Raw genomic sequence first — 60,948 nt, forward strand, 5'->3', positions numbered from 1 at the left:
GTTTAAGATCAGCAAGGATTTCACTGTTAAGCCAAGCTGGTCGCCGGCCATATTTACTATTCTTTCTACACATCGGGATGGTTTGTCCCTGTAACCAAAGTAAGAATTCTTTAAAATGCAGCCAGCTCTCCTGGACTCCTTTCCCCTTCATGTTATTCTCCCAGGGGATCCTGCCCATCAGTTCCCGGAGGGAGTCAAAGTCTGGTTTTCTGAAGTCCAGGGTCTGTATTCTGCTGCTCTCCTTTCTTCCCTGTGTCAGGATCCTGAACTCGACCAACTCATGGTCACTGCCTCCCAGGTTCCCATCCACTTTATCTTCCCCTACTAATTCTTCCCGGTTTGTGAGCAGCAGGCTAAGAAGAGCTCTGCCCCTAGTTGGTTCCACCAGCACTTGCACCAGGAAATTGTCCCCTACACTTTCCAAAAACTTCCTGGATTGTCTGTGCACCGCTGTATTGCTCTCCCAGCAGATATCAGGATGACTGAAGTCACCCATGAGAACCAGGGCGTGCGATCTAGTAGCTTCCGCGAGCTGCCGGAAGAAAGCCTCGTCCACCTCATCCCCCTGGTCCGGTGGTCTATAGCAGACTCCCACCACGACATCACCCTTCTCGCTCACGCTTCTAAACTTAATCCAGAGACACTCAGGTTTTTCTGCAGTTTCATAGCGGAGCTCTGAGCAGCTCCCTTACATACAGTGCTACTCCCCCACCTTTTCTGCCCTGCCTGTCCTTCCTGAACAGTTTATAACCATCCATGACAGTACTCCAGTCATGTGAGTTATCCCACCAAGTCTCTGTCATTCCTATCACATCATAATTCCCTGACTTTGCCAGGACCTCCAGTTCTTCCTGCTTGTTTCCCAGGCTTTGTGCATTTGTATATAGGCACTTGAGATAACCTGCTGATCGCCCCTCATTCTCAGTATGAGGTAGGAGCCCTCCCCCCACAGACGTTCCTGCCTGTGCTTCCTCCCGGTATCCCACGTCCCCACTTACCTCAGGGCTTTGGTCTCTCTCCCCCGGCGAACCTACTTTAAAGCCCTCCTCACTAGGTTAGCCAGCCTGCTCGCGAAGATTCTCTTCCCTCTCTTCGTTAGGTGGAGCCCGTCTCTGCCTAGCACTCCTCCTTCATGGAACACCATCCCATGGTCAAAGAATCCAAAGCCTTCTCTCCAACACCACCTGCGTAGCCATTCGTTGACTTCCACGATTCGACGGTCCCTGCCCCGGCCTTTTCCTTCCACGGGGAGGATAGACGAGAACACCACTTGTGCCTCAAACTCCTTTATCCTTCTTCCCAGAGCCACGTAGTCCGCAGTGATCTGCTCAGGGTCATTCTTGGCAGTATCATTGGTGCCCACGTGGAGAAGCAGGAAGGGGTAGCGATCCGAGGGCTTGATGAGTCTCGGCAGTCTCTCCGTCACATCGTGAATCTTAGCCCCTGGCAAGCAGCAGACTTCTCGGTTTTCCCGGTCGGGGCGGCAGATAGATGACTCAGTCCCTCTGAGGAGAGAGTCCCCGACCACCACCACCCGCCTCCTTCTCTTGGGAGTGGCAGTCGTGGAACCCCAACCTTAGGACAGGGCATCTCATGCCTTCCAATCGGTGGAGTCTCCTTCTGCTCCCTTCCCCCAGACGTATCATCTGGGCCACTCCCGGCAATGGTACCTGTGGAGAGAACATCTGAAGCTGGAGGTTCAGCTGACTCCAACTGCTTGAGACCTTTTTAAACCCTCCCCTGTTAGGAGGGGAGGGGGTGAGTGAGAGAGAGAGAGGAAAAAAAAGAAAGAAGCAAGCTGGGAAGCTGCCAGCAGGCTGGGTGCAGCAAGACTCTGAACCTTTCCAGGAAGGGAGGCTGCATCCCCTCCCCGAGGGGAGAGGAAAACAGGCCCAAGGGACTGACTGTGGAAAGGTATAGCCAGACCGTGTGCCACCTGGACGGACTGCCTTTCCCAAACCTATGTCTCCAAGGCTAAAAAGAACTGGGCCTGCTGAGGAGAACAAGATACTTGGCCACAAAGGTTATGAGCAAACCAGGGGATCTTTTACGTGCCAGCAGCCGGGGTATTTATGTTCACTCTGTTTGCATTCTTCAGGACTTTCTCTGCATTCAGAAACACTGGGCGGCGAGCAGCACTCGTTTCCTCCCAATCTGTCATTCCAAGACTGTCTCCACGTCCACAGGTATACAGTTTTCCTACAGGGAAATGAATCCGACATTTTAGCCAGGAACAGAGTGTAAGAGTGGGCATAGGGCAGGGAGGGGAGGATTGGACATAGAGTCCGCGTTACATTCACCCTGTTGTAAATGAGCTTGGGATTGATCTCAGTGGAATAAGACTGGACTGTGGTATCTTTACCCACATGGAGTTGTGCCCTACTCCACAAACACTTACAGAGTAAGATGCTCTTTGACTCTCTGAGAGCACGTGTGAAGCACTTGTTATGGACCCCTACCCAGAAAAACACTGAAGCACATTTAACTTTGAGAACAAGAGTAATCCCATTGATTTTAAGAGTTGATCGTTCATAATACAGTAGGATCAGGACCCTGTGGTGCTAGGCGCTGTACATTCTCATACAAGAGACAATCCCTGTCTGTTAGAGACCAGACAGAGAAAGGGTGGGAGGGAAAACAGGCCCAGAGGGGTGAAGTCACTTATCCAAGGACGTACAGTAGTTATGGCAGAGCGAGGAATAGCACCTGCTTTTCCTGACCTTTAGTCCAGAGGGGAGGCCCCCCCCATCACTGAGGCCACGCCTACAAGTTACGTGTTCAGCACGCGTCTCAGAGCTTTGCTGGACCAGTTCACTGGTCTCACGTGGCCTTGTTTGGAAGTTGTAATTAATATACCCCACGATTCCTTTTTGCAAATTCCTGTGCTGAGCAAAAGGAGAACTGATCCACATAATACGCTTGTATCTGGAAATATGATTCACCCTAGGTCATGCATCCAAAGGATCTGTACTATGCCCCAGCATTTAAATAATCCTTTAGAGGAACCCCTTCTGTGTGCCAGCCCCCTAAGGGGCCTCGCTCTCCCTTAAGGGGAGGCTGTATGGTCTCAATGCCTCTGAGACCGAGCCTGTGGGCTCCCACACTCCAGTTTCACACCGTGAGCTCTGCCCAGTGAGCCCAACTGAGAGAGACTCCCGGACAGAGACTTTGACTCTCTTCGGGGACCAATGCACCTCGGCACGTATTGGGAGAGCCCTGCATGGATATGAAATGGGTATCCACATCCGATCCGCAAACATGGTCCACGGATATAGAGCATATCGCCACAGATCTGCAGGGCTCTAAGTATCGGCAGTGACACCCGGCAGCTTTTTCAAAACCAAGCAAGGTTTATTAGGCAACTGGAACATAGTCCATGCTCGCCGAGCCAGCATAATCAGCCAGCCAAGATGCTATGGAATCCATTTCTGGCCCTGCCTCTCTGTGTCAGTCCCAGGTGAGAGTCCATCGTCGAAGTCCTGCAGACCCACGCTGAGCTCTCATGTTCTGCTTGCCGGAGATTCCTGGGGATAGGTGTCAGGGCTCATTCCTTGGGGCTTCCATTGTCTTTGTGGACTCTCCATTGACGAGGGTTGGGTGCAGCCAGCCCTTTAATCACCCATTCGTTCAACCCCAGTGACCCAACACTTCATCTCTCCTGCCGTGCCCCAAGAGCAGATTTAACACTTCGGCAATGGGTAACAATGCAAAGTACAGAGGGAAACTGAGGCACCCATAGGAAGCAGAAAAATATTACAGAAAGTTTCTATTTCATCACAGCTTGTCTACAAAGCTCTCTGCAGCTGCATGAGCAGCTTGCGTGTTACAGCAAGGTGAGTGTGACATCATTAAATAACCACATGGGTCATCATCCCAAAGGTGTTTAACAGCCGCATACAGTAGCTTTAAGCAAGGTAGGTAGTAAGAGTGTCTACAGCAGTGCTCACGGAGTGCATATTTGCTGATGATCATCACTTCGTTCCGCTTGCACTGGAGAGAGGGAAAAAATCCAAGTGTTGGGTTAGTTACCCAAGCAATGATTGCGATTCACAACACAGAGGACATGAAAAAAGACACCCTGTACCAGGGATTAATTACATCACTCCCAAACCGTTTCAAGGAGATTAACAGGAAATCAGACCCTTTCTCCCAAAGTCAGAGTATTGAGCCACCCCATAATGGGAAAGACTAACGGGGAAAACTCGCTCTGTGGGAATTGCCATCAGAAGTCCAAAGGGCTTAGCCTAAATGCCAGACGTCAGACAAGAAGGGAACGAAGAGAAAGGGTGGAAAAGAATCTTAACTCCTGGAGGTGGAAGATCCATTATTCCAGGAGCAAATCACCATAACTCCCAAACATGCTCGTGTAACACAATGGGTGTAGGTTCCACCAGTTAGGACACACATGTATTAGGGATATCGACCGTTGGGCTTCAGGGAGTAAGGCAGATACGGCCTGCCTGGGATTATTCAGAGTTAGTGTTTAATGGTTCCAGTCAGGACCCTGTGTGTACTGTGTGGTGCAAGGTGTCACGAACTACATCTGTATTCCTCACTCGTGGTCCAGCAAGGGCACCGTCTCCTCAGCTTTCACCTCCTTGTGTCTCTCTCCCTTCTGATCAGGGTTTTTCCAGGCACAGTCCACTGCCTATCCTGTGAATGCCCGAGCAAGTCAGATGGCCGACACAGGCTACTCTGCTTTGCCTCCAGAGGCTATGCACCGTGTAATTGCCTATAGTTATAAGTTACCACACCGGTCTTTCTAAGCAAGCACATTTATTCTTAAGGTGAAAGCATGAGAGAGGAAAGACTTTAAAACAATAAAAGAACCTCCATGCATGCCAATAAGCTGACCAGAAATCACCCCCAACTTCAGCTCGGGCTCTGGGAAGAGTCAGTGCTTCAAACTCCACCATAGGGGGAGGAGCGGGTGTTATGGTTACAAGTTCATAACAGCTGTTAGCTCAGAACAAGAGCCCCCATGAATAGGTCAAGTCCTTCGAATCCGTCTCAGGAAGGATTGGGGCCTCCCTTGGTCAGACGGTCCTGGCCAGTTGCTGGATCAGAAAGAAGGCCCCAAGTCAGTTTAAATGCAGATTATTTGTCCAAAAGCCCTTTGTTTGTCTGTTGGTCTCCAGGGACTCCAGTATGAACCAGTATACGTAAGCCTGTCCAGGTGGGGGTAGCTCTTGGGAGGTGAATTTGCCCAGTCACTCCCCACTGTTCTGAGCTCCTGGGGGGCTGTGGTCCCTCTCCCCCAGGGGATTAAACACAGACCCTGGCGCACAATGAAACATAAACTCAGGGGTGAAAGTAAGTTGAGTGACTTACTGGTACGCTGGGGCCAGCTCTGGCCCCCGGAAGGGGCGGGGCTGAGGGGAGTCAGAGCCAGCCCACCCTGTAAGGTAAGTGCCCCCCCTCCTTCTTCCCCTCCCCCCTCCTCTACTGGGGTAGCAGCAGCAGCACCGGGCTCCGGGGGCTATTTAAAGGGCCCGGGGCTCCCCTGCTTTTATTGCCCTGGTCCTTTAATTAGCTGCCGGAGCCACCCGGGAGAAGCGGTGGGCTCCAGCGGCTATTCAAAGGACCGGGGTGGCAGAGGCAGCTGGAACCCCGGCCCTTTCAATAGCCCCTGGAGCCCCCGCTTGGAAGCTAGAGAGAACGACAGTATCTGTTTGTGTCCAGGAACCTCACAAAGAATCCCTTTTATACTCATCACGACTGAATCCTGCTCCTTCCCTACTGTGAGAAACACTCAAAGGAAGATGCCGCTTCACTCGGCTGGACTACAGGAGCCTGTTGGCTTGTTGGCTGGATACCAACTAAGGGCGGAGCAACTGAGCTCTCAGGTGTATCTAATGAGAACGACCTGGGGCTGGAAGACATCCCTGCGAATACCAAAACTCAGGATCCACCGAGGCTGGAACAGGAAAGCTTGGCGTGGCCGAGGATAAATAAGACGAATCAGAGAAAGGTTCTCCGGAGACTGAATGAGACTGAGTATGGTGGAGGAGTGGCACATGGTACGGACTGAGTGCTTTTCGCGCTGACCCACACAGAGGGGTTCACGGAGTCCTGCACAGGGACTGCTGACATGGGCACAGGACGAGCAGGCATCATGCGATGAGGGGGGAGATGAGCACTGGGTTACAGCTCTGCAATTACAGAGTAAATGGCTCCTGCTCAGTTGCACAACTCCACCCCACTTCCCAGTTGTGAGTCGGGTGGGAGCGGGGAAGGTCACATGTACGGGGTGTGGTGGAGTGCTCCTTCTTCCATCTGTGGGTGGCGCTGCGTCCGCCCATGAGAAGCATTCACATACGGCAGAACAGCACAAGAAGTAGGAAGTTGTGACTGGGGAATGTGGGAGAAATAGAACTTAAGAACATCAGAACGGCCAGACTGAGTCAGACCAAAGGTCCATCTAGCCCAGGATCCTGTCTGCCAACGGTGGCCAGTGCCAGGTGCCCCAGAGGGAGTGAACAGAACAGGGAATCATCAAGTGATCCATCCCCTGTCACCCAATCCCAGCTTCTGGCAAACAGAGGCCAGGGACACCATCCCTGCCCATCCTGCCTAATAGCCATTGGTGGACCTCTCCCTCGTGAACTTACCTAGTTCTTTTTTGAACCCTGTTATAGTCTGGGTCTCCACAACATCCTCTGGCAAGGAGTTCCACAGGTTGACTGTGTGTCGTATGAAGAAATACTTCCTTTTGTTCGTTTTAAACCTGCTGCCTATACAAGATCATTGGGACCCCATTATGGCTCAAATAGCTCAGCTCTATATCACTGCTTGTGGCAGATGACCGTGGTGAGGGAACATGGTAGCAGGTACTCAGAATGGATGGAGGTATACACACTTGCCTCTGCCCGGTAGATATTATACTCGGAACATAATCCCAATTTATCACAATTACTGCTTTCCATAGGGCCTGATCCTTCCAGTGCTTTCAGCTCGCCACTGACGCAAGCCGGAGTTCAGAATACCGAGCAGCCTCCAGATTGTCTCTGGGCTGGTGTGGCGAAGTCCCACTGGGACTAGTCTACCTGGAAAGGTTTCAGAGTAACAGCCGTGTTAGTCTGTATTCGCAAAAAGAAAAGGAGTACTTGTGGCACCTTAGAGACTAACCAATTTATTTGAGCATGAGCTTTCGTGAGCTACAGCTCACTTCATCGGATGCAAGCAGGAGGGAAAAGATAATACAGTGATTCTTTCGGCCTCTCCGGGTGGGGCCCACCCGGTCAATAGGTCAAGTCCTTCGAATCCGTCTCAGGAAGGTTTGGGGCCTCCCTTGGTCAGACAGTCCTGGCCAGTTGCTGGATCAGAAAGAAGGCCCCAAGTCAGTTTAAATTCAGATTATTTGTCCAAAAGCCCTTTGTTTGTCTGTTGGTCTCTCGGGACTCCAGTGTGGGCCTAGGGCGGAAGGGGCGGGGCTGAAGAGGGTCAGAGCCAGCCCCAGCCCACCCTGTAAGGTAAGTGCCCCCCCCTTCTCCTCCTCCCCCTCCCCCCCCAGGGTAGCAGCAGCAGCACCAGGCTCCGGGGGCTATTTAAAGGCCCGGGGCTCCCCTGCTTCTACTGCCCTGGTCCTTTAATTAGCTGCCGGAGCCCAGGAGAAGCGGTGGGCTCCAGCGGCTATTTAAAGGACCGGGGCGGCAGAGGCAGCTGGAGCCCCCGCTAGCCCAGGGCTCCGGCGGCTATTTAAAGGGCCTGGGTGGTAGAAGCAGGGAAGCCCTGGGCCCTTTAAACAGCCGCCGGAGCCCTGCAGCCTCTCCCCAGGGCTCCAGCACCAGGGCTCTGGAGGCAATTTAAAGGGCCTGGGGCTCCAGACACTGTCAAAGTGCCCGGATGGGGGGTGTTGCCATTTTGGGGCACCAATCCTGCAACACCTCGGGCTAACGTTCGAGGGCGCTGAGCATCCCCAGCTCCCACTGACTGATATTCAGCCCGAACGTTCCTCTTCTTTATTTCCTTCTCTCGCCCTTTGGGTGTTCCCTGTTTACTGTGCTCAATAATCCCTTTCCTTCCTTGGGGTTTACACCCTTCAGATACGAGCAGCATTTCCTCATGCCCACCCACCCCACTTTAGCCATCCCTTAGCCCAGTTCTATGTATTGAACCACATTTCCAGTCTTTCCTCAGAGACCAGACCCCCTCCAGCCTCCGGATTAATTTTGTTCCTCTTCTCAGAGCTCCCTCCAATTCTTTACTATCTTTTGTTCGGGGGCTTATGCCTTCACCCACTTACTTCCCTGGTCCTTCTCGCATGAACAGAGAGCAACAATACCCAAAGTCCAAAGGTGCAAACAATGCGATGTTTATTGGGGTGAACTTCCAGCAAGCATGATTCCAGTTTCCTTCCTTCGTGTCCCCCTTCCCAGCTCTGACACCACAGAGCCTTACGCCTGTGCCCCTGTTCCCATTTCCCCCTTCGCAAAACATGATTCCAATTTCCCCACCCCCATTCCCTGTTCCCATTCCTCCCCCACACAGCCACCCACTTCCTGATTTAACTGCAGACTATATAGTAAAACTTCAGTTCTGCTTAGCTATACCTTAACCAATCATTTGACTGAAATTTAATTAACCAATCCGAACATATTGTAACATGATTATTTAACCAATTATATCCCACCATCTTAATTAGTTTACACCCTGCAAAATTAATTATACAGCAGACAGAAACAATCACAGAACCAGACAGAGATGATACAGACAAACAATGGCAAAGTGGGAACTATAATGACAAAACAATAGAGAAGTGAGGATTTCACATCCCAGCTATTGATAAGTGAGTTCTTGCCAGACAGGATGCTACCAAACTAAGTTTCCTTTTACATTTTCTAGGCACTTCCCTTTCTCTGGAGGCCACAGGCACTATCAGGACAGGTTTGTATCCTAACAGCCCAATGGCACCTTATTTCAATGTGACTAGGTTGGAATGTGAGGAGGTGACCGGTCGCTTCCCAGCTCATGGCTGCCTTTGCTGCGTAGCCAAAGTTCTTAGCCTAAGCACTGGGCCTCAGACTGTCACAGTAGGAGAAGGACCTTACGCCGGCAGACAGTAACTTGGATTCTTTCTTTCATACCTCTATGACTAGCCAAGTGATAAGAACACATCTACATTCTTAGAGTATGGGCCTTTACAGACAGGCCTGAATATCTCTATCCTAACATCTTTCCAGTAATGAGGGGCTCTGGCCTGAACACAATATTCCACATACTGTGAGGTCGGGAGCTATGTTCTCCCTGTCCGGTGACACACAGCCCAGTATTGTATTCGTGCCTTCCTGCACTGCCAGCTCATGTCTAGCATACTCACCCGGAGAGAGCACCTGGGAAGCTGGAATCTTGAAAGAGCCCGAGGGCTGATAATGTTAGCTAGAAGCTAGCAGCATGTTAGCCAGAAGCTCGCCTTTGAGAGGAAGGATGGTGCAGTGGTTAAGGGGGCCACTTGGGAGATCTAGGTCTAGTTTTCTGCTCTTCCCACAGATTTCCTTGGGCTTGGTCTGAACTACAGTTAGGTGGACGTAAGGCATCTTGCGTCAACCTAACTCTATCCGTGTCTACACTACAGCGTTGTTCCCGCTGATGTCCGTCGCCCACTACACTGACCTGATAACGCCCCTCCGCGAGAGGCGTAGTGCTTAGGTCGATGTCATTAGGGTGATGCAACGTCTGTGTAGACACTGCCTTACTTACATCGCCTCTTGGCTGTCAGCCCTGCACGGGGCTCTCAGTGGGAGCCCAGCCCAGCCCCCCAGGGCTGACAGCCTGACCCACACATCCCTGGGCCGGGGGCTCCAGTGTCCCACAATGCCCCACACAGCTAAGTTGGTGGAAGTGCTCCTGGGGAGGACATGTACCACTGACAGGGGGACATAGTGTGGACATGAATCACCACAGTAATTACTGTGGTGGCTGTACATGGGCCTAACTTAGGTTGACTTAATTTCTTTACTGTGAACAAGGCCTTAGTCACTTTGTCTCTCTGGGCCCCAGGTTCCCATCTATACAGTGGGGATAATAGCACAGCCCTGCCCTCACAGGGATGTTGTGAAGATAAACAGACTAGCAATGCCAGAGTTGAGTGTTAGACCTCACTTTGCTTGGCCAGCCAGGCTTTGGAATTGCTGAGCAGCAAGAATTAGGAGATGGATTCTGGCCAGGTGCAATGGGAGGACGTATTAAAATCTAAGTTTAGAAGGGAGCGTGGAAGCAACAATCAACAATGTGGCTTCCCAAGAGACTCCTAGTGCCCCAGAGGGGGCAAGGAGGCCCCGGCCTCCCTCCACATTTGGAATCCAAAATGACATAGGCCTTCTTTGCTGCAGCATCAAGGCTCAAGCTCTATTTATCTTACGTACTTTTATGGCTCCCATTATTGGAGCATCTGAGCACTGCACACTCTTTAGCTGGCCATTTTCTAAAGTGGTAGATTTTTATCCTTCCTCCCAGTGCACACTCCTCACTAGATTTCTTAATTCCCCAGTCCGCCATCCTGAAATCTCATATCCTTGTGCTGCCCTGCTCCCTCCTCCAATTCCTTGCCGTTGCACATGGTCACTCTTTCTCAGCTAGCTCCCCTCTCATTCTCAAAGTCATTTCTCCCATGTCGGTTAATAACCAGTCCTGGGAACGGCTTTTCCTCTGGCTACGGTAACTACTTGCTGTGTCATTTTATTTTATGAGTCCCACTGCTGACAAACGGGTACCTGTGCTACCCCCTCGGAGTCTGCAAGCCCCAGACAAGCGACCAGGAAGCCAACAAGCCCTGATATGATGATCTAGGGGCCATTAAGCCCTGTTCCTTCCAGCGGAGTTAAAGGTGTACAATCTCTAATGAGCCTCGGGTTTTTAATTAGGGAGACTGTAGCTAAGTCAGCTATTTTCCCTTAACCTTTGTATGTCCATGTCTACCCTTGTGGCTGGTTGTATTTGTGTTGTTGCCTTCTGGGCAGCTTGCCCACGGGGCCTCATGTGAATACAGTGCCTACAGGACATGCATCCAGAGCTACCCTACAGCAACCTCCTCTGGGACATCCTGGCCTAGGGCCGCGAGCTGGAAGGCTAGCCAGACCAGTTACCCCTGCAGAGCTGGGGAGCTTATCTAGACTGTAAAGCATTGCGGCCTGGTTACAGGAAGACAGCCACGTTCCCAGCCTGGGGGGAGAGAGGAAGCTGCTCCAGCTACTAACCATGTTATGTAGACACAAGAGATGTTCTGAGCCAGCCCCGTCACTAGCTGGTGATAAATGCATTTGGAAGTGGCAGTGTAGACAGGCCCCAAGTTGATGCAATATATGTGTTAAGAAATCAGGATGAAGGTATGTTACGGCAGTTTAGACTTCACTCCTCCCCTCCTCAAACTCTCTGCATTGGACTCACATCTGAATTTGGCACAATGGATTGAGGGTCAGCAGCTTGCAGCACTAGGCCCTGGGTTCTAGACACAGTGATTCCCGGGCTGCTTCCCCTTGCTACCAAGAGGCAAAAACAACGCTGAGCCACCACTAAAGAAATATTGTGTTTGAAAACTTCTCCTTTTGCCTGAAGCTCTGCTAGCAAAAGCAAAGCCAAGCCAGTGCTGCGGCTCGTGCCTGAAGCTTTAGTCTCCGGGCTATTGTTGATGCTCCCATGAGATGTGCTGCTAACACCCTGTGCAAGAACTAAACTCGGAAGAGGGGATTAGTCGTGCAAGCTGGAAATCACTGAATGGAATGAACAGGCTGAGTCAATCGGGCATTACATGTCTCCAGTCCTGGCCTTTATTTTCATTCAACCCCAAATCGACATTTCCATGAAAGGTACAAAACGGTCATTGCGACATTACAAACAAAATTAGTTTGGCCTTTCGTACAGAATCTTTACAGGAGACCAGAAAATCGCCATTTTAGGAACAGCAGCTGCATTTCCTGCATGCTGGAGCTTTGCAGACACAGCTCTTGGCACAATTATTGCATCCGGCTGGGCAACAGGAGCAACAACCTGAAAAGATAAAAATCAAGACACGATTATTGGAGATGCCAGACAACAAAAAATAAAAACAACCCTCCCCCGTAAGAACTGAAGGAAGCTCAACATGGATGAGACAAGGAGCAAAACCATGCCGTGAACTGTACTTTATAAAATATTAAAACATCTCAGTTGTACTGTTTATACATATTCCTCACAGAGGCCACATAAAAGTCAAGATTGGACAGTCCTGAGTCCTTTCCCACCTTAATATAGGTCAGAATCCTTCATCTGACCCAAGGGTTTTGTTAAGAACACTCAGCGTAGGAAAAAGAAACAACTGGCTGGCGTTGGAAAGAACAGAAGAAGGTTTTAGAAATTATTCTTAGGGAAAGGACACCGATTCCACCTTTCAGGCCCACACTTGGAAAGTAAGTATAGAGTTTAACAACAGACGCCCTGCTTCAGCGAAGCACCTGCTTATTGTCAAGCATAGGCTTCAATCCATCCCCAGTCAGCAAAGCGCTTGCGGCCTGATCCCAAGATCCCACCGAAATGAGAGGAAAGACTCACCTTCCCTTTGACGGGCTTTGCAGCAGGCCCACAAAGCACAGCCCTAACTCCCCCAGGCTACAGCTTGAGCAGACCTTAATGGTTTTGCTACATCGGGGCCAGAAATTCGAGCTTCTGTTCTCCAGTCTCCACGCTGCTGCAGGGAGCCAGTGACAAACCCTCGTTCATCGCAGGCTCAGCCAGGCGGGGAGCTCGCTTGTGGAGGAAACATTTTTAAAGTGGGGGGGGAGAGATACTCACTCTTTTTGCAAGAGGTGCACCTGCAATTTGTGCATTGGCAGGAGTCAGGGCAGGTACAGGAGCCACCTGGTGGACAAAGCGGGGGGGGAATGAGCATCAGGGCTGGACTAAAACCGAGAGGACGATCAGCAGCAAGGGGAGAATTTTGTCCCCAGCATGGCAAAAGAAGCCAGGGCCATCTGAGCCGGGGAGCTCGGTTTGCAGGCTCCGGCCGCAGAGATTTCACAGAGCCGGAGCCGTCCCGGGCGCAGGGATCGTTCCCCTTCCCCGACAAGGGGGGGCTGTTTCCCAGCGAGGGGGGAGCAGCCCCCGAAGGCCCCGCAGCAGCTCGGAGCAGGGTCCGAGCGGCTCCGCCGCGGGAGGAGTCACTCACCGGCAGCGCAAGGACAGTCCTGGGGATCCATCGCTCTCCGGGTTGCGGCGGTCGCTGCTCAGCCAGGCGGAGGGGAGGAGACGAGGCTTGGAGCGGAGCTGCCCGACGCCTCCCATTTATCCCGGCGGAGGCGTGGGAGCGAGCGCAAAACCCCCGCCCCGCCGCCCTGCACACGGGCCCCCGAAGCAGCGAGCAGAGCCGGGGGCTGCGGGCGGCTCCTATCGCCGCCCAGAGCCGCGCTGCGTGACTGCACAAGGCCCGGGGCGCCCCCGCACAGCGCCGCGCGCAGAGCCCCCGGAGCGCATTGCGTGGGGCTAGCCCCGCACACAGCAGGGCGCCGTGTGCAAACATCCCCTCCCGTCCCCCCCCCCCCCACACACACACTGCGTTGCCTGGTGCTGTCCCCGCACAGCCCCGGGCGCGGTGTGGAAACGCCTGAGTCCCGAGTGCAATACACAGCCCCGGGCGCCGAGTGCAGCCCGCTCTCCCCGAGCGCATTGCAGGGCGCTGTCCCCTGCCGGGCCCCGCGCGGAGCGCAAAAGCCGCCGCAGTGCGGGACACGGTGCGATTCCCGCACAGACCCACCCCAGGGCGCTGAGAGCAACCCCCGCCCGAGTGCGGGACACGGTGCGATTCCCGCACAGACCCACCCCAGGGCGCTGAGAGCAACCCCCGCCCCCCCCCCGCCCCAGTGCGGGGCACAGTGCGATTCCCGCACAGACCCACCCCAAGGCGCTGAGAGCAACCCCCGCCCCCCCCCCGTCCCGAGTGCGGGGCACGATGCGTTTCCCGCACAGACCCCAGGGCGGTGAGTGCAAGGCCTATCCTTAATGTGATGGTTATTTTATTTCCCTCATCGGGACCATGGCACTAAAGGGCCTGGGGGGCAGGCTCTGATCAGACAGCTCTAGGGTTCCCACAGGTGCTGGAAATAGGGGTGTTTGGGGGGCTGCCACACCCCCTGGCTTGATGCGGTTTCAGTCCTATGCAGGGTTTACAGGGCATTCAGTGTGCAGGGCGGCGGGGCGGGGGTTTTGCGCTCGCTCCCACGCCTCCGCCGCGATAAATGGGAGGTGTCGGGCAGCGCCGCTCCAAGCCTCGTCTCCTCCCCTCCGCCTGGCTGAGCAGCGACCGCCGCAACCCGGAGAGCGATGGATCCCCAGGACTGTCCTTGCGCTGCCGGTGAGTGACTCCTCCCGCGGCGGAGCCGCACGGACCCTGCTCTGAGCTGCTGCGGGGCCTTCGGGGGCTGCTCCCCCTCGCTGGGAAACAGCCCCCCCCTTGCCAGGGAAGGGGAACGATCCCTGCGCCCGGGACGGCTCCGGCTCTGTGAAATCTCTGCGGCCGGAGCCTGCAAACCGAGCTCCCCGGCTCAGATGGCCCTGGCTTCTTTTGCCATGCTGGGGACAAAATTCTCCCCTTGCTGCTGATCGTCCTCTCGGTTTTAGTCCAGCCCTGATGCTCATTCCCCCCCCCCCCCTTTGTCCACCAGGTGGCTCCTGTACCTGCCCTGACTCCTGCCAATGCACAAATTGCAGGTGCACCTCTTGCAAAAAGAGTGAGTATCTCTCCCCCCCCCTTTAAAAATGTTTCCTCCACAAGCGAGCTCCCCGCCTGGCTGAGCCTGCGATGAACGAGGGTTTGTCACTGGCTCCCTGCAGCAGCGTGGAGACTGGAGAACAGAAGCTCGAATTTCTGGCCCCGATGTAGCAAAACCATTAAGGTCTGCTCAAGCTGTAGCCTGGGGGAGTTAGGGCTGTGCTTTGTGGGCCTGCTGCAAAGCCCGTCAAAGGGAAGGTGAGTCTTTCCTCATTTCGGTGGGATCTTGGGATCAGGCCGCAAGCGCTTTGCTGACTGGGGATGGATTGAAGCCTATGCTTGACAATAAGCAGGTGCTTTGCTGAAGCAGGGCATCTGTTGTTAAACTGTATACTTACTTTCCAAGTTTGGGCCTGAAAGGTGGAATCGGTGTCCTTTCCCTAAGAATAATTTCTAAAAACTTCTGTTCTTTCCAACGCCAGCCAGTTGTTTCTTTTTCCTACGCTGAGTGTTCTTAACAAAACCCTTGGGTCAGAGAAAGGATTCTGACCTATATTAAGGTGGGAAAGGACTCAGGACTGTCCAATCTTGACTTTTATGTGGCCTCTGTGAGGAATATGTATTAACAGTACAACTAAGTGGGACTGTTCTTGATGTTTCCTCCGAGTGGTGTGGGGGTGCCTCGGTTTCCCCTGGGCAGTTCTTGGGTGTCTAGGTGGTGGGATAAGGGTGTATGATCATTGCAGAGCCCTAGAGGACAGGTGTGGGCAGGGGTCTGGACACAGAGAATGGCCGACACCCTGTTTCCTGGCAACTGATGGCCTGGGCCCTTCCCCCCTGCAAGGTGAGAGCTAAAGGGTTGGAGAACAAAGGAATCAGGTGACCTCCTGGCCTGGGAAAGGGACAAAGCCCAGAGGAGGAGGGGCTGGAGGAAGTTTCAGTTTGGGGCTGGCTGGGACATGGAGTGAAGTGCAGACGTGGTTGTCTGGCTCACTGCCCCCCAAAATGGACCCAGCTGAGGGGTCCTGTTCTCTGCACCTGCAAGCTCTGTTTTAGACCATGTTCCTGTCATCTAATAAACCTTCTGTTTTACTGGCTGGCTGAGAGTCCCGTCTGACTGCGAAGTTGGGGTGCAGGACCCTCTGGCTTCCCCAGGAGCCCCGCCTGAGCAGACTCGCTGTGGGAAGTGCACGGAGGGGCAGAGGATGCTGAATGCTCCGAGGTCAGACCCAGGAAGGTGGAAGCCGGGGGAGCTGTGTGTCCTGAAGACAGGCTGCTCACAGAAAGGCGACTGCCCCAGAGTCCTGACTGGCTTCATGGGGAGCAGTTCCAGAGCATCGCCCAGGGACTCCGTGACAACTGGTGGCAGCGGTGGGATGTACTGCACCCCGTGGATGGCGCTTCCTGCAGTAAGTGACTGGGGAGCAGTAACACGAAGGGGGATTGCCGAGGACCAGGCGTGCTGAAGGCTCAGAGAAGAGCAGTTTCGGGGGGCGGTTAACCCCTGGGAGAGTGTGACCAGCGAGAAGGACTGTGCAGTAATGGGGTCCCCCTGGGGACTGCAGTGAGCAGTCTCAGGGTCGGAGGAGCCTGCAGCTTGGCCCGGGGAGAGAGAAGGACTTTTGCAGTAACAGGGTTCCCCTGGGGATTGCAGCGAGCGGTCCAAGGGGCGGAGGAGTCTGCAGCTTGACCCTGGCAAAGAGGTGGTGACCTCGAGAAGGGCTGGCACACTAGGGGTTCTCCCTGGAAACCGTGGGGAGCTGAGAACACACGGGCCTGTGAGTCCACAACAACTTGGGAGGAGCGGAGTGATGGCCTGTCACCGTCTCCTGAAGAAGGGCATTGTAACCCTGTGCAGAAAGAGAGGGTTGAGCGTTGGAAAGTTCACCAAAGCAGAGTTAATCGTGCAGCTGGAGGAGGATGACCGCTCTAAGGAACAGATTCCTGACCCCAAATGGGGCTATAGCAGGATCTGGGAGCAGCTGGAGTGGCAGCCAGGCATCGCCAAGACTCCTGTCCCCGACCAGACGAGGGTCTTCACGATCGGGTTCCCCATCGGGGGATCGGAGACGGACGGGATTGGAGCTGAGTCCGAGAGAGCAAGAGGACTGTGAGAGACAGCGAGAGCCCGAGAAAGAGCTGCAGAAGCAGCAGCAGCATGAACTGGCGGTGGGGGAGCGGAGAGGCCTAGGGAACCTCCCCGGGGTGAGTGGGGATAGACCCCGGGGGGCCAGTTCCGCAGGGAACCTCGAGACTAAATTGCTGCCCCTGGTTTAGGAGGGGGTGTGGATGCCACCTCACTGCCTTTGAGCAGGCTGGCGATTTGAACCAAGGGGACCCTGCGGAAAAGCCCCAGTGTCTAGCTCCCTTGCTGGGTCCCAAGGCCATAGACTCTGTCAGCCAGATGGGTGGGGATGTGGACAGGCTCCCACTCCTGACCCCAACATATATGTCTGTGTGGAGTTTCCTTGTGCCAGGCCCCTCGGACCCCCAGTGGGAGCAGAAGATGATGGTCAATGGGGAGACATTCCTGGGGTGGCGAGATCCTGGGACAGAGAGAACTAGTGTCAGGCCCCGGGTGGTGCAGCCTCAGATACTGAGGGGCTGTGTGAGCTGGGTGAGGGTCCCAGGGACGAAGCCCCTCGCCCTGCCTATGGCCCAGATCCCTGTGCAGACCCAGGAGGGGTGGAGCTGGCTGGTCGTTGGGGTTCTCCGGGACACCAGCTGCAAGACCCTGTTGTGGGGTGACTGTGTCTCCTTGGGACAGGATCCAGGCCCTGCTCCTGTAACGGCCAAGGGTTTGAATTTGAATCCAGGGAACCAATCGGTGGAGAGGGAAATGGTCAGTGAAAATGCAGATGACCTGGCTGGCATGGGGGAGGAGCAGCTAGGCTCAGGCTACCTGCCTGCCTGTAACCAGCCCCCTGGGGCTGGGTGGGACAGAGCGATGCTCCCTGCCCCCTTGCACACTGGGGAAGGGGCTCATGCTGGCTCTGATGCTGTGAGGAAAGCAGCAAGCTCGCTGCCTACCCCCACTGGGACAGCAAGGGCAGTGCTGAGCAAGGAGGGAGATAAGACCCCAGCTGAGTGGGGGGAGACACAGGCAGGGCAGGGCATCTGTGGGGAGTGCCAAGGTGCTTGGTAAGGAAAGTTTGGATGAGCCTAGGCAGCCTTGTGAGCTGATGGCTTTGTCCAGTCAGCAGGGTGGGAAGGCGAGTAGAGTGGAAGATGAGAGTCCCTGGACCTTACCTGTTAGCTGGGTGGAGAATTGAGACAGTGAAGGAAATGTGTCTGTGTCTGTCTGTCAGGGGTATTGACTTGCCTATGGAGGGAGCTACCCTGATCTCCAAGCAGTTGTCTGTGACCAGCCTTGTGTGCTGGGACAAAGGGAATGAGATCCCAAGCTGTGTGTCTGGTAAAGGAGAAAGTGTGTCCAGCTCTTCTTCATCTGTGGAGCAGACAGAAGGGGCCTTTCAGCCTGTGATGGTTGAGGGTCGTGCAGTTGTCTCAGAGTTTGTTCTCGATTCAGCTAAAGCCCAGGAAGGGAATGGTCCTAAGTTTGTGTCTGCTCGGGAGAATGGCCCTGTAACTAGGTCACATCTAGTTAGTGTCTATGCAAAATCCCAGAGACCAGACAATTCTGGTGCTTGTATTTTGCCTGTTGCTAGTGTGTTGTTGGAAAGGGTGGAGCAACTCTGTCTAATCAGGGTGAGATCCTAGCCAGGGCACAAGGAGAACATGAAGGTGTGTGATTGTGTTACCTACTGAGGGTGTGGAAACCTGTAGCAAGAAGGAAAAGATTCCTGAACTTGTGTGTGGCAAAGGGAAGGAGAATGCTTCTGACCTTTTATCTAGGAAGTCTGTCAGTTTGCCTGAAAGGGGATTGTGTAGGAATCCGCCGGATGGCCAGAGGTAATTCTGGATGTAAGGGAGACCCAGAAAGTGTCTGTTGTTGCTCAGGAAAGTGTTCCTCTAGAGCAAGCCATAGGTAAAGAGGGTAAGAGCAGAATTTCTGGGAGGGGTGAATTGTTGCAAAGAAAAGCCCTCGGGGAAAGGAATCCTCATGGAGTCTTTGCAAGCAGTTTACTGCAACTGAAGGGTGTGAAAGTGATTTAATCAAGAAAGTTTCAGTTCCTAACAGCCAGAAATTTTCTGATGTGAATGGATCCACTGACTGTCCTGTTGAAAGACCCAGTGTGGAGAGCTTTGAGAAGGTCTCAGATGAAGTGAAAGCTGTTAAGAAAGTTAAACAGTCCTCTAACCAAGTGGCTGTGTTTGGCCAGCTTGTTGGGGAGAAGACCCAATCCCAGTTTGACCCCCTGGGGTTTTGGGGGTGGCCAAAGGGCATGGGCTGCATAAACCTTCCCACATGCGGCCTGTGAGTGCTATTGACCACCCCCGACCTAAGGGAGGGTGTGAAACTGGAAGGGCCTAGTGTAACTCCCACCAAGGAATGGGAGAGATTCTGGGGCATCCATGGGAACGTTGGTGGCTTCGAACTTCCCCAGGTCACCGGGTAGAGTGACCCCGCTCAGTTCGATCTCGAAGGGGGGAGAGATGTGACGAAGTGGGACTGTTCTTGATGTTTCCTCCGAGTGGTGTGGGGGTGCCTCGGTTTCCCCTGGGCAGTTCTTGGGTGTCTAGGTGGTGGGGTAAGGGTGTATGATCATTGCAGAGCCCTAGAGGACAGGTGTGGGCAGGGGTCTGGACACAGAGAATGGCCGACACCCTGTTTCCTGGCAACTGATGGCCTGGGCCCTTCCCCCCTGCAAGGTGAGAGCTAAAAGGTTGGAGAACAAAGGAATCAGGTGACCTCCTGGCCTGGGAAAGGGACAAAGCCCAGAGGAGGAGGGGCTGGAGGAAGTTTCAGTTTGGGGCTGGCTGGGACATGGAGTGAAGTGCAGACGTGGTTGTCTGGCTCACTGCCCCCCAAAATGGACCCAGCTGAGGGGTCCTGTTCTCTGCACCTGCAAGCTCTGTTTTAGACCATGTTCCTGTCATCTAATAAACCTTCTGTTTTACTGGCTGGCTGAGAGTCCCGTCTGACTGCGAAGTTGGGGTGCAGGACCCTCTGGCTTCCCCAGGAGCCCCGCCTGAGCAGACTCGCTGTGGGAAGTGCACGGAGGGGCAGAGGATGCTGAATGCTCCGAGGTCAGACCCAGGAAGGTGGAAGCTGTGTGAGCTGTGTGTCCTGCAGACAGGCTGCTCACAGAAAGGCGACTGCCCCAGAGTCCTGACTGGCTTCATGGGGAGCAGTTCCAGAGCATCGCCCAGGGACTCCGTGACACAGTACAACTGAGATGTTTTAATATTTTATAAAGTACAGTTCACGGCATGGTTTTGCTCCTTGTCTCATCCATGTTGAGCTTCCTTCAGTTCTTACGGGGGAGGGTTGTTTTTATTTTTTGTTGTCTGGCATCTCCAATAATCGTGTCTTGATTTTTATCTTTTCAGGTTGTTGCTCCTGTTGCCCAGCCGGATGCAATAATTGTGCCAAGAGCTGTGTCTGCAAAGCTCCAGCATCCAGGAAATGCAGCTGCTGTTCCTAAAATGGCGATTTTCTGGTCTCCTGTAAAGATTCTGTACGAAAGGCCAAACTAATTTTGTTTGTAATGTCGCAATGACCGTTTTATACCTTTCACGGAAATGTCGATTTGGGGTTGAATGAAAATAAAGGCCAGGACTGGAGACATGTAATGCCCGATTGACTCAGCCTGTTCATTCCATTCAGTGATTTCCAGCTTGCACGACTAATCCCCTCTTCCGAGTTTAGTTCTTGCACAGGGTGTTAGCAGCACATCTCATGGGAGCATCAACAAGAGCCCGGAGACTAAAGCTTCAGGCACGAGCCGCAGCACTGGCTTGGCTTTGCTTTTGCTAGCAGAGCTTCAGGCAAAAGGAGAAGTTTTCAAACACAATATTTCTTTAGTGGTGGCTCAGTGTTGTTTTTGCCTCTTGGTAGCAAGGGGAAGCAGCCCGGGAATCACTGTGTCTAGAACCCAGGGCCTAGTGCTGCAAGCTGCTGACCCGCAATCCATTGTGCCAAATTCAGATGTGAGTCCAATGCAGAGAGTTTGAGGAGGGGAGGAGTGAAGTCTAAACTGCCGTAACATACCTTCATCCTGATTTCTTAACACATATATTGCATCAACTTGGGGCCTGTCTACACTGCCACTTCCAAATGCATTTATAACCAGCTAGTGACGGGGCTGGCTCAGAACATCTCTTGTGTCTACATAACATGGTTAGTAGCTGGAGCAGCTTCCTCTCTCCCCCCAGGCTGGGAACGTGGCTGTCTTCCTGTAACCAGGCCGCAATGCTTTACAGTCTAGATAAGCTCCCCAGCTCTGCAGGGGTAACTGGTCTGGCTAGCCTTCCAGCTCGCGGCCCTAGGCCAGGATGTCCCAGAGGAGGTTGCTGTAGGGTAGCTCTGGATGCATGTCCTGTAGGCACTGTATTCACATGAGGCCCCGTGGGCAAGCTGCCCAGAAGGCAACAACACAAATACAACCAGCCACAAGGGTAGACATGGACATACAAAGGTTAAGGGAAAATAGCTGACTTAGCTACAGTCTCCCTAATTAAAAACCCGAGGCTCATTAGAGATTGTACACCTTTAACTCCGCTGGAAGGAACAGGGCTTAATGGCCCCTAGATCATCATATCAGGGCTTGTTGGCTTCCTGGTCGCTTGTCTGGGGCTTGCAGGCTCCGTGGGGGTCGCACAGGTACCCGTTTGTCAGCAGTGGGACTCATAAAATAAAATGACACAGCAAGTAGTTACCGTAGCCAGAGGAAAAGCCGTTCCCAGGACTGGTTATTAACCGACATGGGAGAAATGACTTTGAGAATGAGAGGGGAGCTAGCTGAGAAAGAGTGACCATGTGCAACGGCAAGGAATTGGAGGAGGGAGCAGGGCAGCACAAGGATATGAGATTTCAGGATGGCGGACTGGGGAATTAAGAAATCTAGTGAGGAGTGTGCACTGGGAGGAAGGATAAAAATCTACCACTTTAGAAAATGGCCAGCTAAAGAGTGTGCAGTGCTCAGATGCTCCAATAATGGGGGCCATAAAAGTACGTAAGATAAATAGAGCTTGAGCCTTGATGCTGCAGCAAAGAAGGCCTATGTCATTTTGGATTCCACATGTGGAGGGAGGCCAGGGCCTCCTTGCCCCCTCTGGGGCACTAGGAGTCTCTTGGGAAGCCACATTGTTGATTGTTGCTTCCACGCTCCCTTCTAAACTTAGATTTTAATACGTCCTCCCATTGCACCTGGCCAGAATCCATCTCCTAATTCTTGCTGCTCAGCAATTCCAAAGCCTGGCTGGCCAAGCAAAGTGAGGTCTAACACTCAACTCTGGCATTGCTAGTCTGTTTATCTTCACAACATCCCTGTGAGGGCAGGGCTGTGCTATTATCCCCACTGTATAGATGGGAACCTGGGGCCCAGAGAGACAAAGTGACTAAGGCCTTGTCCACAGTAAAGAAATTAAGTCAACCTAAGTTAGGCCCATGTACAGCCACCACAGTAATTACTGTGGTGATTCATGTCCACACTATGTCCCCCTGTCAGTGGTACATGTCCTCCCCAGGAGCACTTCCACCAACTTATCTGTGTGGGGCATTGTGGGACACTGGAGCCCCCGGCCCAGGGATGTGTGGGTCAGGCTGTCAGCCCTGGGGGGCTGAGCTGGGCTCCCACTGAGAGCCCCGTGCAGGGCTGACAGCCAAGAGGCGATGTAAGTAAGGCAGTGTCTACACAGACGTTGCGTCACCCTAATGACATCGACCTAAGCACTACGCCTCTTGCGGAGGGGCGTTATCAGGTCAGTGTAGTGGGTGACGGACATCAGCGGGAACAACGCTGTAGTGTAGACACGGATAGAGTTAGGTTGACGCAAGATGCCTTACGTCCACCTAACTGTAGTTCAGACCAAGCCCAAGGAAATCTGTGGGAAGAGCAGAAAACTAGACCTAGATCTCCCAAGTGGCCCCCTTAACCACTGCACCATCCTTCCTCTCAAAGGCGAGCTTCTGGCTAACATGCTGCTAGCTTCTAGCTAACATTATCAGCCCTCGGGCTCTTTCAAGATTCCAGCTTCCCAGGTGCTCCCTCCGGGTGAGTATGCTAGACATGAGCTGGCAGTGCAGGAAGGCACGAATACAATACTGGGCTGTGTGTCACCGGACAGGGAGAACATAGCTCCCGACCTCACAGTATGTGGAATATTGTGTTCAGGCCAGAGCCCCTCATTACTGGAAAGATGTTAGGATAGAGATATTCAGGCCTGTCTGTAAAGGCCCATACTCTAAGAATGTAGATGTGTTCTTATCACTTGGCTAGTCACAGAGGTATAAAAGAAAGAATCCAAGTCACTGTCTGCCGGTGTAAGGTCCTTCTCCTACTGTGACAGTCTGAGGCCCTGTGCTTAGGCTAAGAACTTTGGCTAAGCAGCAAAGGCAGCCATGAGCTGGGAAGCGACCAGTCACATCCTCACATTGCAAACTAGTCACATTGAAATAAGGTGCTATTGGGCTGTTAGGGATACAATCCTGTCCTATCGCCTTCAGAGAAAGGGAAGTGCCTAGAAAATGTAAAAGGAAACTTAGTTTGAGAGCATCCTGTCTGGCAAGAACTCACTTATCAATAGCTGGGATGTGAAATCCTACTTCTGTATGTTTTGTCATTATAGTTCCCCTTTGCTATTAGAAAAGGAGGACTCGTGGCACCTTAGAGACTAACCAATTTATTTGAGCATGAGCTTTCGTGAGCTACAGCTCACTTCATCGGATGCATACTGTGGAAACTGCAGAAGACATTATATACACATAGACCATGAAACAATACCTCCTCCCACCTCACTGTCCTGCTGGTAATAGCTTATCTAAAGTGATCACTCTCCTTACAATGTGTCTGATAATCAAGTTGGGCCATTTCCAGCACAAATCCAGGTTTTCTCACCCTCCACCCCCCCCCCCCCACCACAAACTCACTCTTCTGCTGGTAATAGCCCATCCAAAGTGACCACTCTCTTTAGAATGACAGGTTTCAGAGTAACAGCCATGTTAGTCTGTATTCGCAAAAAGAAAAGGAGGACTTGTGGCACCTTAGAGACTAACCAATTTATCTGAGCATGAGCTTTCGTGAGCTACAGCTCACTTCATCGGATGCATACTGTGGAAACAATCTGTGTCTGATAATCAAGTTGGGGCATTTCCAGCACAAATCCAGGTTTTCTCACCCAACCCCCCCCCCCCCCCCCAAACACACACAAACTCACTCTCCTGCTGGTAATAGCTCATCCAAACTGACTACTCTCCTTACAATGTGTATGATAATCAAGGTGGGCCATTTCCAGCATAAATCCAAGTTTAACCAGAATGTCCGGGGGGGGGGGGGGTAGTAGGAAAAAACAAGGGGAAATAGGCTACCTTGCATAATGACTTAGCCACTCCCAGTCTCTATTTAAGCCTATATTAATAGTATCCAATTTGCAAATGAATTCCAATTCAGCAGTTTCTCGCTGGAGTCTGGATTTGAAGTTTTTTTGTTGTAAAATAGCGACCTTCATGTCTGTAATCGCGTGACCAGAGAGATTGAAGTGTTCTCCGACTGGTTTATGAATGTTATAATTCTTGACATCTGATTTGTGTCCATTTACTCTTTTACGTAGAGACTGTCCAGTTTGACCAATGTACATGGCAGACGGGCATTGCTGGCACATGATGGCATAGATCACATTGGTGGATGTGCAGGTGAACGAGCCTCTGATAGTGTGGCTGATGTGATTAGGCCTTGTGATGGTGTCCCCTGAATAGATATGTGGGCACAGTTGGCAACGGGCTTTGTTGCAAGGATAGGTTCCTGGGTTAGTGGTTCTGTTGTGTGGTATGTGGTTGCTGGTGAGTATTTGCTTCAGGTTGCGGGGCTGTCTGTAAGCAAGGACTGGCCTGTCTGCCAAGATCTGTGAGAGTGATGCGCCATTGCTATTGTTTGTCTGTATAATTTCTGTCTGGTTCTGTGATTGTTTCTGTCTGCTGTATAATTAATTTTGCTGGGTGTAAACTAATTAAGGTGGTGGGATATAATTGCTAATAATCATGTTACAATACGTTAGGATTGGTTAGTTAAATTTCAGTCAAATTATTGGTTAAGGTATAGCTAAGCAGAACTCAAGTTTTACTGTATAGTCTGCAGTCAATCAGGAAGTGTGTGTGGGGGGAATTGGAACAGGGAATGGGGGTGGGGAAATTGGAATCATGTTTTGCTAAGGGGAGAATGGGAACGGGGCACTGGTGTAAGGCTCTGTGATGTCAGAGCTGGGAAGGGGGACGCTAAGGAAGGAAACTGGAATCATAGAATATCAGGGTTGGAAGGGACCTCAGGAGGTCATCTAGACCAACCCCCGCTCAAAGCAGGACCAATCCCCAATTAAATCATCCCAGCCAGGGCTTCGTCAAGCCTGACCTTAAAAAGTTCTAAGGAAGGAGATTCTACCACCTCCCTAGGTAACGCATTCCAGTGTTTCACCACCCTCCTAGTGAAAAAGTTTTTCTTAATATCTAACCTAAACCTCCCCCCACTGCAACTTGAGACCATTACTCCTTGTCCTGTCCTCTTCTACCACTGAGAATAGTCTAGAGCCATCCTCTCTGGAACCACCTCTCAGGTAGTTGAAAGCAGCTATCAAATCCCCCCTCATTCTTTTCTTCTGCAGACTAAACAACCCCAGTTCCCTCAGCCTCTCCTCATAACTCATGTGTTCCAGACCCCTAATCATTTTTGTTGCCCTTCGCTGGACTCTCTCCAATTTATCCACATCCTTCTTGTAGTGTGGGGCCCAAAACTGGACACAGTACTCCAGATGAGGCCTCACCAATGTCGAATAGAGGGGAACGATCACGTCCCTCGATCTGCTCGCTATGCCCCTACTTATACATCCCAAAATGCCATTGGCCTTTTTAGCAACAAGGGCACACTGCTGACTCATATCCAGCTTCTCGTCCACTGTCACCCCTAGGTCCTTTTCCGCAGAACTGCTGCCGAGCCATTCGGTCCCTAGTCTGTAGCTGTGCATTGGGTTCTTCCGTCCTAAGTGCAGGACCCTGCACTTATCCTTATTGAACCTCATCAGATTTCTTTTGGCCCAATCCTCCAATTTGTCTAGGTCCGTCTGTATCCTATCCCTGCCCTCCAGCGTATCTACCACTCCTCCCAGTTTAGTATCATCCGCATATTTGCTGAGAGTGCAATCCACACCATCCTCCAGATCATTTATGAAGATATTGAACAAAACCGGCCCCAGGACCAACCCCTGGGGCACTCCACTTGACACCAGCTGCCAACTAGACATGGAGCCATTGATCACTACCCATTGAGCCCGACAATCTAGGCAACTTTCTACCCACCTTATAGTGCATTCATCCAGCCCATACTTCTTTAACTTGCTGACAAGAATACTGTGGGAGATCGTGTCAAAAGCTTTGCTAAAGTCAAGATACAATACATCCACTGCTTTCCCTTCATCCACAGAACGAACGAACGAGCGAGTGAGCAAGCGAGCTAGCTAGCTTGTTTTCTTTTCTTTCCCCCCTCCCCTCCTAACAGGGGAGGGTTTAAAAAGGTCTCAAGCAGTTGGAGTCAGCTGAACCTAACTGGTTCTCTAGCAACCCCTTTTCAGCTGAACCTTATTAACCTGTGGTTACCTCTCCTCAGTGGATAGGGAGGGGCCTCATCCACAGAGCCAGTTATCTTGTCATCTAAGGCAATTAGATTAGTCAGGCATGACCTTCCCTTGGTGAATCCATGCTGACTGTTCCTGATCACTTTCCTCTCATGTAAGTGCTTCAGGATTGATTCTTTGAGGACCTGCTCCATGATTTTTCCGGGGACTGAGGTGAGGCTGACTGGCCTGTAGTTCCCAGGATCCTCCTTCTTCCCTTTTTTAAAGATTGGCACTACATTAGCCTTTTTCCAGTCATCCGGGACTTCCCCCGTTCGCCACGAGTTTTCAAAGATAATGGCCAATGGCTCTGCAATCACAGCTGCCAATTCCTTTACCACTCTCGGATGCAACTCGTCTGGCCCCATGGACTTGTGCACGTCCAGCTTTTCTAAATAGTCCCTAACCACCTCTTTCTCCACAGAGGGCTGGCCATCTACTCCCCATGTTGTGATGCCCAGCGCAGCAGTCTGGGAGCTGACCTTGTTCGTGAAGACAGAGGCAAAAAAAGCATCATGCTTGCTGGAAGTTCACCCCAATAAACATTGAATTGTTTGCACCTTTGGACTTTTGGGTATTGTTGCTCTCTGTTCATGCGAGAAGGACCCGGGAAGTAAGTGGGTGAAGGAATAAGCCCCCTAACGAAAGACAGTAAAGAATTGGAGGGAGCTCTGAGAAGAGGAACAAAATTAATCCGGAGGCTGGAGGGGGTCTGGTCTCTGAGGAAAGACTGGAAATGTGGTTCAATACATAGAACTGGGCTAAGGGATGGCTAAAGTGGGGTGGGTGGGCATGAGGAAATGCTGCTCATATCTGAAGGGTGTAAACCCCAAGGAAGGAAAGGGATTATTGACCACAGTAAACAGGGAGCACCCAGAGGGCTATAGGAGGAAATTAAGAAGAGAAACGTTCAGGCTGAATATCAGTCAGTGGGAGCTGGGGATGCTCAGCACCCTGGAACATTAGCCTGAGGTGTTGCAGGATTGGTGCCCCAAAATGGCAACACCCCCTATCCGGGCACTTTTTGAAAATGTTTTATATTTGATCCGTCATTTGTGGCTTTTCCTTCATCATGCCGGGCAACCATGAGTAGGGTTACCACCTTTGAAATGCAAAAATCCAGCAGTTCCGCCACCCCCACAAAACAAGCCCTATGCAACCCCACCCACAAGGCAACTCCGCAATCTCCCTCCCCCTTCAACAGCCACTTACTGTATCTAGAGAGCTAACGCATGTAGATAAGATTGATGACATCATTTTCTTAAACTGCAGAAGTGGGAGCATTGCAGCATCATCAGCTGGACACAGAAACTTTTAATATCAGGTATCCCAATATACTGTGATAATAATGGAAATCTTTAGACCCATGTAAAAAAAACCCAGCAGATTAAATTATTTTTCTGCCAACTGGCCATGCCATAAAAAAACTGGCCAGACCAGTCAAATACTGGCCTGTCAGGTGGTAACCCTAATCACGAGGGACTCAGTAATACAACTGTAAGGGTCTGGTTTCCTGTTCATCTGTCAGAATGCGGACAAAGGATGTAATTGGCTGGAGCAATTTATTTCCAGGTAATACAAGGTCCTCATTTTAATCCAGAAAGTCCATTCATTGGGATGGCTCCCGAGGAGTTCATTTTTCCACAGTGTCTGTGGATTTTAGAAACTTTGTGGCCACCTTTTCTGAAGCTTAGTGCTGTTCTTAGTGGGACTCAGCTGTTGTAAGGCTTGTGACAGGAAACTGACCTCTTTGGGAGATCTTCCTGTGTTACAAAGTCTATGTATCATTGTGAGCCAGGGACTGGATGCAATTCCATTGGGGAGGGTGACCACAGCTCCTGCAGGAACTAAGAATGGGGGGCAATCTGGCAAATTCACTGAGGGTGTAACACCTTCAGAGAGGTGACCCCACGGGGGACACTCCAATATAGTAGTTCAAACTGGATTCTCCAGAGACAAAGAAAGGACTTTTGGATGAAAAGCCTGACTTTGAACTGACTCCGGGCCGTCTTTGCATTCACTGTTGTAGCCATGTTGGTCCCAGGATATCAGAGAAACAAGGTGGGTGAGGTATTGTCTTTTATTGTACCAACTTCTGTCAGTGAGAGAGACAAGATTTTGAGCTTACAGAGAGCTTTTCTTTGGGTCTGGGAAAGGAACTCGAAGTATCACTGCTGAATACAAGATTTGAGTAGATTGGTTAGCATAAGTGAACTCCTACTGAACGGTCCTTTGAAATATATGTTACCTGCTTGTGCTAAACCATCTGTTCAAACCTTGTGACACTTTGAGTTAGTTTTCCAGACCTGAAGAAGAGCTCTGTGTAAGCCCCTAACTCAGGAGCAGAGGGAGGCCCAAGGAACCAGGAGGGGCCGCCAGGCCAGTACTGTTTCCCAGGGGGTGCAATGCCCCACTGTGCTCGGATAGCCCTGGGGGGGCGTGGGGCAGGGCGGCGTCCCAGCTCCCTGCACCCCGGCCCGGGGACTCTCCCCGCAGGCGCACGGCTGCACTCGGGCCCCAGAGTCACGCTGGGTGGCCAAGCCCCGGGTTTGCGCATGGACCCGTAGACCAGCTCCTGGGGCTCAGGGCCCAGCTTCCGCCCCGGGACAGGTCGGGGAGGGGAGCGATCGTGGCTCCTCCTTCCCTGCCCTGGGTGGGACGGGCTGAGCCTGAAAGGAGGGGCTAGAGGTGAAAGTAAGAGGGTAAGCCCCGGTAGGGCCTACCAGCAAGAGCAGCCCGGCTTCCCCAAGGGGCAATTTAAAGGGCCTGGGGCTCCCAGCAATGGCTGGAGCCCCAGGCCCTTTAAATTGCCTCCAGAGCCCGGCGGCTGGAGCCCTGGGGGAGCGGCTGCGGGGCTCCGGCGGCTATTTAAAGGGACCGGGCGCCCCTGCTTCTACCACCCAGGCCCTTTAAATAGCCGCCGGAGCCCCCGGCTGCTGCTGCTACCCTGGTGGGGGAGGGGAAGGGGGGGCACTTACCTTACAGGGTGGGCTGGCTCTGACCCTCCTCAGCCCCGCCCCTTTCGCCCGAGGCCCCGCCCCTTCTGGGGTCCAGAGCTCGCCCCAGCACACCGGTAAGTCACTCCACTTACTTTCACGCCTGGCCCCTGTGGGGTCTCGCTGGGCCCGTGTCGGTGGGGAACAGCGCAGCCAGCCCCGGGAGCCGCGGGGAGCTACTCGGCAGCGGGGCCAGCCCCGGCGGGCGGAGACTCTCCATGCAGACCCGGCCCCTTTGCCGGGCCACGTGCGCTGGCTCCGGGGTTTAGCCCCAACCCAGCGGGAGGGGGGGGCTATTGCCCTCTGGCTGCCCCCCCTCTCCCCCGGGCTGCGTCCTCTGTGTGCCATCGGGACCGCCTGGGGCGAGCAGCTCCGCCCCCTCCCCTTGCACCCCCATCTCCGCCCCGCCCAGGAACAGCAGGGGCCGCCTGAGCGCAGAGCTGTGCCGCGGGATCTCATTTCCATATAGCCACGGTGCATTGCGTGCAGGGAAGCAAGTCCCTGGCCAAGGGGCTGATTTTGCTCCCAGTGTCCCCGATTCCGACGATCAAACCCGGGATTTAAATCGGTTCAATTAAATCCCCCCTGCGCCCACCCCCTGCGCCCACCCTCCGTGCCCTGCACCCACCCCCTGCACCCACCCCCTGCGCCCACCCTCCGTGCCCTGCACCCGTGCCCTGCGCCCTGCACCCGCGCCCTGCACCCACCCTCCGTACCCTGCACCCACCCCCTGCACCCACCCTCCGTGCCCTGCGCCCTGCACCCACCCCCTGCACCCACCCTCCGTGCCCTGCACGCCCTGCACCCACGCCCTGCGCCCACCCTCCGTGCCCTGCCCCCTGCGCCCACCCCCTGCGCCCACCCCCTGCACCCACCCTCCGTGCCCTGCACCCATCCCCTGCGCCCATCCCCTGCGCCCATCCCCCGCGCCCTGCGCCCTGCGCCCATCCCCTGCACCCACCCTCCGTGCCCTGCGCCCTGCACCCCCTGTGCCCATCCCCTGCGCCCACCCTCCGTGCCTGCGCCCTGCACCCACCCCCTGCGCCCTGCAGGCTTCACCTGGGCGCCCGCGCGCCCCCTCCCGGCTGCTGGGAGCGAGGCTCGTCCCGGGGCGGGTCCCCTCGGTGGCTCTGAGCTCGATTGCTCAGTGGAGCGGCCGCTCGGCGCTGGATTGAGCGGACTGGGGCCTCGCGCCGCGGCGGGTAGGTGCGGGCCGGGTGCAGGGGACTGGCGGGGGGAGGGGCGCCCCCCCCCGGGCTGACCCCGGGGCTCGTGCTGGAGCTCGGCTCGGGGGGGGTCGCTGCGGCGCGGGCCCCCCCCCGGAGACCAGCCGAGCGCGTCTCCCGCCAGGCGGGAACTCGGAGCCGGGGTCCCCGAGACCCCCCCCGGCACTCGCTCCCCCCCCCCCCGGGGGCCCGGCCCTGCCCCGCCCCGCCCCCCTCCCGCCGCTCGGGGACCGGCCCCGCCCCGCTCTAGGGCGGAGCCCCCCCGTCCAGCTGCGGGCCCCGGCCCCGCAGAGCCACACGCCGCGGGGGCGGCGCCTGTAGGGCCCCGGGGGGGGCGCGGAGGCGCCTGTACATCCCTGGGGGCGTTAAACGTACCTGCGGCCCGGGGGGGGGGCACATGTACATGCCTGGGGGGGCGCGGCCCCGGGGGGGAGGGGGGGCACATGTACATGCCTGGGGGGGGCGCGGCCCCGGGGGGGAGGGGGGGCACATGTACATGCCTGGGGGGGGCGCGGCCCCGGGGGGGAGGGGGGGCACATGTACATGCCTGGGGGGGGCGCGGCCCCGGGGGGGAGGGGGGGCACATGTACATGCCTGGGGGGGCACACGTACCTGCGGCCCGTGGGGGCGTTGTGCACATGTGGGGGCGGTGCACCTAGGTGGGCAGGCAGGAGTCCGGGTGGGGGTCGGGGTGTCTCCGGGGGGGTCAGCGAGGGGCATGGGGGGGCTGTCGGGAGCTGGGGAGCAGGGGCTCGGCCCGGGCAGGGCCGCTGGCCACATTGTGCCCTCGCCCCTCTGGCCGCGCCTGCCCCAGGGGGCTCCCGGGTCCCTGCCAGCTGGAGACGCTGCCCTGTTCTCCGCAGTGCCCCCAGGAGTCTGTGGGCCCCGGCCGTCCGCCATGGGGCTCCTGTCGGACCCGTACCGCAGGCGGGCGCTGTCCCGGCTCATCCTCCGCCTCAACACCCCGCTCTGGTGAGTGCCCGGCCCCTGGCTTCCTGGGCTCCCTGCCGCAGGCTCTGTGGGGAGCTCTCTCTGTTTCCTCCCATCCCCACGCTCTGCTCTCTCCTTCCGTCCCTCTTCTCCTCTCCCTCAGGGCCACCCGTCAGCAGGGCGGGAAATGGCACACAGCACGATCTCCCCCAGGGCCTGGACACAGCCCTCCTTGCTCTAGGAGCCCAGGGATGGGGGCCAGGCGTTGAGCCAGCGTTGCCTGCCTGGCAGTGCCAAGTGCTGCACCCCAGAGAGGGAGGGAGCCCAGCTGGGGCTCAAAGCCGTGGCCCCCACGTGCACAGATATCCTCCCTGTTAGACCTGACCCCTTCTCTCATGGGGCAATGGGGCCTGGGCAGGGAGTGGGGAGGGGAGCGGAGGGGAGCAGCCTGGGGTCTTCACCCCCTTGTGTTTCCTGTCTGCAGCATTCTCAGCTACCTGGCTGGACTGGGCTGGTTCTTGGGCCTGGCCTCCCCACCCTTCACCCTGCGCTCATACATGTCAGAGAACGCCATGGGCTCCACCATGGTGGAGGAGCAGTTCGTGTTTGGCGAGAGGGCACTCTCCTATGCCCGTGAGTTCGCTGGCCACAAGAAGAAGGTGGGGTGAGTTCAAGCCGCCAGTAGTCGGGGGAGCCCTGGCCAGGGTACAGGCCAAGCACTTCTCCGAAGGCCCCAGGCCAGCAGGGGAGGAAGGGTGGCACCCCGTGCCAGCTGCCTTTGTAATACACAGGAGTGTCCTGCCAGGGCCCAGCCTGCAGTACTCAAGGCAGGTGAACTGTATGCTGGGAGTTGTAGTCTCTAGGTGCTAATGGAGGGGGTGGCTCTGCAGGGCCCTGCAGTTTGCTCTCCTTGTGCATTGGCTGGTGTATCTCACTCTGCAAGGCCGGGCAGTGGCACTGTGCTAGGTGGCACTGGGCAAGTCTGTGCCTGTGGGTGGGTAGAGTGTGGCCCTGGGCTCTGAGAAGGACAATCTGGGGTTTGCTATGCGCGCTGGGCTCTAGCGTTACCCATCCCCCCGGGCAAGAGGGCCCCGTTCCGGCCCATCATGCTTCCTGTCTCCTTTCCCAGGGGGATCCCCGTGGCCTGGCTGGAGAAGACAATGTGGAACCTGGGCCTGGAGGTTTATAAGCAGCCCTTCTCCCGCACTCTGCCCTTCCCCGACGAGACACGCGAAAGATACGTACGTGCCAGGCTGGGACCGCAGTCCCTGGGAGCTGCCCCATCTCTGTCCTGGGGGTAGGGCACAGATGAGCTGCAGGCACTGGGGGTTGGGGAGTTTCCCCCCTGGGCTGGGGGTTGGTGCAAAGGGACAGATGCAGCCCCTACGCCCCGTGGGCTCGCACCTCTCCACAGAGCTCTGGGGCTTCTCGCAGGATCCTGGCCCTTCCTCATCTCCATACCATGTGTGCTGATCCAGCAGGTCTGCTTCACAGAAAAGGAGTAGCAGAACTGAGGGGCTGACAGCACTTGAGGGGCCAGGGCCGGTCACTGGGCAAAAGGCAGGAGCTGAACAAGCTCGCTGCATGCAGCTCTGCACCCAGTCCCAACCCACAGCCTCTGCTAGCCCAGTGCTGGGCTCCCCCCACCTCAATCCCAACCCAAGCCCCCTGCTATCCCTGCCATGGACTTCCCCCCTGCCGCCAGTTGCTGGTGCTCCTCAGCCCCCTGCCCTCCCCATTCTGGGTCCCTCCTCAGCAGACACCACGATGCTGTTTGGCTCTGGGGTGGGAAGAAGCCCCTTCCAGGGCCTGGCTCCCTGCAAAGCCCACTTCTTTTGTGGGTGGGGCTCGGTTCCACTGTCCTGCTGAGCCCTGGTTCCCTCCCTGCAGATGGTGAAGGGTACGAATGTGTACGGGATCCTGCGGGCACCACGTGCGGCCAGCACAGAGTCCTTGGTCCTGAGTGTGCCCTGTAGCATGGGGCAGCACAACAACCAGGCCGTGGGGCTCATGCTGGCCTTGGCTTCCTACTTCCGGGGTAAGTGAGTACATGCCTGGGGGGTGGGGCCTGTGGGAGTGGCAGGGAGGTGCTGAGTCAGGTGCACCTGAGAGTGGCTTGCTGCTCAACAGTGCATGGGCCAGGCCTTTGTGTGACCTGGTGACAGGGTCCTGTGGCCCAGGAATCTGGTGGGGTTCCTAGGCCTATATCAGGCTCCCGGGCAGGGCGAGGGGGGTTCCTGGGGCTATATCAGGCTCCCGGGCAGGGCGAGGGGGGTTCCTGGGGCTATATCAGGCTCCCGGGCAGGGCGAGGGGGGTTCCTGGGGTTATATCAGGCTCCCGGGCAGGGCAAGGGGGGTTCCCTGGGCTGTATTGGGCTCCCCCATGGCCTGACGAGAGGGTTCCCTGGCCCATATCAGGGTCCCTCCCACCCCTTGCCCAGTGAGGGGCTTCCTGGGGCTGCATTACCCCCAGCCTGGTGAGGAGGGTTCCTGGGGCTGTCAGGCTGTTCAGATCAGACTCTCATGTCTCAGCCCCTCCCCTTGGCATCTGTGCAGTGTGTAGAGCACGGAGGCCTCTGCCCTGTTCACAGACGCCCGGGGGCCCGGCTGCAGGTAAGTGGCGGGTTCCTCCTGGGGCTGCTTCAGGCCAATCGCCCTGTGCAGGACGGGGTGTGTGGCTGACTAGGCTGTAGTCCCCAGGCATCTGCTGACACGGGCCCCGCCGTGGTGCATACTGCTCCCTGGGGCCGGCTGGCCTGGCCCTCGCTGACACGGGCAGTGCTTGTCTGCTTGCAGGTCAGATTTACTGGGCCAAGGACATCATCTTCCTGGTGAACGAGCACGACCTGATCGGCATGGAGGCCTGGCTGGAGGCCTACCACGATGTCAATGTCACCGGTGAGGCCAGAGGAGCTGTGGGGGCAGGGCTGGGTGGGGCGCAGCAGGGGGGCAGGAGGGCCCTGGGCTAGAGTGCAGCACTCTGGTGAGTCGCAGCCAAACACTCACTGAGCAGGCACAGCTGCTCGCTGCTCTGAGGGGCTGTTTCCAAACCGGGGAGCTGGCCGGGGCTTTCTCCCCGCAAGCTGGGTTCTGGGCAGTGGGGGCTGCCTGGTCTGAGCTGCTGCTGTGCTGGCAGAGGTGCTCTCCTCGGGGATGCTGGGCCGGGCCGGAGCCATCCAGGCGGCTGTCTCGCTGGAGCTGAGCAGCGACGTCATCACCAGCTTCGATGTGGCCGTGGAGGGGCTGAACGGGCAGCTGCCCAACCTGGACCTGGTCAACCTCTTCTACGCCTTCTGCCAGAAGAACGGGCTGCTGTGCACCATCCAGGGCAAGGTGAGAGTTGGGGGTGGGGAGCCCAGCACCATGCATGTCAAGGGGGTGGGGGGTGTTCCTGGCACCATCAGGGCAAGGAGGCGGGGGCGGCACCATCCACGGCATAGTGAGATTGGGGGTGGGGGGAGTGTTCAAAGCCAGACTCCTCTCCCTGCTGGTTTCTCCTGACCCCCTCCCCCGCTTTCCCAATTGCACCCCCGGCCAGGCTCCTTGGCTGTCGGGGCAGGGGTGGGGTGGACTGCATGGGGGGGCAGGGGGCAGGCCCTGATGTCTCTGCCCTGCAGCTGCAGCGCACGGACTGGGACACGCTGCCAGCCTATGTGCATAGCCTGCAGACCCTGCTGCTCATGGTGCTGAAGCAGGGCTCCGGCCGGCCCCAGGGCGACCATGGCCTCTTCCTGCGCTACCATATCGAGGCCATCACTGTGCGTGGCATCAACAGCTTCCGGCAGTACAAGTACGACATGGGCACCGTGGGCAAGTGAGTAACACCCCTGCGGGCAGGGGCCCCTGCTCCCCCAGTATGCAAGAGCCGGGACGGAGGGGCTGGCCTGGGCAGCAGGGGCGCTGCGGGTCAGGACTGAGGAGCACCAGCTGGGCTGGGGGATGGAGGGAGCCCAGGGTTGGGATGGCCGAAGGGCTGTGGATCAGGACTGAGGGCTCTTGGCAGAGCCAAGGCCTGGGGAGCCTAGGGGAATGCTGGTCTAGCTCAGTGTGGGGACCGGCCAGGGATGGGACTGAGAGGCTGTGCCCCCCGTTCTCCCACACTGCCACCCCTGGGCGAGGACGGTGCCAGCATCCACCCCACTGAGGGCCTGCCCCGCAGGACGCTGGAGGGGATGTTCCGCAAGCTGAACAACCTGCTGGAGCGCTTGCACCAGTCCTACTTCTTCTACCTGCTGCCCTCGCTCGCACGCTTCGTCTCCATCGGCGTCTACATGCCGGCCGTCGGCGGCCTCGTCCTCGTCCTCGTCCTCAAGATATCCCCGGTGCCGCAGCTGCAGGGGGAGTGGGAGAGTTCTGGGCTGCAGCAGGGTCAGGCCTAGGGACGGGGGCGCAGGTGGAGTCTCTGCCCAGACTCAGGTTGGGGAGGAGCCGGCGTTTTCCACGAGGCCGCTGAACTGCGCAGCCCTGCCTGATGGGGGGAGGGGGCGCGTTCCCCAGGCTGGCAGGAGGGGACCCCTCACTACTCTGCAGTGCCCCCTCTCCGCAGCCTGGGTCCCCGTGAGGAGCTCGCTCTGGGAGGCAGGGGCTGCGCCTGTCTCTGGGGAGCAGGGATCTGCCCGTGGCTGGGTGAGGGTTGGCGCAGGGGCCCGGTGGGTCAGGGGGTGCTGTGTGGTTGGTTTCCTTGACTCTGCCCCACGCCCTCGACCTGTGGATGAAGCTGAGTAAATGTGATGCGGGTGCCGAGGAGCCGCTCTGCGATGGAGACAAGGGTGCTGCCCACGCTGCCGCCGAGGTGAGGGGTTGCAGGGCCCTGCCCTGGCCGCTCCTGGAGCTCTCCAGGCCCAAGGGCAGCTACTGCCTTCCTCCCCTATCCCCCATGGACTCCCCCGCCGTGGGTTCTCAGGTTCCTGGCCATCTAAAGGACGTCTATGGTACCTGCTACCGCAGTATGCAAGCGCCTCCCAATCTTTACCCTCATCACCCTGCACAGATCAGGACCGGGGACCTGCCCAGAGTCCCCAGGGTGTCTGGGGCAGGGCAGAGAGCTCCTAAGTCAAGCGATCACCCCACTGGGCCGCCCTGCTGTGTAACCCTCCCCACCACAGCTCCTGCCTCTTGGTTCGATGGGCCCAGCCCCTCAGGAGATGCCGTTTTGGGGCTGGGCTTGAAGTTGCCCAGGGCCCTTTCCCCGGGGCAGGGAGGAAGATTTGGGGTCCCCTTTGCCCCAGAAACTGGGATTCCTCCAAGGCTGAGGCCTGATGGGGTTGGCTCTGGCCCTGGTTCAGCTGCCCCTGCTTAGCTTCCTCCCTTCCCCGCCCCGCAGGAGTCGCGGCCTGGCCTGCTCACCCTGGTGCCACCTCTGCTGATCTGCCATGCCACAGGCCTCACCCTCTACTTCCTGCCTGTGCTGGGCCAGCACGTGGCCACCCAGCACTTCCCCGTCTCGGAGTCGGAGGCCGTGGTGCTGACGGTCACGGCCATCTACGTGGCCGGGCTGGCGTTGCCACACAACACACCCAGGTACGTGCGGATCCCGGCAGGGAAAGGCAGGGCGATGCGACGAGATCCGGCGCTCACCCAGGGCCAGCAGCAGGTTGTGCTCTGGGGTGAAGTCAGTGGGCCAGCAGGAACACAAACAGGCCTAATACGCATACACAATGACTCCAGAGCTCTCTCCCCCAGCAGGGGGCGCTGTGGGGAGCAGGGCGCTGGCTGTGGGAGCCTGTCCCGGGGGGGGCCCTATGACATTCTCCAGGGTACAGTCTGGACTGCTGAACAGCTGTCCCCCCTCAGTTCTCCAGCGTGGGGTGCCTTTTACACCGCCACTCCTGGTCTGCCCACACAGCCTCCAGCATGTAACTCACTCCCCGCTGAGTTACATGAGTGCTCTAGCCAGCCACTCCTGAATTATATAACAGAACAACACCAGCAAATTCCCAATCCCAGACTTTCCCCACAAATGTACGTCTTGTACTGCCCAGCTCTTTACTCCTAGACAATACAAGCTCATAGAAAGTCTGTCATTTCATTAATAGAAAATGATATGCACCAATCCTGCTATCTCAAATGGAGTACCCCAGACACTTCAGTACAAGCACACACTGGTTTAGATAAAACAATAACACAAGTTTATTAACTACAGAAAGATTTTAAGTGATGAGGGATAAGTCAGAACTGGTTACAAAGAAATAAAAGATACCTAACTTAGCAAGCTATGCAAACTTAAAGCAAAAGGTTTTCTCTCACTATGTGTTCTAGCAATCTTACAGCCAGGATCTAGCTCCAGTCCAGTGATGCTTCCTTTGTCTTTCAGGTGTTGTTGGTGCTGTGAGTAGAGATGAAGGGAGAGATAATCTGGGGAGTTTGTTCCCCTTTCTTACAGCAATTCTCTTCTTTGAGAATCATCTCCAGCTGGGGTCCAGGTGGCCAAGTCCCTGGGATGGGAGCTTCCAGCTGTGTCTGTGCCAAGATGTAAATTTCTCACTCACACCCTTTTTCCTGACAAAGAATGCCTGCTTAGCCAGGTGATAGTCCATTGGATTTTGTTGACACCTGACTGAGGCATCAGTTGGCCTTTTATCTTTGAGGAACTGGTTTGTGCCTGCTTTTTTAAATTTGGAGCGTGTCTCAGCAATGTCATACAGTAGAATTTTATAATCGGACTTTATATAAATGACTGCCTAGCAAGGAGTACTGCAGAAAGGGATCTGGGGGACACAGTGGATCACAAACTAAATATGAGTCAATAGTGTCACACTGTTGCAAAAAAAGCAAATGTCATTTTGGGCTGTATTAGCAGGAGTGTTGTAAGCAAGACACAAAACGTAATTCTTCTGCTCTATTCTGCATTGATTAGGCCTCAGCTGGAGTATTATGTCCAGTTCTGGGCGTCACATTTCAGGAAAGATGGGGACAAATTGGAGAAAGTTTAGAGAAGAGCAACAAAAATGATTAAAGGTCTAGAAAACATGACCTCTGAGGGAAGACTGAAAAACTGGGTTTGTTTAGTCTGGAGAGAAGAGAAGACTGAGGGGGGACAAGAGTTTTCAAAAACGCAAAAGGTTGTTACAAGGAGGAGGGAGAAAAATTGTTCTCCTATCCTCGGAGGTTAAGGAGAGGAAGCAATGGACTTAAATTGCAACAAGAGGGGTTTAGGTTGGACATTAGGAAAAACTTCCTAACTGTCAGGGTGATTAAGCACTAGAATAAATTGCCTAGGGAGGTTGTGGAATCTCCGTCATTGGAGATTTTTAAGACCTTGTCTACACTTACCTGAGGATCAACGCTGCGGCAAGTGATGCATCAGCAGTCAATTTAGCGGGTCTAGTGAAGACCCGCTAAATCAGGGGCGGGCAAACTTTTTGGCCTGAGGGCCATATCGGGTTTCAGAAATTGTATGGACGGACAGTTGGGGAGGCTGTGCCTCCCCAGACAGCCAGGCATGGCCTGGCCCCTGTTCCCTGATGGCCTCCTGCCCCTATTCAACCACCCCTTCTCCCTGACCGCCATCGGACCCCCCCACCCCTAACTGCCCCCCACTGCCCCGTCCAACCCCCCCCCTTCCTGACTGCGCCCCCCCCGGACCTCTGCCCCATCCAAACACCCCTTCTCCCTGTCCCCTGACTGCCCCCTGCCGCCACATCCAACCCCTCCTCTCATTCCTGACTGTCCCCCAGGGACCCCTGCCCCATCCAACCACCCCTTCTCCCTGACTGCCCCCCGGAACCCCTGCCCCCATTCAACCCCCTTGTTCCCCGCCCACTGATCGCCCCGACCCCTATCCACCCCCCGGCCTCTGACCACCTCCCAAACTCCCCTGCCCTCTATCCAACCCCGCTCCCTGCCCCCTTACCATGCTGCCTGGAGCACTAGGACAGGCAGCTGCGCCACCCAGCTGGAGCCAGCCGCGCAGCACAGAGACCGGGTCAGGCCGGGCTCTGTAGCTGCACTGCCCCAGGAGCTCACAGCTCCTCCGCCCAGAGCATCGCGTTGGGGGTGCAGTGAGCTGAGGCTGCAGGGGAGGGGGAACAGCGGAGGAGGGGCCGGGGGCTAGCCTCCCCAGCCAGGAGCTCAGGGGCCGGGCAGAAAGGGCCCGCAGGCCGTAGTTTGCCCACCTCTGTGTTAAATCGACCGCCGATCGCTCTCTGGTTGACTCCTGTACTCCACCTGATGGAGAAGGGTAAAGGGGAGTTGACGGGAGAGAGTGTCTCGTCAATGTTGCGTAATGTGGACCCTGCAGTAAGTAGATCTAAGCTACATTGATTTGAGTTACGCTATTCACATAACTCAAATTGCGTAGCTTAGACTGACTTTTCCCTTTAGTGTTGACAAGGCCTAAGAGCAGGTTGGACAAACACCTGTCAGGGATGGTCTAGGTAATACTTAGTCCTGCTGTGAGTGCAGGGGACTGGACTAGATGACCTCTCAAGGTCCCTTCCAATTCCATGATTCTATGAACTTTACCTACAATGTTGCCACACATTTTACTGGGACAATAATGATCAGCACATGATGAGTTTTCACAATACCTCATAAGGCATGCTTTATACAGAATTGTGTAAAAAGGGTGAACATAGCGCCCTGTGACAGTCTATAGAAAATGGTACCTTTGGTTCTCTGCTGTTTCTCAGCCCTGGCCAGAGCGGGGGCTAGGCAGGTGTCTGTGGGGCCTGACAGTCATTTCTCTGCTCTGCAGGGTGCTGACTGGCTGTGGGAGTGAACGCGGCTGGATGACCCTGAAGCTTCTGTCCCTGCTGTACCTGGCCATGCAGCTGGGCTGCATTGCCCTTATTAACTTCTCCCTGGGCTTCCTCCTGGCTGTCACCATGGTGCCCGTTGCAGCCATCGTCCAGCCCAAAGGCCCCAAGTAAGTGGCACCTGTGCATTTCCCATGGCATCCAGTGAGGCGGCCCAAGGTCACCTGAGCCAGGCCTGTCCATGAGTGGCCGGGGCTCCATGGCCAGTCTCATCCTTGGTGGGCTCGCTCTGCAGGTGCCAGGATCCTTATTCTTTATCCCTTATTCTTGCCAGTAAGTTAAAGAAGTATGGGCTGGATGAACGGACTATAAGGTGGATAGAAAGCTGGCTAGATAGTCGGGCTCAACTGATAGTGATCAATGGCTCCATGTCTAGTTGGCAGCTGGTATCAAGTGGAGTGCCCCAAGGGTCGGTCCTCGGGCCGGTTTTGTTCAATATCTTCATAAATGATCTGGAGGATGGTGTGGATTGCACTCTCTGCAAGTTTGCAGATGACACTAAACTGGAAGGAGAGGTAGATACGCTGGAGGGTAGGGATAGGATACAGAGGGACCTAGACAAATTAGAGGATTGGGCCAAAAGAAATCTGATGCGGTTCAACAGGGACAAGTGCAGAGTCCTGCACTTAGGACGGAAGAACCCCATGCACCGCTACAGACTAGGGACCGAATGGCTCGGCAGCAGTTCTGCAGAGAAGGACCTGGGGTGACAGTGGACGAGAAGCTGGATATGAGTCAACAGTGTGCCCTTGTTGCCAAGAAGACCAATGGCATTTTGGGTTGTATATGTAGGGACATTGCCAGCAGATCGAGGGACGTGATTGTTCCCCTCTATTCGGCATTGGTGAGGCCTCATCTGGAGTACTGTGTCCAGTTTTGGGCCCCACACTACAAGAATGATGTGGAAAAATTGGAAAGAGTCCACCAGAGGGCAACAAAAATGATTAGGGGACTGGAGCACATGACTTATGAGGAGAGGCTGAGGGAACTGGGATTGTTTAGCCTGCAGAAGAGAAGAATGAGGGGGGATTTGATAGCTGCTTTCAACTACCTGAGAGGTGGTTCCAAAGAGGACTAGACTATTCTCAGTGGTAGAAGAGGACAGGACAAGGAGTAATGGTCTCAAGTTGCAGTGGGGGAGGTTTAGGTTGGATATTAGGAAAAACTTTTTCACTAGGAGGGTGGTGAAACACTGGAATGGGTTCCCTAGGGAGGTGGTGGAATCTCCTTCCTTAGAAGTTTTTAAGGTCAGGCTTAACAAAGCCCTGGCTGGGATGATTTAGTTGGGGATTGGTCCTGCTTTGAGCAGGAGATTGGACTAGATGAACTCCTGAGGTCCCTTCCAACCCTGATATTCTATGATCCTTGCTTGGGTACAGGCAGGGTGCCTTGAGAGCCAACAGCCAGTCCAAGGGATGGGCTGGAAATCCCCTCCCCAATCAGGGACCAGGCCCATATGCTGGTATTGGTAATCTGTCTACCACCAGCCTCTCCCAGCATGGGGAGCTGTAGGCATAGGCGTTCCCTGCTCCTCCATCCTCTCAGAGCACCCCCTGGTCAGGGGACTAGGGCAGGAGCACTGGGAGTTGTTGGGGAGCTCCTGGCCATTCCAGCCCCAGCCTCTCCCAGCAGGGGGCGCTGTAGGGAGTGGGGCAGGAGTGCTGGGATTTGCCCCTTTTCAGCCCAGCCCTGCTGGCTGGTGCGCCCCAGGCTGCCCCACTCTGATCCCTGCCTGCGTCTGTCTCCCAGGTATCTGTATGCAGTGCTACTGGTCCTGGTCACTCCAGCTGTCACCCTCCTACTCAGCATCGTCCTGTACCAGGAGCTGATCGAGTACCCCGTCTCGGCGCTGGAGTGCTGGCAGCTCTTCCTGCAGGCTGTGTCTGAGGGCCTGCTGGACCACTATCTCTACGGCTCCATAGTCTTTCCCTTCATCGCCCTCTTCGTCTACCCCTGCTGGCTGCTGCTCTGGAATGTGCTCTTCTGGAAGTAGCTGGGCCCCTCTGCCTGGCCCTATGTCTCCTGGGGGAGGAGGCTGCTGACTGGGCCCCTGCCTGGCAACTGGATCCCAGGATCTGGGTCTTGCCCTGGAGCCATCCCATGTTCTCAGGCTGGAGCCTTGCACCTTTGTTCTGGAGGGAGAAGGCTGTTCTGGGGCCTGCAGCAGGAGTCAGTTCCCCTCCCTTGTGCTCAGTGGCCTCAAGAGGGCCTGGGGTGCCCACTGCCTGCACTCCACTGAACTTAGCTGTCCTTGGGCTTCGCATGCTGGGACCTTTGCCTTTGGGGGGCATCTGCCAGCTGGTGCACGGGGGAGGGGACACGGCACCTGGCTGCGGGCATGGGAGCAGGGATGCTTTGGCCTTGCTTGTTCCCACAGACAGAAGGCAGATGGCGGGGCTTAGGCTGGGAGAAGCAGGAGGCAGTACTGGAGAGGCAGGTCCCCTTGAGTCCACATAGGTAGGGGAGTGGAGGGTGCTCCCCACTCTTCCTCATGCATGGGCTGGATATGCCTTCCTCAGCATTGGGGGAGGAGAGGAGTGGGGCATTCAGGTTTGCACACTCCTCCACTGTATACAGGTGGGCCAGGCCCCCACAGCAGCCAGCAGACTGGGCTGGGGGAATCCACAGGGATTGGAAAGGCAAGTGCGTGCCAGGAGTGTTCATCTTTGTAATAAAATAAGAAGAAAAGCCTTTGGCAAGTGTGGTGAGGGTGGTTCATAGCTGGTGCTGGCGGCACCCACAGGCCTCCATCCTTGGGCTGGGTCCTGACCAACTGTAGGTAAATAAGATGATCCAGCCTTGGGGAGCTTACGAGTTAGGAAGAGAGCTGCTCAGCACGGGGGGAGATAGTCCAATTCCGCGTACACTGCAAGTGAGGGGTAGGGGGTTAGGACAGCAACGCTAGCTCTCCCCATCTGGCACGTGACAGCAGCATGGCAGAGGCAGACCTTGGAAGGACAGGTCAGGGAGGGGGGTTCCTGCGGGAGGTCAGGCAGAAGGCAGGGAGGTGGTTGTGGAGGTCTTGTGTCAGCAGAGGAGGCCGGGCCAGATGCAGTGAGAGACATGGGGTGAAGTCAAGTTTAGGGGGCAGCCCAATTTACACTGCAAGTCAACATCCCCCATGAAGCCACTGCTGTGGTGGTCCGAATGCAGCAACACCAATCTCTGTGCCCACCTCCTCTGTGCCTGGCTGTGAACCAGGTCCACACGGGGGAGTACAGGCCCCCCCTTCCGATGTTCAGAGCTTTCAAGGGCATTGGCCCCCTCTCCTCAGAGGACACCTTTCCCCCTGCTGCTGTGGCCTTCCCCCACCCTGGAACTGCTGGCTGCGAGGGGGAGGTTCATGAGTGCAGGAGCCAGAACTTGCCCCGGAGTTGAAGCGAGGGAGTGGACTTCTCCCCAAGCCTTGGCTACACTGAAAACTCAAGTCGACCTCGGGTTGGTCAACTTACAGCCACTGCAGTTCATGTGCGCACTGATGGTCTGTAGGGTGCCTGTCCGCACCTGGCGTGAGGGGGCAGTGTGGGGATGAGACCCGCGGCTCGCAGCTTCCCCACCCCGCCCCCGGAGCCTGGCTATCCCCCCTGGCTGGCAGCTCCCCCTGGCTCATAGCTCTCCTCCTACTGTCCCGGGAGCCTGGCTCTGCCCCCCGGAGCCTGGCTATCCCCCCCAGCTCGCAGCTCCCCCCCCCCCCCCGGAGCCTGGCTATCCCCCCTGGCTGGCAGCTCCCCCCGGCTCATAGCTCTTCTCCTACTGTCCCGGGAGCCTGGCTCCGACCCCCGGAGCCTGGCTATCCTCCCCAGCTCGCAGCTCCCCCCCCCCAGGAGCCTGGCTATCCCCCCTGGCTGGCAGCTCCCCCCGGCTCATAGCTCTCCTCCTACTGTCCCGGGAGCCTGGCTCCGACCCCCGGAGCCTGGCTATCCTCCCCAGCTCGCAGCTCCCCCCCCCCAGGAGCCTGGCTATCCCCCGCCGGCTGGCAGCTCCCCCCGGCTCATAGCTCTCCTCCTACTGTCCCGGCAGCCTGGCTCTGCCCCCCGGAGCCTGGCTATCCCCCCCAGCTCGCAGCTCCCCCCCCCCGGAGCCTGGCTATCCCCCCTGGCTGGCAGCTCCCCCCGGCTCATAGCTCTCCTCCTACTGTCCCGGGAGCCTGGCTCCGACCCCCGGAGCCTGGCTATCCTCCCCAGCTCGCAGCTCTCCCCCACCCCGGAGCCTGGCTATCCCCCCCGGCTGGCAGCTCCCCCCGGCTCATAGCTCTCCTCCTACTGCCCCGGGAGCCTGGCTATCCCCCCCAGCTCGCAGCTCCCCCCCACGGAGCCTGGCAATCCCCCCCAGCTCGCAGCTCCCCCCCCCCGGAGCCTGGCTATCCCCCCCCAGCTCGCAGCTTCCCCCCCGCAGCCTGGCTCCCCTCCCCCCGCAGCTCCGCGCTCGCCCCCGGGCTCCCCAGCAGGGCAGCCCCTGGAATCTCCCCTCCCTGCCCGGAGCGGGGGCCGGGGCCTGCGGCAGGGAGCCGGGCGGGGAGGCCCGAGGACTCTGCTGGGGGGGCCGGCCCAGAACGGCGCGGAGGGGGAAGGGCTGGGGGGGCGGAGTCCCATGGGGTGGGGGCGTGGCCCGACCCGGCCCAGCGCTGCCGCAAGGCTATGACCCCATGACCTCCAGCGCGGGGGCTGTTTCCGGTGGGGGCGGTGCTTCCGGCTCGGCGTCGCGATCCACGTGACCGGATATCAGTTGTGCCCAGAGGCGCTGCGAGCTCCGCCCTTTCCGCGTCTCCTGCCGAGCCCCGTCCCCTCCCCACTCGGCCGCCGTAGGCCCGGCCCGCGCGGTGCACCCTGGGAAGGAGGCGGACCCCGGCTCCTCTCCAAGATGGCGGCGCTGTCGGCGGCGCGGTGCCTGGTGCTGCGGACCCGGGGCGGCTCCCTGCTGCCGCCGCCACCCGGGCCCCGCCTGCGGCCCCCCCAGGTGAGACCCGCCGGCCGCGCCGCGCCCCGGGCCGCGCCCCCCAGGCTCTGCACCCTGCCCGGCCCTGAAGGTCACCGGGGCGCGGCGCCCCCGCCCGGTCGGGCCCGGGGCCCCGCAGCTGGGGAGCGGCCGCTGGCCCTCGGGGCGCTCCGGGCTGGGTGTGGCCGGGCGGGGACCCCCGGCGGGCGCCTCTCTCGCCTCGGCAGGCCGCGGGGCGGGGGCGAGTCTCTCCGCGGGGGCCGCGCTGCGCAGATCTCGCCCCGCAGGCGGCTGCCGGGGGGCCCAGCAGGAGCGCGGCCGCCTCCTGCTGCGCGCTGGGGAAGCGGGAGCCTTCGGAGGGGTCAGGTCGCTGCCCTCAGCTGCGGGCTCCGGCTCCCTTTCCCTTCCTAAGCGTGTCTGCGAGCCTTGGCTTTCCCCTCCCGCACGGGCCTGGGTCTCCCCAGGGAGCGAGCCGCGGGGCTGCCCCTTTCCCGAGAGCCGCATCTGTTACCGGGGCATCGTCCCCTGTACGATCCTGCAGCCAGTGAGAGTGGCGTCACATACCTGGCGTTTTGCGCCTTCCCAGCACTGAGGAATTATGAACGAATCCTTCTCTCTCTACTAAGGTGTGTCAAGGTCATCACTCCCGTCTTCCAGTCAACATGGTTTTATTGGAAATTGGATGTAATTAAACCTGAGTTTATTCTTTTCATCGATTCCAAGGTCCAAAAGGATTGTTGTGATCATGTGGTCTGACTGCCCGTGTAACACGGGCCAGACACCTGCCCCAAGATCATTCCTAGAGCAGAGCTTTAGAAAAACAGCCAGTCCTGGTTTAAAAAATCACCAGTGATGGAGAATTCACTGCGACCCTTGGGAAATTGTTCCAGTGGTTAATTACCCTCCCTGTTAAAAATTTACGCTTTATTTCCTGTCAGAATTTGTCTAGCATCAGCTTCCAGTGACTGGATCATGTTAGACCTTCCTCTGCTAGATTGAAGAGCCCATTGTTAAATATTTGTTCCCCATATAGGTACTTACAGACTGATCAAGTCACCCCTTAAACTTCTCTTTGGGAAGTGAGATTGCAAGTTTGATAAAGGTAACTACATAGCTGTAATAGACTTAAATTTTTGAAAGGTTTTTGGCTAAGTAGCAGACAACATTCTGATAAACCAGCACTGTACGGGATCCGAGTACGTGTCCTGTGAAAACATACAGAGAAAGACAACAAAATGATTAGGGATATGGAACAGCTTCCATATGAGGAGAGATTAAAAAAACTGGAATTTTAAAAGTTAGAAAAGAGATGACTAAGGGGGGATATGATAGAGGTCTATAAAATCATGAATGGTGCAGAGAACATGAATAAGGAAGTGTTATTTACTACTTCGTATAACACAAGAACCAGGGGTCACCCAATGAAATGAATAGGCAGCAGCCTTAAAACAAAAGGAAGTATTTCTTCACACAACGCACAGTCAATCTGTGGAACTCGTTGCTTGGGTTGTTGTAAAGGGCAAAAGACTGACTGGATTCAGAAAAGAAAGAGAAGTTCCTGGAGGACAGGTCCATCGATGGCTATTGGCCAAGATGGTCAGGGATGAAACCGCATGCTCTGGGTGTCCCTAAACCTTTGTCTGCTAAAAGCTGGGGTTGGACAACAGGGATCATAGAATCATAGAATATCAGGGTTGGAAGGGACCCCTGAAGGTCATCTAGTCCAACCCCCTGCTCGAAGCAGGACCAATTCCCAGTTAAATCATCCCAGCCAGGGCTTTGTCAAGCCTGACCTTAAAAACTTCCAAGGAAGGAGATTCCACCACCTCCCTAGGTAACGCATTCCAGTGTTTCACCACCCTCTTAGTGAAAAAGTTTTTCCTAATATCCAATCTAAACCTCCCCCACTGCAACTTGAGACCATTACTCCTCGTTCTGTCATCTGCTACCATTGAGAACAGTCTAGAGCCATCCTCTTTGGAACCCCCTTTCAGGTAGTTGAAAGCAGCTATCAAATCCCCCCTCATTCTTCTCTTCTGCAGGCTAAACAATCCCAGCTCCCTCAGCCTCTCCTCATAAGTCATGTGTTCTAGACCCCTAATCATTTTTGTTGCCCTTCGCTGGACTCTCTCCAATTTATCCACATCCTTCTTGTAGTGTGGGGCCCAAAACTGGACACAGTACTCCAGATGGACACTCCAGATGGACACTGGACACTGGGGAAAGCCAAGGCTCGCAGACACGCTTAGGAAGGGAAAGGGAGCCGGAGCCCGCAGCTGAGGGCGGCGACCTGACCCCTCCGAAGGCTCCTGCTTTCCCCACTGGACACTGGGGACAGATGGACACTGGAACGCTGCAGCCATTTCTGGGGGCTACGTTTTAAAAAGGATGTTGAAAAATTGGAGAGGTGCAGAAAGGAGCCACAAAAATGATTCACGGGCTGGAGAAAATTCCTTAAGGAGCTCAATCTGTTTAGTTTACAGAAGAGTGAGAGATGATTTGATCACAGTGGGTAAGGACTGTCACAGGAAAAAACACCAGGTGCTAACGTGCTCTTTGATCTAGTAGGGTGGCATCTGGAAGCTGGAGCAAGATAGTCAGATGAGAAACTAGGTACAGATGTTTAGCAGTGAGGGTGGTGAACCACTGGGACAGACTCCCCAGGAATGTATAGAGTCTCCACCTATGTCTAAGTCCTCACATCCATGCTAGTTGCCTTTCGGGAAGTGTCAGCCAATCAGTTTATTGGGCCCAATATTGGGTAACTGGGTGGGATTCCCTGGCCTGTGCTATACGGGGGATCAGACTGGATCCCTTCTGGTCTTAAACTCAGAGAAGCTGCAGCATGGTGAGACGCCATGACTTGTCCAGGTCCAGTGCTTAAATCAGCATGAACTGGGTTCCTGGCTCCCAGTCCCCATGCTCAGATTAGTGCTTTCTGCAGAGGTGTTGGCGTGTGGTGTGCTGCAACACGCATCGCTGTAGTTAGTGTGGCTGCAGCTGGCTGTGAGGTGGTCCGAGTGGGTATTGAATGGTGCTGAACTCTGCTTTGTGGTTCCTTGTGTTGGCATGGCTGCTTCCCTTGCCATATTGGTGACAAGGCGCTGCAATCAAACAGCAGCAGCTGCCCCGGAGCTCAGTGGGACTTGCTGAGATGGGACCATGTGCACTCATGTGACACTCCCAGCGCTGGCCTCTCTGCCTGTGTCCACTGGCCTGCAGTCGGGGTGGGTAACAATCAGTGATGACAAACATTGGATTTTTTTATTTAAATTAAATACATTTGTTTTAAAAAATCTATTTAAAATTAAATTTGAAATTGACAGTCTATGTTAAGGCCTAAACTTACTGTAATCTATTAATCGTTTAAACTAAATATAAAATATAGTGTTAAGCTGTACACATTTATCACTGAACTTTTAAGGAATATCAAACCACTGAACTGGTGGAGTCTCTGGCTAAGCACTGGAAACCAGAGTTTGTCGAAGCGCTAAACCTGCTTTTGACAGCGGCAGCCTGTTTTGCAGGTGCAGAGGGAATATTGTCTTAATTTCAGTCTATTCCTCGAGTTCAGTTCAGTGACTAGTTCATTCAAAGGTAAGAAACCAATTGGGAGCTGAAAAAGCAGGAAAACTTTTCCCCTCTTCCAATCTACGAATAAAAACAAGGTGAGAGAGGATGAGATCTACTAGCTCTAAAATCCTGACTGTTTCTGGTCACCACATTCATCAGTTCAATTAATTAACTATAGATAATAAGTCCTTTGTTTAACACCTGAGTTAGTTTTAAATACAACACATACATAAGGCAAACAATTGATCGAGGTGTCCACCACACTCAAGTTAGTTTTATTTAAACTAATAAAAAGATTAAAAATACTGTTTTGTGCACTTCAATTAAATTCCAAATTCTATCCAAATCGAGCTTGATCCAAATCACAATACAAATGTAACCTAGTAAATAAATGCACCATTTGCAATTTTCTAACTTAATAAATCAGGAAAGGTAGGGTCTGTTCTGGGTCTGGCCTGGAGCACGGTGTAGTGGTTATAGACAATCTAGCCACTCCTGTGAATGTGGCACATGCCTTGTGAGAGGCTGTGTGGCTAAGAGTTGAGCCCGTCACCTGCTGTCCATGTCTCACCCCTTCACTCCCGCCGATGTGGAGGGCTCCACTGTGTGACACTGCCCACGAGATGCTGTGGGGCTGGGCCTGGTTACTGTCCTGCCCTGCTGTGGGAGCTCTGTGCCCCCTGCTCACTCCCACCATGGATGCACATGGGTCAGCTCCCTTGAGGGCTATTGGGCCTGGGCTTTCCGTAGTCCTGCCCACTGCTCCCCTTGTAGAGAAGAGGGGAAGTTGCTTGTCCCAGTGCCCCAGAGACCCCCATCTCTGTGAGGGGTGGGCTGAGAGGCCTGGACTCGTCCCATGTGCCTGGTCCTGGCTGGCTGGCTTAAACAGAATCCATCCAGCAGGGAGCTCTGGAGAGCCACAGCCCACCCACCTGCTGCTTCCCACCCCTACCCCTCCGGTGCAAGTGCTCCAGGGCTCCCGCTGGGGGCTGCCGCTCAGACAGCTGAAATTTCAGCTCCAGCTCCTGACCCCGCTGGGCCCTTCCCAGTCTGTGTGGAAGGGGGACTCTGCTTCCTTCTGCTTGGGTGGGAGCAGGCCAGTGTCTCCTGCCTGTCGGGGGAGATGGAGGCACCCGGCTGAGCAGGCTTGGAGGCATGTTGCATCCCGTGCACCCACAGGCTGCTCCCCCACCCTCCTCTCCTGGGGCGTGGGAAGGTTCCAAAGGCCCCGCCGGCGTGGACTCTGGGGAGTGTGGCTGGGGGCGGGTGCCCCTTGCTGGAGCTGGCAGGCTGACCGGCGCTCGTCTGTGTTCCAGGCCAACATGTCGTCGCTGTCGGGCATGTCCCGTGGCAGGAAGGTGGCGCTGTCCGCGCTGGGCGTGCTGGCTGCCGGCGGGGCTGGCCTGGCCCTGGCTCTCCACACGGCTGTGAGTGCCAGTGACCTGCTGCTGCACCCTCCCAGCTACGCCTGGAGCCACAACGGCCTGCTGGCCTCCCTGGATCACGACAGGTCGGTGAGGGGGGCGCCGGCTGTCCTGGGGATGGAGTGAACCCATGGCTGGAGGGAGGGCAGCCCGGGGCTGAGCTGCCAGCCCCCTGCAGGGGGTCAGAGCACAGGCAGGTGGGGAAGCTGCATCCCAGGGGTGACAGGTCAGCCCCACAACTCTTGGTTCTCGCTGGCCCTTGGCTGATGTTCAGGCTCCCCCAGGGAATGCTGGGGGCTTGGGGTTTGGCTATGGCACAGGGGCTTGCTGTGACTCTCCTCCTCCAGCCCCCTCCCACTCAGAGCCATGGGGAGCAGATAAGGTTAGGCCAGGCAGAGGGGCTCACGGCCTCCTCCCTCTTCCCAGCATCCGGCGCGGCTACCAGGTGTACAAGCAGGTGTGTGCCGCCTGCCACAGCATGGAGTACCTGGCCTTCCGCAATCTCATCGGCGTCTCCCACACCGAGGCTGAAGCCAAGGCCCTGGCCGAGGAGGTGAGACTGACAGCGGTGGGGACTCTCCGAGGGGGGATCCACACCCCAGTTCTGGCAGCTGGCTCTTGCTAGCTGGTGTGTGTTGGAAGTGGGGGGAAGAGCTGGACTCGCTGCCATGTGCCCTCCCAGGCCCTGGGCGATGGGAAGCTCGCCCCTCACAGTCATGCACTGTGGGCAGCCTGGGCCCCAGCCCAGTGCTCTGCGTCTGTGAGACACAGAGGCCCCAGCCTGGTGCTCTGTCTCTGCGACCTGGTGAGATGCAGTGGGCCCCTGACCCCAGCTCAGTGCTCTCTGTGGGATGCGTGGGGGCCCCTGGGCCCCAGCTCGCTTCTCTCTGTGGGGTGGGAGGGCCCCTGGCCCCAGCTCCGTGCTATCTGTGGGGTGGGCCCTGGGCCCAACTGTCTGCAGCCTGGTAGAATGCTGGGGCCCCAGGGCCCTGGCTCAGTACTCTGTGGGGTGAGCTGGGCCCCAGCTCAGTGCTCTCTGTGGGACGCGGGGGCCCCTGGGCCCCGGCTCAGTGCTCTCTCGTGCCAGGCGGGACGCGGGGGCCCCTGGGCCCCGGCTCAGTGCTCTCTCGTGCCAGGCGGGACGCGGGGGCCCCTGGGCCCCGGCTCAGTGCTCTCTCGTGCCAGGCGGGACGCGGGGGCCCCTGGGCCCCGGCTCAGTGCTCTCTCGTGCCAGGCGGGACGCGGGGGCCCCTGGGCCCCGGCTCAGTGCTCTCTCGTGCCAGGCGGGACGCGGGGGCCCCTGGGCCCCGGCTCAGTGCTCTCTCGTGCCAGGCGGGACGCGGGGGCCCCTGGGCCCCGGCTCAGTGCTCTCTCGTGCCAGGCGGGACGCGGGGGCCCCTGGGTCCCGGCTCAGTGCTCTCTCGTGCCAGGCGGGACGCGGGGGCCCCTGGGCCCCGGCTCAGTGCTCTCTGTGGGGCGCAGGGGCCCCTGGGCCCCGGCTCAGTGCTCTCTCGTGCCAGGCGGGACGCGGGGGCCCCTGGGTCCCGGCTCAGTGCTCTCTCGTGCCAGGCGGGACGCGGGGGCCCCTGGGCCCCGGCTCAGTGCTCTCTGTGGGGCGCAGGGGCCCCTGGGCCCCGGCTCAGTGCTCTCTCGTGCCAGGCGGGACGCAGGGGCCCCTGGGCCCCGGCTCAGTGCTCTCTCGTGCCAGGCGGGACGCGGGGGCCCCTGGGTCCCGGCTCAGTGCTCTCTCGTGCCAGGCGGGACGCGGGGGCCCCTGGGCCCCGGCTCAGTGCTCTCTGTGGGGCGCAGGGGCCCCTGGGCCCCGGCTCAGTGCTCTCTCGTGCCAGGCGGGACGCGGGGGCCCCTGGGCCCCGGCTCAGTGCTCTCTCGTGCCAGGCGGGACGCGGGGGCCCCTGGGCCCCGGCTCAGTGCTCTCTCGTGCCAGGCGGGGCGCAGGGGCCCCTGGGCCCCGGCTCAGTGCTCTCTCGTGCCAGGCGGGACGCGGGGGCCCCTGGGCCCCGGCTCAGTGCTCTCTCGTGCCAGGCGGGACGCGGGGGCCCCTGGGCCCCGGCTCAGTGCTCTCTCGTGCCAGGCGGGACGCGGGGGCCCCTGGGTCCCGGCTCAGTGCTCTCTCGTGCCAGGCGGAGGTGGTCGATGGCCCTGATGAGAACGGCGAGATGTTCACGCGCCCAGGCAAGCTCTCCGATTACTTCCCCAAGCCCTACCCCAACCCTGAGGCGGCGCGAGCAGCCAACAATGGGGCGCTGCCCCCAGACCTGAGCTACATCATCAGCGCCAGGTGAGGCCCCCTCCAGTGCGCCCTTGGGGGGCTGAGCAGCTGGTAACAGGGCAGCCGGGGAGGAGCGCAGGGCCCAGCTGGCTGGGCCAGGTCTCAAAGAGATGCTGGAGCAGTGCATGCTGGGACTAACTCAAGCGGCTGGAGCTCCCATGCGCAGATGGTGCTGGGGACAAGCTGAGCCCAGGTGGGTGCTCTGTGCTGCGGGCCCTAAGCACACCCAGTGAGGCCTAGGGCCCACCCCCAGGAGAATCGGAGGCTCCTTTCAGGCCCTCCCACTTCCTCCCCCATCTCGGGGTGTCAGTGGGTCGGAGGCCGGGAGGGCCCATCGCCCTGGCCTGAGGGGCAGGGCAGCCACACAGCATGGCTGCTCTGGCCTGGGGGCAGCTGGGTCTCGGCCAGGGCCTGGGATCTCACCTGGCCTTGTCTTTCAGGCACGGGGGTGAGGACTACGTGTTCTCCCTCCTCACCGGCTACTGCGACCCGCCCACTGGGGTGGTCATGAGGGAAGAGCTGCATTACAACCCCTACTTCCCGGGGCAGGCCATCACCATGGCGCCCCCCATCTACAACGAGATCCTGGAGTTCGAGGATGGTAAGAGGTGCTCTGTGCCGGGAGGCCCCCCAGCCTGTCCCGGAGCGGGGTCCTTTCCAGCCAGGGGCTTGTGGAGGGTCGGCTGAGGTGCCTGTTGCCTGCACAGCCGCGGCGCAGAGCCAGGGCCTCGCGCCCCAAGCAGCCTGGAGTCCCTTCCTTGTTGGCTGTGCTCTGTGCTTCTCCCCAGGGGCCGGCCCCAGCCTGCTCTGGGCCTGTGCTTGGGGCACCATGGACCCTGCTCTGGGCCTGCGCGCGGGGTGGGGCGGGGCAGGACGCCCGCAGACCCTGCTCTGGGCCTGCACGCGGTGGGGCTGGGCACGGGGTGGGGCTGGACGCCCGCAGACCCTGCTCTCAGCCTGCGCGTGGGGTGGGGCTGGACGCCCGCGGACCCTGCTCTCAGCCTGCGCGTGGGGGGTGCCCGCAGACCCTGTTCCGGGCCGCACGCGTGGGGTGGGGCTGGGCGCCCGCAGACCCTGCTCTCAGCCTGCGCGTGGGGGGTGCCCGCAGACCCTGCTCTCAGCCTGCGCGTGGGGTGGGGCTGGACGCCCGCAGACCCTGCTCTCAGCCTGCGCGTGGGGTGGGGCTGGACGCCCGCAGACCCTGCTCCGGGCCGCACGCGTGGGGTGGGGCTGGACGCCCGCAGACCCTGCTCTCAGCCTGCGCGTGGGGTGGGGCTGGGCGCCCGCGGACCCTGCTCTCAGCCTGCACGTGGGGGGTGCCCGCAGACCCTGTTCCGGGCCGCACGCATGGGGTGGGGCTGGGCGCCCGCAGACCCTGCTCTCAGCCTGCGCGTGGGGTGGGGCTGGGCGCCCGCGGACCCTGCTCTCAGCCTGCGCGTGGGGTGGGGCTGGGCGCCCGCAGACCCTGTTCCGGGCCGCACGCGTGGGGTGGGGCTGGACGCCCGCAGACCCTGCTCTCAGCCTGCGCGTGGGGGGTGCCCGCAGACCCTGTTCCGGGCCGCACGCGTGGGGTGGGGCTGGGCGCCCGCAGACCCTGTTCCGGGCCGCACGCGTGGGGTGGGGCTGGACGCCCGCAGACCCTGCTCTCAGCCTGCACGCGGGGGGCGCCCGCAGACCCTGTTCCGGGCCGCACGCGTGGGGTGGGGCTGGACGCCCGCAGACCCTGCTCTCAGCCTGCGCGTGGGGTGGGGCTGGACGCCCGCAGACCCTGTTCCGGGCCGCACGCGTGGGGTGGGGCTGGACGCCCGCAGACCCTGCTCTCAGCCTGCACGCGGGGGGTGCCCGCAGACCCTGCTCTCAGCCTGCGCGTGGGGTGGGGCTGGGCGCCCGCAGACCCTGCTCTCAGCCTGCGCGTGGGGGGCGCCCGCAGACCCTGTTCCGGGCCGCACGCGTGGGGTGGGGCTGGACGCCCGCAGACCCTGCTCTGGGCCGCACGCGTGGGGTGGGGCTGGACGCCCGCAGACCCTGCTCTCAGCCTGCGCGGGGGGTGGGGCTGGGCGCCCGCAGACCCTGCTCTGGGCCGCACGCGTGGGGTGGGGCTGGGCGCCCGCGGACCCTGTTCCGGGCCGCACGCGTGGGGTGGGGCTGGGCGCCCGCAGACCCTGTTCCGGGCCGCACGCGTGGGGTGGGGCTGGACGCCCGCGGACCCTGTTCCGGGCCGCACGCGTGGGGTGGGGCTGGGCGCCCGCAGACCCTGTTCCGGGCCGCACGCGGGGGGTGGGGCTGGACGCCCGCAGACCCTGCTCTCAGCCTGCGCGCGTGGGGTGGGGCTGGGCGCCCGCAGACCCTGTTCCGGGCCGCACGCGTGGGGTGGGGCTGGGTGCCCGCAGACCCTGCTCTGGGCCTGCACGCGGGGGGCGCCCGCAGACCCTGTTCCGGGCCGCACGCGTGGGGTGGGGCTGGGCGCCCGCAGACCCTGCTCTCAGCCTGCGCGTGGGGTGGGGCTGGGCGCCCGCAGACCCTGCTCTCAGCCTGCGCGTGGGGTGGGGCTGGACGCCCGCAGACCCTGCTCCGGGCCGCACGCGTGGGGTGGGGCTGGACGCCCGCAGACCCTGCTCTCAGCCTGCGCGTGGGGTGGGGCTGGGCGCCCGCGGACCCTGCTCTCAGCCTGCACGTGGGGGGTGCCCGCAGACCCTGTTCCGGGCCGCACGCGTGGGGTGGGGCTGGGCGCCCGCAGACCCTGCTCTCAGCCTGCGCGTGGGGTGGGGCTGGGCGCCCGCGGACCCTGCTCTCAGCCTGCGCGTGGGGTGGGGCTGGGCGCCCGCAGACCCTGTTCCGGGCCGCACGCGTGGGGTGGGGCTGGACGCCCGCAGACCCTGCTCTCAGCCTGCGCGTGGGGGGTGCCCGCAGACCCTGTTCCGGGCCGCACGCGTGGGGTGGGGCTGGGCGCCCGCAGACCCTGTTCCGGGCCGCACGCGTGGGGTGGGGCTGGACGCCCGCAGACCCTGCTCTCAGCCTGCACGCGGGGGGCGCCCGCAGACCCTGTTCCGGGCCGCACGCGTGGGGTGGGGCTGGACGCCCGCAGACCCTGCTCTCAGCCTGCGCGTGGGGTGGGGCTGGACGCCCGCAGACCCTGTTCCGGGCCGCACGCGTGGGGTGGGGCTGGACGCCCGCAGACCCTGCTCTCAGCCTGCACGCGGGGGGTGCCCGCAGACCCTGCTCTCAGCCTGCGCGTGGGGTGGGGCTGGGCGCCCGCAGACCCTGCTCTCAGCCTGCGCGTGGGGGGCGCCCGCAGACCCTGTTCCGGGCCGCACGCGTGGGGTGGGGCTGGACGCCCGCAGACCCTGCTCTGGGCCGCACGCGTGGGGTGGGGCTGGACGCCCGCAGACCCTGCTCTCAGCCTGCGCGGGGGGTGGGGCTGGGCGCCCGCAGACCCTGCTCTGGGCCGCACGCGTGGGGTGGGGCTGGGCGCCCGCGGACCCTGTTCCGGGCCGCACGCGTGGGGTGGGGCTGGGCGCCCGCAGACCCTGTTCCGGGCCGCACGCGTGGGGTGGGGCTGGACGCCCGCGGACCCTGTTCCGGGCCGCACGCGTGGGGTGGGGCTGGGCGCCCGCAGACCCTGTTCCGGGCCGCACGCGGGGGGTGGGGCTGGACGCCCGCAGACCCTGCTCTCAGCCTGCGCGCGTGGGGTGGGGCTGGGCGCCCGCAGACCCTGTTCCGGGCCGCACGCGTGGGGTGGGGCTGGGTGCCCGCAGACCCTGCTCTGGGCCTGCACGCGGGGGGCGCCCGCAGACCCTGTTCCGGGCCGCACGCGTGGGGTGGGGCTGGGCGCCCGCAGACCCTGCTCTCAGCCTGCGCGTGGGGTGGGGCTGGGCGCCCGCAGACCCTGCTCTCAGCCTGCGCGTGGGGTGGGGCTGGGTGCCCGCAGACCCTGCTCTGGGCCGCACGCGTGGGGTGGGGCTGGGCGCCCACAGACCCTGCTCTCAGCCTGCGCGTGGGGTGGGGCTGGGCGCCCGCAGACCCTGCTCTCAGCCTGCGCGTGGGGTGGGGCTGGGTGCCCGCAGACCCTGCTCTGGGCCGCACGCGTGGGGTGGGGCTGGGCGCCCGCAGACCCTGCTCTGGGCCTGCACGCGGGGGGCGCCCGCAGACCCTGTTCCGGGCCGCACGCGTGGGGTGGGGCTGGGCGCCCGCAGACCCTGCTCTCAGCCTGCGCGTGGGGTGGGGCTGGGCGCCCGCAGACCCTGCTCTCAGCCTGCGCGTGGGGTGGGGCTGGGCGCCCGCAGACCCTGCTCTGGGCCGCACGCGTGGGGTGGGGCTGGGCGCCCGCAGACCCTGCTCTCAGCCTGCGCGTGGGGTGGGGCTGGGTGCCCGCAGACCCTGCTCTCAGCCTGCGCGTGGGGTGGGGCTGGGCGCCCGCAGACCCTGCTCTCAGCCTGCGCGTGGGGTGGGGCTGGGCGCCCGCAGACCCTGTTCCGGGCCGCACGCGGGGGGTGGGGCTGGACGCCCGCAGACCCTGCTCTCAGCCTGCGCGTGGGGTGGGGCTGGGTGCCCGCAGACCCTGCTCTGGGCCGCACGCGTGGGGTGGGGCTGGGCGCCCGCAGACCCTGCTCTCAGCCTGCGCGTGGGGTGGGGCTGGGTGCCCGCAGACCCTGCTCTGGGCCGCACGCGTGGGGTGGGGCTGGGCGCCCGCAGACCCTGCTCTCAGCCTGCGCGTGGGGTGGGGCTGGGCGCCCGCAGACCCTGTTCCGGGCCGCACGCGTGGGGTGGGGCTGGGCGCCCGCGGACCCTGTTCCGGGCCGCACGCGTGGGGTGGGGCTGGACGCCCGCAGACCCTGCTCTCAGCCTGCACGCGGGGGGTGCCCGCAGACCCTGCTCTCAGCCTGCGCGGGGGGTGGGGCTGGACGCCCGCAGACCCTGCTCTCAGCCTGCGCGTGGGGGGCGCCCGCAGACCCTGTTCCGGGCCGCACGCGTGGGGTGGGGCTGGACGCCCGCAGACCCTGCTCTGGGCCGCACGCGTGGGGTGGGGCTGGACGCCCGCAGACCCTGCTCTCAGCCTGCGCGGGGGGTGGGGCTGGGCGCCCGCAGACCCTGCTCTGGGCCGCACGCGTGGGGTGGGGCTGGGCGCCCGCGGACCCTGTTCCGGGCCGCACGCGTGGGGTGGGGCTGGGCGCCCGCAGACCCTGTTCCGGGCCGCACGCGTGGGGTGGGGCTGGACGCCCGCGGACCCTGTTCCGGGCCGCACGCGTGGGGTGGGGCTGGGCGCCCGCAGACCCTGTTCCGGGCCGCACGCGGGGGGTGGGGCTGGACGCCCGCAGACCCTGCTCTCAGCCTGCGCGCGTGGGGTGGGGCTGGGCGCCCGCAGACCCTGTTCCGGGCCGCACGCGTGGGGTGGGGCTGGGTGCCCGCAGACCCTGCTCTGGGCCTGCACGCGGGGGGCGCCCGCAGACCCTGTTCCGGGCCGCACGCGTGGGGTGGGGCTGGGCGCCCGCAGACCCTGCTCTCAGCCTGCGCGTGGGGTGGGGCTGGGCGCCCGCAGACCCTGCTCTCAGCCTGCGCGTGGGGTGGGGCTGGGTGCCCGCAGACCCTGCTCTGGGCCGCACGCGTGGGGTGGGGCTGGGCGCCCGCAGACCCTGCTCTCAGCCTGCGCGTGGGGTGGGGCTGGGCGCCCGCAGACCCTGCTCTCAGCCTGCGCGTGGGGTGGGGCTGGGTGCCCGCAGACCCTGCTCTGGGCCGCACGCGTGGGGTGGGGCTGGGCGCCCGCAGACCCTGCTCTGGGCCTGCACGCGGGGGGCGCCCGCAGACCCTGTTCCGGGCCGCACGCGTGGGGTGGGGCTGGGCGCCCGCAGACCCTGCTCTCAGCCTGCGCGTGGGGTGGGGCTGGGCGCCCGCAGACCCTGCTCTCAGCCTGCGCGTGGGGTGGGGCTGGGCGCCCGCAGACCCTGCTCTGGGCCGCACGCGTGGGGTGGGGCTGGGCGCCCGCAGACCCTGCTCTCAGCCTGCGCGTGGGGTGGGGCTGGGTGCCCGCAGACCCTGCTCTCAGCCTGCGCGTGGGGTGGGGCTGGGCGCCCGCAGACCCTGCTCTCAGCCTGCGCGTGGGGTGGGGCTGGGCGCCCGCAGACCCTGTTCCGGGCCGCACGCGGGGGGTGGGGCTGGACGCCCGCAGACCCTGCTCTCAGCCTGCGCGTGGGGTGGGGCTGGGTGCCCGCAGACCCTGCTCTGGGCCGCACGCGTGGGGTGGGGCTGGGCGCCCGCAGACCCTGCTCTCAGCCTGCGCGTGGGGTGGGGCTGGGTGCCCGCAGACCCTGCTCTGGGCCGCACGCGTGGGGTGGGGCTGGGCGCCCGCAGACCCTGCTCTCAGCCTGCGCGTGGGGTGGGGCTGGGCGCCCGCAGACCCTGTTCCGGGCCGCACGCGTGGGGTGGGGCTGGGCGCCCGCGGACCCTGTTCCGGGCCGCACGCGTGGGGTGGGGCTGGGCGCCCGCGGACCCTGTTCCGGGCCGCACGCGTGGGGTGGGGCTGGGCGCCCGCGGACCCTGTTCCGGGCCGCACGCGTGGGGTGGGGCTGGGCGCCCGCAGACCCTGTTCCGGGCCGCACGCGTGGGGTGGGGCTGGGCGCCCGCAGACCCTGTTCCGGGCCGCACGCGTGGGGTGGGGCTGGACGCCCGCAGACCGTGTTCCGGGCCGCACGCGTGGGGTGGGGCTGGGCGCCCGCAGACCCTGTTCCGGGCCGCACGCGTGGGGTGGGGCTGGGCGCCCGCAGACCCTGCTCTCAGCCTGCGCGTGGGGTGGGGCTGGACGCCCGCAGACCCTGCTCTCAGCCTGCGCGTGGGGTGGGGCTGGACGCCCGCAGACCCTGCTCTCAGCCTGCACGCGGGGGGTGCCCGCAGACCCTGTTCCGGGCCGCACGCGTGGGGTGGGGCTGGGCGCCCGCAGACCCTGTTCCGGGCCGCACGCGTGGGGTGGGGCTGGGCGCCCGCGGACCCTGTTCCGGGCCGCACGCGTGGGGTGGGGCTGGGCGCCCGCAGACCCTGTTCCGGGCCGCACGCGTGGGGTGGGGCTGGGCGCCCGCGGACCCTGCACACGGGGCGCCGCTGACTCTGCTTTGTCCCAGGGACCCCGGCCACCATGTCCCAGATAGCGAAAGACGTGTGCACGTTCCTGAGGTGGGCAGCAGAGCCGGAGCATGATCACCGCAAACGCATGGGAATGAAGGTCAGTGCCTGCCCCCGGGGTGCTAGGGACAGGGGCTCCTCTCTGGGGGGCCTGGGGAGTGCCCTGGACTGGAGGGAGGAGCCCAGCCTGGCCTGCTGGCAAGGCTGGGTATGTGTCTGAGCGATTCCTGCCGGCCCTCACCCTGGCCAGTGCCTTGGGTCCATGCACTGCTGGGGGAAGGTGCTCGGAAGCAGGGCAGGGCCTGGCCTAACCCCTTCCCTTCCCTTCCCAGATGCTGATCATGGTTGGCCTCCTGGTGCCCCTCATCTACTACCTGAAGCGCCATAGGTGGTCTGTACTAAAGAGCAGAAAAATCGCGTACCGGCCCCCTAAGTAAGAACTGGACCGGAGCCTGCCACCCTGTGGGCCTTGGCCACCCAGCCGCCGCGCGGCACCTCCCTGGACAGGAATGTATGTACAGCTGGACAGACAGACGGGTACAGCCCACTCCTCATGACGTGTTACTCTTATTTAATGTCCTCTCCCTTGGACACAGCCGCTCGTCTGCTAGGCCTGGGAAAGGACTTTGGGAAGGGGGGCGGCTGCTGTTGCACGTGCCCGCTGGGGGGGCAGAAATAAACCTTCAATCTTCAGTGGGGAAGTGTGGTGTGGTGTGTTGGCCTAGGCCCTGCCCGGGGGGCCCTCGCCTTCCCCTGGCCCTGTCACTCCCACCTGCTGCCCTGCCCTGCCTCCTTCCCACCCCCAGGGGAGCCCAGTACAGCCGGAGGGGAAGGCCTGTGCCCTGCAGCCCCAGCTTCCGGGGGTCCTGTGTGTAATGGTGGCATTTATTCAATGGTTCTGTCCCCAGAGCAGCATCTGTCTGAGTTGTGTGGGGGTCAGCGGGGGACGCAGTACTCACTTTACGGAGGGAGGTGCCCGATAGAGGCTGATTCTCTCCCCCCCACCCCCACACACACACACACATGGCAGTGTGGAGGGGCCCCACTCCCTCCCTCAGGCTTCATGGAGAGCTGCCCTGTCCCTCTTCCTAGCATGCTGCAGGGTAGGGCACTGCACAGAGGCCTGGCTGGGGTCCTCCGTGCTCCCTCCCCGTGCAGTGTGGGTGGGGCAAATCAGTTACCCCAGCTCTTGGCCACTGCCGCTAGCATCTCAGGGGCTGCAGTGCCCTGCGGCATGGGCACCAGCTGCTGCCCCGGTGCCTCCAACAGATGTGTGTGTTGCTGTGCAGTGGCCCTAACTGCCTCCC

General features: G+C 59.0%; 2 protein-coding genes across 5 annotated transcripts; both read left to right on the forward strand.

Moving 5' to 3' along the window:
- The first annotated feature begins 29,369 nt into the window (after positions 1–29,369).
- Positions 29,370–43,002, forward strand: GPAA1 (glycosylphosphatidylinositol anchor attachment 1). 3 transcript variants are annotated; one of them, XM_077809610.1, is made up of 13 exons: positions 29,370–29,474; positions 31,487–31,595; positions 32,038–32,217; positions 32,683–32,794; positions 33,444–33,591; positions 34,350–34,451; positions 34,690–34,886; positions 35,171–35,367; positions 35,713–35,866; positions 36,250–36,345; positions 36,877–37,073; positions 40,249–40,419; positions 42,059–43,002. In XM_077809610.1, exons 2-13 carry the CDS (start codon positions 31,522–31,524, stop codon positions 42,300–42,302), a joined length of 1,872 nt encoding a protein of 623 aa, XP_077665736.1. In that variant the 5' UTR covers positions 29,370–29,474; positions 31,487–31,521; the 3' UTR covers positions 42,303–43,002. The 3 variants fall into 3 exon arrangements, with proteins under 3 accessions (XP_077665736.1, XP_077665735.1, XP_077665734.1); XM_077809609.1 differs by lacking the exon at positions 29,370–29,474 and adding an exon at positions 30,469–30,599; XM_077809608.1 differs by lacking the exons at positions 29,370–29,474; positions 31,487–31,595 and having other exon boundaries at positions 31,949–32,217.
- Positions 43,003–45,120: 2,118 nt separating this feature from the next.
- CYC1 (cytochrome c1) lies at positions 45,121–60,334 on the forward strand. Of its 2 annotated transcripts, XM_077809615.1 has the most exons (8): positions 45,141–45,265; positions 46,278–46,346; positions 50,134–50,327; positions 50,668–50,794; positions 52,383–52,540; positions 52,972–53,132; positions 59,641–59,741; positions 59,974–60,334. In XM_077809615.1, exons 3-8 carry the CDS (start codon positions 50,140–50,142, stop codon positions 60,076–60,078), a joined length of 840 nt encoding a protein of 279 aa, XP_077665741.1. In that variant the 5' UTR covers positions 45,141–45,265; positions 46,278–46,346; positions 50,134–50,139; the 3' UTR covers positions 60,079–60,334. The 2 variants fall into 2 exon arrangements, with proteins under 2 accessions (XP_077665739.1, XP_077665741.1); XM_077809613.1 differs by lacking the exon at positions 46,278–46,346 and having other exon boundaries at positions 45,121–45,265.
- The last annotated feature ends 614 nt before the right edge of the window (positions 60,335–60,948 follow it).

The sequence above is a fragment of the Eretmochelys imbricata genome, chromosome 2, assembly GCF_965152235.1.
Source record: "Eretmochelys imbricata isolate rEreImb1 chromosome 2, rEreImb1.hap1, whole genome shotgun sequence".
NCBI lineage: Eukaryota > Metazoa > Chordata > Testudines > Cheloniidae > Eretmochelys > Eretmochelys imbricata.

Bases quoted from the DNA above. Each gene is read 5' to 3' on its own strand.
- GPAA1 (XM_077809608.1), top strand. From the start codon at position 31,949: ATGGGGCAATGGGGCCTGGGCAGGGAGTGGGGAGGGGAGCGGAGGGGA. The intron at 32,795-33,443 runs GTACGTGCCAGG...CCCTCCCTGCAG, and splicing joins ACGAGACACGCGAAAGATAC to ATGGTGAAGGGTACGAATGT. The intron at 34,887-35,170 runs GTGAGAGTTGGG...TCTGCCCTGCAG, and splicing joins TGTGCACCATCCAGGGCAAG to CTGCAGCGCACGGACTGGGA.
- CYC1 (XM_077809613.1), top strand. From the start codon at position 45,170: ATGGCGGCGCTGTCGGCGGCGCGGTGCCTGGTGCTGCGGACCCGGGGC. The intron at 50,328-50,667 runs GTCGGTGAGGGG...CCCTCTTCCCAG, and splicing joins GCCTCCCTGGATCACGACAG to CATCCGGCGCGGCTACCAGG. The intron at 53,133-59,640 runs GTAAGAGGTGCT...GCTTTGTCCCAG, and splicing joins GATCCTGGAGTTCGAGGATG to GGACCCCGGCCACCATGTCC.